The sequence below is a fragment of the Myodes glareolus genome, chromosome 21 (assembly GCF_982192425.1).
Source record: "Myodes glareolus chromosome 21, mMyoGla1.1, whole genome shotgun sequence".
NCBI classification, from domain to species: Eukaryota; Metazoa; Chordata; class Mammalia; order Rodentia; family Cricetidae; genus Myodes; species Myodes glareolus.
Genome location: NC_142046.1, coordinates 2822920 through 2894530, shown reverse-complemented (window position 1 = coordinate 2894530; position 71611 = coordinate 2822920).

Sequence of the window (71611 nt, the reverse complement as noted above, 5' to 3'; positions counted from 1 at the left end):
TCACCAGAAACTCACATGCATTTCTCTGAAAGAGAAGCAGTCTGTTCCAACACTTCAATTCACTGTGCGAAGTGAATGGAGTGTTGCTTCACTTTCTAAATTATGTCCTTTCAGAGAAAATCACTTTCCTTTGAAAGTGCCTTAAGCAACTTGCAAGCATTCACAAGAAACACTAATGCGTTTATATGAAAGAGAAGCGCTCTGTTCCAACACTTCAATTCACTGCACGAAGGCAATGGAGTGTTGCTTCACTTTCTAAATGCTGTCCTTTCAGAGAAAATCACTGTCCTTTGAAAGTGACTTAAGCTACTTATAAGCATTCACCAGAAACTCACATGCGTTGCTCTGAAAGAGAAGCAGTCAGTTCCAACACTTCAATTCACTGTGCGAAGTGAATGGAGTGTTGCTTCACTTTCTAAATGCTGTCCTTTCAGAGAAAATCACTTTCCTTTGAAAGTGCCTTAAGCTACTTGCAAGCATTAGGAAGAAACTCACATGTGTTTCTCTGAAAGAGAAGCAGTCTGTTCCAACACTTCATTTCACTGTGCGAAGTGAATGGAGTGTTGCCTCACTTTCTAAATGCTGTCCTTTCAGAGAAAATCACTTTCCTTTGAAAGTGCCTTAAGCTACTTGCAAGCAATCATAAAAAACTCACATGCGTTTCTCTGAAAGAGAAGCAGTCTGTTCCAACACTTCAATTCACTGTGCGAAGTGAATGGAGTGTTGCTTCACTTTCTAAATGCTGTCCTTTCAGAGAAAATCACTTTCCTTTGAAAGTGCCATAAGCTACTTGCAAGCATTCACAAGAAACACTAATGCGTTTATATGAAAGAGAAGCGCTCTGTTCCAACACTTCAATTCACTGCACGAAGGCAATGGAGTGTTGCTTCACTTTCTAAATGCTGTCCTTTCAGAGAAAATCACTGTCCTTTGAAAGTGACTTAAGCTACTTATAAGCATTCACCAGAAACTCACATGCGTTGCTCTGAAAGAGAAGCAGTCAGTTCCAACACTTCAATTCACTGTGCGAAGTGAATGGAGTGTTGCTTCACTTTCTAAATGCTGTCCTTTCAGAGAAAATCACTTTCCTTTGAAAGTGCCTTAAGCTACTTGCAAGCATTAGGAAGAAACTCACATGTGTTTCTCTGAAAGAGAAGCAGTCTGTTCCAACACTTCATTTCACTGTGCGAAGTGAATGGAGTGTTGCCTCACTTTCTAAATGCTGTCCTTTCAGAGAAAATCACTTTCCTTTGAAAGTGCCTTAAGCTACTTGCAAGCAATCATAAAAAACTCACATGCGTTTCTCTGAAAGAGAAGCAGTCTGTTCCAACACTTCAATTCACTGTGCGAAGTGAATGGAGTGTTGCTTCACTTTCTAAATGCTGTCCTTTCAGAGAAAATCACTTTCCTTTGAAAGTGCCTTAAGCTACTTGCAAGCATTAGGAAGAAACTCACATGCGTTTCTCTGAAAGAGGAGCAGACTGTTCCAACACTTCAATTCACTGTGCGAAGTGAATGGAGTGTTGCTTCACTTTCTAAATGCTGTCCTTTCAGAGAAAATCACTTTCCTTTGAAAGTGCCTTAAGCTACTTGCAAGCATTAGGAAGAAACTCACATGCGTTTCTCTGAAAGAGAAGCAGTCTGTTCCAACACTTCAAGTCACTGTGTGAAGTGAATGGAGTGTTGCCTCACTTTCTAAATGCTGTCCTTTCAGAGAAAATCACTTTCCTTTGAAAGTGCCTTTAACTACTTTCAAGCATTCATAAAAAACTCACATGCATTTCTCTGAAAGAGAAGCAGTCTGTTCCAACACTTCAATTCACTGTGCGAAATGAATTTAGTGTTGCTTCACTTTCTAAATTTTGTCCTTTCAGAGAAAATCACTTTCCTTTGATAGTGCCTTAAGCTACTTGCAAGCAGTAGGAAGAAACTCACATGCGTTTCTCTGAAAGAGAAGCAGTCTGTTCCAACACTTCAATTCACTGTGCGAAGTGAATGGAGTGTTGCTTCAGTTTCTAAATGCTGTCCTTTCAGAGAAAATCACTTTCCTTTGAAAGTGCCTTAAGCTACTTACAAGCATTCACCGGAAACTCACATGCGTTTCTCTGAAAGAGAAGCAGTCTGTTCCAACACTTCAATTCACTGTGCGAAGTGAATGGAGTGTTGCTTCACTTTCTAAATGCTGTCCTTTCAGAGAAAATCACTTTCCTTTGAAAGTGCCTTAAGCTACTTGCAAGCATTAGGAAGAAACTCACATGCGTTTCTCTGAAAGAGAAGCAGACTGTTCCAACACTTCAATTCACTGTGCGAAGTGAATGGAGTGTTGCTTCACTTTCTAAATGCTGTCCAATCAGAGAAAATCACTTTCCTTTGAAAGTGCCTTAAGCTACTTGCAAGCATTAGGAAGAAACTCACATGCGTTTCTCTGAAAGAGAAGCAGTCTGTTCCAACACTTCAATTCACTGTGTGAAGTGAATGGAGTGTTGCCTCACTTTCTAAATGCTGTCCTTTCAGAGAAAATCACTTTCCTTTGAAAGTGCCTTAAGCTCCTTACAAGCATTCACCAGAAACTCACATGCGTTTCTCTGAAAGAGAAGCAGTCTGTTCCAACACTTCAATTCAATGTGCGAAGTGAATGGAGTGTTGCTTCACTTTCTAAATGCTGTCCTTTCAGAGAAAATCACTTTCCTTTGAAAGTGCCTTAAGCTACTTACAAGCATTCAACAGAAACTCACATGCATTTCTCTGAAAGAGAAGCAGTCTGTTCCAACACTTCAATTCACTGTGCGAAGTGAATGGAGTGTTGCTTCACTTTCTAAATTATGTCCTTTCAGAGAAAATCACTTTCCTTTGAAAGTGCCTTAAGCAACTTGCAAGCATTCACAAGAAACACTAATGCGTTTATATGAAAGAGAAGCGCTCTGTTCCAACACTTCAATTCACTGCACGAAGGGAATGGAGTGTTGCTTCACTTTCTAAATGCTGTCCTTTCAGAGAAAATCACTGTCCTTTGAAAGTGCCTTAAGCTACTTATAAGCATTCACCAGAAACTCACATGCGTTGCTCTGAAAGAGAAGCAGTCAGTTCCAACACTTCAATTCACTGTGCGAAGTGAATGGAGTGTTGCTTCACTTTCTAAATGCTGTCCTTTCAGAGAAAATCACTTTCCTTTGAAAGTGCCTTAAGCTACTTGCAAGCATTAGGAAGAAACTCACATGCGTTTCTCTGAAAGAGAAGCAGTCTGGTCCAACACTTCATTTCACTGTGCGAAGTGAATGGAGTGTTGCCTCACTTTCTAAATGCTGTCCTTTCAGAGAAAATCACTTTCCTTTGAAAGTGCCTTAAGCTACTTGCAAGCAATCATAAAAAACTCACATGCGTTTCTCTGAAAGAGAAGCAGTCTGTTCCAACACTTCAATTCACTGTGCGAAGTGAATGGAGTGTTGCTTCACTTTCTAAATGCTGTCCTTTCAGAGAAAAACACTTTCCTTTGATAGTGCCTTAAGCTACTTGCAAGCATTAGGAAGAAACTCACATGCGTTTCTCTGAAAGAAAAGCAGTCTGTTCCAACACTTCAATTCACTGTGCGAAGTGAATGGAGTGTTGCTTCACTTTCTAAATGCTGTCCTTTCAGAGAAAATCACTTTCCTTTGAAAGTGCCTTAAGCTACTTGCAAGCATTAGGAAGAAACTCACATGCGTTTCTCTGAAAGAGAAGCAGACTGTTCCAACACTTCAATTCACTGTGCGAAGTGAATGGAGTGTTGCTTCACTTTCTAAATGCTGTCCTTTCAGAGAAAATCACTTTCCTTTGAAAGTGCCTTAAGCTACTTGCAAGCATTAGGAAGAAACTCACATGCATTTCTCTGAAAGAGAAGCAGACTGTTCCAACACTTCAATTCACTGTGCGAAGTGAATGGAGTGTTGCTTCACTTTCTAAATGCTGTCCTTTCAGAGAAAATCACTTTCCTTTGAAAGTGCCTTAAACTACTTTCAAGCATACATAAAAAACTCACATCCGTTTCTCTGAAAGAGAAGCATTCTGTTCCAACACTTCAATTCACTGTGCAAAGTGAATGGAGTGTTGCTTCACTTTCTAAATTATGTCCTTTCAGAGAAAATCACTTTCCTTTGAAAGTGACTTAAGCTACTAACAAGCATTCACCAGAAACTCACATGCGTTTCTCTGAAAGAGAAGCAGTCGGTTCCAACACTTCAATTCACTGTGCGAAGTGAATGGAGTGTTGCTTCACTTTCTAAATGCTGTCCTTTCAGGAAAATCACTTTCCTTTGAAAGTGCCTTAAGCTACTTGCAAGCATTAGGAAGAAACTCACATGTGTTTCTCTGAAAGAGAAGCAGTCTGTTCCAACACTTCAATTCACTGTGCGAAGTGAATGGAGTGTTGCCTCACTTTCTAAATGCTGTCCTTTCAGAGAAAATCACTTTCCTTTGAAAGTGCCTTAAGCAACTTGCAAGTATTCACAAGAAACTCACACTCGTTTCTCTGAAAGAGAAGCAGTCTGTTCCAACACTTCTATTCACTGTGCGAAGTGAATGGAGTGTTGCTTCACTTTCTAAATGCTGTCCTTTCAGAGAAAATCACTTTCCTTTGAAAGTGCCTTAAGCTACTTACAAGCATTCACCAGAAACTCACATGCGTTTCTCTGAAAGAGAAGCAGTCTGTTCCAACACTTCAATTCACTCTGCGAAGTGAATGGAGTGTTGCTTCACTTTCTAAATGCTGTCCTTTCAGAGAAAATCACTTTCCTTTGAAAGTGCCTTAAGCTACTTACAAGCATTCACCAGAAACTCACATCCGTTTCTCTGAAAGAGAAGCAGTCTGTTCCAATACTTCAATTCACTCTGCGAAGTGAATGGAGTGTTGCTTCACTTTCTAAATGCTGTCCTTTCAGAGAAAATCACTTTCCTTTGAAAGTGCCTTAAGCTACTTACAAGCATTCACAAGAAACTCACATGCGTTTCTCTGAAAGAGAAGCAGTCTGTTCCAACACTTCAATTCACTGTGCGAAGTGAATGGAGTGTTGCTTCAGTTTCTAAATGCTGTCCTTTCAGAGAAAATCTCTTTCCTTTGAAAGTGCCTTAAGCTACTTACAAGCATTCACCGTAAACTCACTTGCGTTTCTCTGAAAGAGAAGCAGTTTGTTCCAACACTTCAATTCACTGTGCGAAGTGAATGGAGTGTTGCTTCACTTTCTAAATACTGTTCTTTCAGAGAAAATCACTTTCCTTTGAAAGTGCCTTAAGCTACTTGCAAGCATTAGGAAGAAACTCACATGCGTTTCTCTGAAAGAGGAGCAGACTGTTCCAACACTTCAATTCACTGTGCGAAGTGAATGGAGTGTTGCTTCACTTTCTAAATGCTGTACTTTCAGAGAAAATCACTTTCCTTTGAAAGTGCCTTAAGCTACTTGCAAGCATTAGGAAGAAACTCATATGCGTTTCTCTGAAAGAGAAGCAGTCTGTTCCAACACTTCAAGTCACTGTGTGAAGTGAATGGAGTGTTGCCTCACTTTCTAAATGCTGTCCTTTCAGAGAAAATCACTTTCCTTTGAAAGTGCCTTTAACTACTTTCAAGCATTCATAAAAAACTCACATGCGTTTCTCTGAAAGAGAAGCAGTCTGTTCCAACACTTCAATTTACTGTGCGAAGTGAATTCAGTGTTGCTTCACTTTCTAAATGCTGTCCTTTCAGAGAAAATCACTTTCCTTTGATAGTGCCTTAAGCTACTTGCAAGCATTAGGAAGAAACTCACATGCGTTTCTCTGAAAGAGAATCAGTCTGTTCCAACACTTCAATTCACTGTGCGAAGTGAATGGAGTGTTGCTTCACTTTCTAAATGCTGTCCTTTCAGAGAAAATCACTTTCCTTTGAAAGTGCCTTAAGCTACTTACAAGCATTCACCGGAAACTCACATGCGTTTCTCTGAAAGAGAAGCAGTCTGTTCCAACACTTCAATTCACTGTGCGAAGTGACTGGAGTGTTGCTTCACTTTCTAAATGCTGTCCTTTCAGAGAAAATCACTTTCCTTTGAAAGTGCCTTAAGCTACTTGCAAGCATTAGGAAGAAACTCACATGCGTTTCTCTGAAAGAGAAGCAGTCTGTTCCAACACTTCAATTCACTGTGCGAAGTGAATGGAGTGTTGCTTCACTTTCTAAATGCTGTCCTTTCAGAGAAAATCACTTTCCTTTGAAAGTGCCTTAAGCTACTTACAAGCATTCACCGGAAACTCACATGCGTTTCTCTGAAAGAGAAGCAGTCTGTTCCAACACTTCAATTCACTGTGCGAAGTGAATGGAGTGTTGCTTCACTTTCTAAATGCTGTCCTTTCAGAGAAAATCACTTTCCTTTGAAAGTGCCTTAAGCAACTTGCAAGCATTCACAAGAAACACTAATGCGTTTATATGAAAGAGAAGCACTCTGTTCCAACACTTCAATTCACTGCACAAAGGGATTGGAGTGTTGCTTCACTGTCTAAATGCTGTCCTTTCAGAGAAAATCACTGTCCTTTGAAAGTGCCTTAAGCTACTTATAAGCATTCACCAGAAACTCACATGCGTTTCTCTGAAAGAGAAGCAGTCGGTTCCAACACTTCAATTCACTGTGCGAAGTGAATGGAGTGTTGCTTCACTTTCTAAATGCTGTCCTTTCAGAGAAAATCACTTTCCTTTGAAAGTGTCTTAAGCTACTTGCAAGCATTAGGAAGAAACTCACATGCGTTTCTCTGAAAGAGAAGCAGTCTGTTCCAACACTTCAATTCACTGTGCGAAGTGAATGGAGTGTTGCCTCACTTTCTAAATGCTGTCCTTTCAGAGAAAATCACTTTCCTTTGAAAGTGCCTTAAACTACTTTCAAGCATTCATAAAAAACTCACATGCGTCTCTCTGAAAGAGAAGCAGTCTGTTCCAACACTTCAGTTCACTGTGCGAAGTGAATGGAGTGTTGCTTCACTTTCTAAATGCTGTCCTTTCAGAGAAAATCACTTTCCTTTGATAGTGCCTTAAGCTACTTGCAAGCATTAGGAAGAAACTCACATGCGTTTCTCTGAAAGAGAAGCAGTCTGTTCCAACACTTCAATTCACTGTGTGAAGTGAATAGAGTGTTGCCTCACGTTCTAAATGCTGTCCTTTCAGAGAAAATCACTTTCCTTTGAAAGTGCCTTAAGCAACTTGCAAGCATTCACAAGAAACACTAATGCGTTTATATGAAAGAGAAGCACTCTGCTCCAACACTTCAATTCACAGCACGAAGGGAATGGAGTGTTGCTCCACTTTCTAAATGCTGTCCTTTCAGAGAAAATCACTTTCCTTTGAAATTGCCTTAAGCTACTTACAAGCATTCACCAGAAACCCACTTGCGTTTCTCTGAAAGAGAAGCAGTCTGGTCCAACACTTCAATTCACTGTGCGAAGTGAATGGAGTGTTGCTTCACTTTCTAAATGCTGTCCTTTCAGAGAAAATCACTTTCCTTTGAAAGTACCTTAAGCTACTTGCAAGCATTAGGAATAAACTCACATGCGTTTCTCTGAAAGAGAAGCAGTCTGTTCCAACACTTCAATTCACTGTGCGAAGTGAATGGAGTGTTGCTTCACTTTCTAAATGCTGTCCTTTCAGAGAAAAATCACTTTCCTTTGAAAGTGCCTTAAGCTACTTACAAGCATTCACCAGAAACTCACATGCATTCCTCTGAAAGAGAAGCAGTCTGTTCCAACACATCAATTCTCTGTGCGAAGTGAATGGAGTGTTGCTTCACTTTCTAAATGCTGTCCTTTCAGAGAAAATCACTTTCCTTTGAAAGTGCCTAAAGCTACTTACAAGCATTCAACAGAAACTCACATGCATTTCTCTGAAAAAGAAGCATTCTGTTGCAACACTTCAATTCTCTGTGCGAAGTGAATGGAGTGTTGCTTCACTTTCTAAATGTTGTCCTTTCAGAGAAAATCACTTTCCTTTGAAAGTGCCTTAAGCTACTTACAAGCAATCACCAGAAACTCACATGCGTTTCTCTGAAAGAGAAGCAGTCTGTTCCAACACTTCAATTCACTGTGCGAAGTGAATGGAGTGTTGCTTCACTTTCTAAATGCTGTCCTTTCAGAGAAAATCACTTTCCTTTGAAAGTGCCTTAAGCTACTTGCAAGCAGTAAGAAGAAACTCACATGCGTTTCTCTGAAAGAGAAGCAGTCTGTTCCAACACTTCAATTCTCTGTGCGAAGTGAATGGAGTGTTGCTTCACTTTCTAAATGCTGTCCTTTCAGAGAAAATCACTTTCCTTTGAAAGTGCCTTATGCTACTTGCAAGCATTAGGAAGAAACTCACATGCGTTTCTCTGAAAGAGAAGCAGTCTGTTCCAACACTTCAATTCACTGTGTGAAGTGAATGGAGTGTTGCCTCACTTTCTAAATGCTGTCCTTTCAGAGAAAATCACTTTCCTTTGAAAATGCCTTAAGCTCCTTACAAGCATTCAACAGAAACTCACATGCGTTTCTCTGAAAGAGAAGCAGTCTGTTTCAACACTTCAATTCACTGTGCGAAGTGAATGGAGTGTTGCTTCACTATCTAAATGCTGTCCTTTCAGAGAAAATCACTTTCCTTTGAAAGTGCCTTTAACTACTTTCAAGCATTCATAAAAAACTCACATGCGTTTCTCTGAAAGAGAAGCAGTCTGTTCCAACACTTCAATTTACTGTGCGAAGTGAATTCAGTGTTGCTTCACTTTCTAAATGCTGTCCTTTCAGAGAAAATCACTTTCCTTTGATAGTGCCTTAAGCTACTTGCAAGCATTAGGAAGAAACTCACATGCGTTTCTCTGAAAGAGAATCAGTCTGTTCCAACACTTCAATTCACTGTGCGAAGTGAATGGAGTGTTGCTTCACTTTCTAAATGCTGTCCTTTCAGAGAAAATCACTTTCCTTTGAAAGTGCCTTAAGCTACTTACAAGCATTCACCGGAAACTCACATGCGTTTCTCTGAAAGAGAAGCAGTCTGTTCCAACACTTCAATTCACTGTGCGAAGTGACTGGAGTGTTGCTTCACTTTCTAAATGCTGTCCTTTCAGAGAAAATCACTTTCCTTTGAAAGTGCCTTAAGCTACTTGCAAGCATTAGGAAGAAACTCACATGCGTTTCTCTGAAAGAGAAGCAGTCTGTTCCAACACTTCAATTCACTGTGCGAAGTGAATGGAGTGTTGCTTCACTTTCTAAATGCTGTCCTTTCAGAGAAAATCACTTTCCTTTGAAAGTGCCTTAAGCTACTTACAAGCATTCACCGGAAACTCACATGCGTTTCTCTGAAAGAGAAGCAGTCTGTTCCAACACTTCAATTCACTGTGCGAAGTGAATGGAGTGTTGCTTCACTTTCTAAATGCTGTCCTTTCAGAGAAAATCACTTTCCTTTGAAAGTGCCTTAAGCAACTTGCAAGCATTCACAAGAAACACTAATGCGTTTATATGAAAGAGAAGCACTCTGTTCCAACACTTCAATTCACTGCACAAAGGGATTGGAGTGTTGCTTCACTGTCTAAATGCTGTCCTTTCAGAGAAAATCACTGTCCTTTGAAAGTGCCTTAAGCTACTTATAAGCATTCACCAGAAACTCACATGCGTTTCTCTGAAAGAGAAGCAGTCGGTTCCAACACTTCAATTCACTGTGCGAAGTGAATGGAGTGTTGCTTCACTTTCTAAATGCTGTCCTTTCAGAGAAAATCACTTTCCTTTGAAAGTGTCTTAAGCTACTTGCAAGCATTAGGAAGAAACTCACATGCGTTTCTCTGAAAGAGAAGCAGTCTGTTCCAACACTTCAATTCACTGTGCGAAGTGAATGGAGTGTTGCCTCACTTTCTAAATGCTGTCCTTTCAGAGAAAATCACTTTCCTTTGAAAGTGCCTTAAACTACTTTCAAGCATTCATAAAAAACTCACATGCGTCTCTCTGAAAGAGAAGCAGTCTGTTCCAACACTTCAGTTCACTGTGCGAAGTGAATGGAGTGTTGCTTCACTTTCTAAATGCTGTCCTTTCAGAGAAAATCACTTTCCTTTGATAGTGCCTTAAGCTACTTGCAAGCATTAGGAAGAAACTCACATGCGTTTCTCTGAAAGAGAAGCAGTCTGTTCCAACACTTCAATTCACTGTGTGAAGTGAATAGAGTGTTGCCTCACGTTCTAAATGCTGTCCTTTCAGAGAAAATCACTTTCCTTTGAAAGTGCCTTAAGCTACTTACAAGCATTCACCAGAAACTCACATGCGTTTCTCTGAAAGAGAAGCAGTCTGTTCCAACACTTCAATTCACTGTGCGAAGTGAATGGAGTGTTGCTTCACTTTCTAAATGCTGTCCTTTCAGAGAAAATCACTTTCCTTTGAAAGTGCCTTAAACTACTTTCAAGCATTCACAAAAAACTCACATGCGTTTCTCTTAAAGAGAAGCAGTCTGTTCCAACAGTTCAATTCACTGTGCGAAGTGAACGGAGTGTTGCTTCAGTTTCTAAATGCTGTCCTTTCAGAGAAAATCACTTTCCTTTGAAAGTGCCTTAAGCAACTTGCAAGCATTCACAAGAAACACTAATGCGTTTATATGAAAGAGAAGCACTCTGCTCCAACACTTCAATTCACAGCACGAAGGGAATGGAGTGTTGCTCCACTTTCTAAATGCTGTCCTTTCAGAGAAAATCACTTTCCTTTGAAATTGCCTTAAGCTACTTACAAGCATTCACCAGAAACCCACTTGCGTTTCTCTGAAAGAGAAGCAGTCTGGTCCAAAACTTCAATTCACTGTGCGAAGTGAATGGAGTGTTGCTTCACTTTCTAAATGCTGTCCTTTCAGAGAAAATCACTTTCCTTTGAAAGTACCTTAAGCTACTTGCAAGCATTAGGAATAAACTCACATGCGTTTCTCTGAAAGAGAAGCAGTCTGTTCCAACACTTCAATTCACTGTGCGAAGTGAATGGAGTGTTGCTTCACTTTCTAAATGCTGTCCTTTCAGAGAAAAATCACTTTCCTTTGAAAGTGCCTTAAGCTACTTACAAGCATTCACCAGAAACTCACATGCATTCCTCTGAAAGAGAAGCAGTCTGTTCCAACACATCAATTCTCTGTGCGAAGTGAATGGAGTGTTGCTTCACTTTCTAAATGCTGTCCTTTCAGAGAAAATCACTTTCCTTTGAAAGTGCCTAAAGCTACTTACAAGCATTCAACAGAAACTCACATGCATTTCTCTGAAAAAGAAGCATTCTGTTGCAACACTTCAATTCTCTGTGCGAAGTGAATGGAGTGTTGCTTCACTTTCTAAATGTTGTCCTTTCAGAGAAAATCACTTTCCTTTGAAAGTGCCTTAAGCTACTTACAAGCAATCACCAGAAACTCACATGCGTTTCTCTGAAAGAGAAGCAGTCTGTTCCAACACTTCAATTCACTGTGCGAAGTGAATGGAGTGTTGCTTCACTTTCTAAATGCTGTCCTTTCAGAGAAAATCACTTTCCTTTGAAAGTGCCTTAAGCTACTTGCAAGCAGTAAGAAGAAACTCACATGCGTTTCTCTGAAAGAGAAGCAGTCTGTTCCAACACTTCAATTCTCTGTGCGAAGTGAATGGAGTGTTGCTTCACTTTCTAAATGCTGTCCTTTCAGAGAAAATCACTTTCCTTTGAAAGTGCCTTATGCTACTTGCAAGCATTAGGAAGAAACTCACATGCGTTTCTCTGAAAGAGAAGCAGTCTGTTCCAACACTTCAATTCACTGTGTGAAGTGAATGGAGTGTTGCCTCACTTTCTAAATGCTGTCCTTTCAGAGAAAATCACTTTCCTTTGAAAATGCCTTAAGGTCCTTACAAGCATTCAACAGAAACTCACATGCGTTTCTCTGAAAGAGAAGCAGTCTGTTTCAACACTTCAATTCACTGTGCGAAGTGAATGGAGTGTTGCTTCACTATCTAAATGCTGTCCTTTCAGAGAAAATCACTTTCCTTTGAAAGTGCCTTAAGCTACTTACAAGCATTCCCAAGAAACACTAATGCGTTTCTATGAAAGAGAAGCAGTCTGTTCCAACAAATCAATTCACTGTGCGAAGTGAATGGAGTGTTGCTTCACTTTCTAAATGCTGTCCTTTCAGAGAAAATCACTTTCCTTTGAAAGTACCTTAAGCTACTTGCAAACATTAGGAATAAACTCACATGCGTTTCTCTGAAAGAGAAGCAGTCTGTTCCAACACTTCAATTCAGTGTGCGAAGTGAATGGAGTGTTGCTTCACTTTCTAAATGCTGTCCTTTCAGAGAAAATCACTTTCCTTTGAAAGTGCCTTAAGCTACTTACAAGCATTCAACAGAAACTCACATGCATTCCTCTGAAAGAGAAGCAGTCTGTTCCAACACATCAATTCTCTGTGCGAAGTGAATGGAGTGTTGCTTCACTTTCTAAATGCTGTCCTTTCAGAGAAAATCACTTTCCTTTGAAAGTGCCTTAAGCTACTTACAAGCATTCAACAGAAACTCACATGCATTTCTCTGAAAAAGAAGCATTCTGTTACAAAACTTCAATTCTCTGTGCGAAGTGAATGGAGTGTTGCTTCACTTTCTAAATGTTGTCCTTTCAGAGAAAATCACTTTCCTTTGAAAGTGCCTTAAGCTACTTACAAGGAATCACCAGAAACTCACATGCGTTTCTCTGAAAGAGAAGCAGTCTGTTCCAACACTTCAATTCACTGTGCGAAGTGAATGGAGTGTTGCTTCACTTTCTAAATGCTGTCCTTTCAGAGAAAATCACTTTCCTTTGAAAGTGCCTTAAGCTACTTGCAAGCATTAAGAAGAAACTCACATGCGTTTCTCTGAAAGAGAAGCAGTCTGTTCCAACACTTCAATTCTCTGTGCGAAGTGAATGGAGTGTTGCTTCACTTTCTAAATGCTGTCCTTTCAGAGAAAATCACTTTCCTTTGAAAGTGCCTTATGCTACTTGCAAGCATTAGGAAGAAACTCACATGCGTTTCTCTGAAAGAGAAGCAGTCTGTTCCAACACTTCAATTCACTGTGTGAAGTGAATGGAGTGTTGCCTCACTTTCTAAATGCTGTCCTTTCAGAGAAAATCACTTTCCTTTGAAAATGCCTTAAGCTCCTTACAAGCATTCAACAGAAACTCACATGCGTCTCTCTGAAAGAGAAGCAGTCTGTTTCAACACTTCAATTCTCTGTGCGAAGTGAATGGAGTGTTGCTTCACTTTCTAAATGCTGTCCTTTCAGAGAAAATCACTTTCCTTTGAAAGTGCCTTAAGCTACTTGCAAGCATTAGGAAGAAACTCACATGCGTTTCTCTGAAAGAGAAGCAGACTGTTCCAACACTTCAATTCACTGTGCGAAGTGAATGGAGTGTTGCTTCACTTTCTAAATGCTGTCCTTTCAGAGAAAATCACTTTCCTTTGAAAGTGCCTTAAGCAACTTGCAAGCATTCACAAGAAACACTAATGCGTTTATATGAAAGAGAAGCACTCTGTTCCAACACTTCAATTCACTGCACGAAGGGATTGGAGTGTTGCTTCACTGTCTAAATGCTGTCCTTTCAGAGAAAATCACTGTCCTTTGAAAGTGCCTTAAGCTACTTATAAGCATTCACCAGAAACTCACATGCGTTTCTCTGAAAGAGAAGCAGTCGGTTCCAACACTTCAATTCACTGTGCGAAGTGAATGGAGTGTTGCTTCACTTTCTAAATGCTGTCCTTTCAGAGAAAATCACTTTCCTTTGAAAGTGTCTTAAGCTACTTGCAAGCATTAGGAAGAAACTCACATGCGTTTCTCTGAAAGAGAAGCAGTCTGTTCCAACACTTCAATTCACTGTGCGAAGTGAATGGAGTGTTGCCTCACTTTCTAAATGCTGTCCTTTCAGAGAAAATCACTTTCCTTTGAAAGTGCCTTAAACTACTTTCAAGCATTCATAAAAAACTCACATGCGTCTCTCTGAAAGAGAAGCAGTCTGTTCCAACACTTCAGTTCACTGTGCGAAGTGAATGGAGTGTTGCTTCACTTTCTAAATGCTGTCCTTTCAGAGAAAATCACTTTCCTTTGATAGTGCCTTAAGCTACTTGCAAGCATTAGGAAGAAACTCACATGCGTTTCTCTGAAAGAGAAGCAGTCTGTTCCAACACTTCAATTCACTGTGTGAAGTGAATAGAGTGTTGCCTCACGTTCTAAATGCTGTCCTTTCAGAGAAAATCACTTTCCTTTGAAAGTGCCTTAAGCTACTTACAAGCATTCACCAGAAACTCACATGCGTTTCTCTGAAAGAGAAGCAGTCTGTTCCAACACTTCAATTCACTGTGCGAAGTGAATGGAGTGTTGCTTCACTTTCTAAATGCTGTCCTTTCAGAGAAAATCACTTTCCTTTGAAAGTGCCTTAAACTACTTTCAAGCATTCACAAAAAACTCACATGCGTTTCTCTTAAAGAGAAGCAGTCTGTTCCAACAGTTCAATTCACTGTGCGAAGTGAACGGAGTGTTGCTTCAGTTTCTAAATGCTGTCCTTTCAGAGAAAATCACTTTCCTTTGAAAGTGCCTTAAGCAACTTGCAAGCATTCACAAGAAACACTAATGCGTTTATATGAAAGAGAAGCACTCTGCTCCAACACTTCAATTCACAGCACGAAGGGAATGGAGTGTTGCTCCACTTTCTAAATGCTGTCCTTTCAGAGAAAATCACTTTCCTTTGAAATTGCCTTAAGCTACTTACAAGCATTCACCAGAAACCCACTTGCGTTTCTCTGAAAGAGAAGCAGTCTGGTCCAACACTTCAATTCACTGTGCGAAGTGAATGGAGTGTTGCTTCACTTTCTAAATGCTGTCCTTTCAGAGAAAATCACTTTCCTTTGAAAGTACCTTAAGCTACTTGCAAGCATTAGGAATAAACTCACATGCGTTTCTCTGAAAGAGAAGCAGTCTGTTCCAACACTTCAATTCACTGTGCGAAGTGAATGGAGTGTTGCTTCACTTTCTAAATGCTGTCCTTTCAGAGAAAAATCACTTTCCTTTGAAAGTGCCTTAAGCTACTTACAAGCATTCACCAGAAACTCACATGCATTCCTCTGAAAGAGAAGCAGTCTGTTCCAACACATCAATTCTCTGTGCGAAGTGAATGGAGTGTTGCTTCACTTTCTAAATGCTGTCCTTTCAGAGAAAATCACTTTCCTTTGAAAGTGCCTTAAGCTACTTACAAGCATTCAACAGAAACTCACATGCATTTCTCTGAAAAAGAAGCATTCTGTTGCAACACTTCAATTCTCTGTGCGAAGTGAATGGAGTGTTGCTTCACTTTCTAAATGTTGTCCTTTCAGAGAAAATCACTTTCCTTTGAAAGTGCCTTAAGCTACTTACAAGCAATCACCAGAAACTCACATGCGTTTCTCTGAAAGAGAAGCAGACTGTTCCAACACTTCAATTCACTGTGCGAAGTGAATGGAGTGTTGCTTCACTTTCTAAATGCTGTCCTTTCAGAGAAAATCACTTTCCTTTGAAAGTGCCTTAAGCTACTTGCAAGCATTAAGAAGAAACTCACATGCGTTTCTCTGAAAGAGAAGCAGTCTGTTCCAACACTTCAATTCTCTGTGCGAAGTGAATGGAGTGTTGCTTCACTTTCTAAATGCTGTCCTTTCAGAGAAAATCACTTTCCTTTGAAAGTGCCTTATGCTACTTGCAAGCATTAGGAAGAAACTCACATGCGTTTCTCTGAAAGAGAAGCAGTCTGTTCCAACACTTCAATTCACTGTGTGAAGTGAATGGAGTGTTGCCTCACTTTCTAAATGCTGTCCTTTCAGAGAAAATCACTTTCCTTTGAAAATGCCTTAAGCTCCTTACAAGCATTCAACAGAAACTCACATGTGTTTCTCTGAAAGAGAAGCAGTCTGTTTCAACACTTCAATTCACTGTGCGAAGTGAATGGAGTGTTGCTTCACTATCTAAATGCTGTCCTTTCAGAGAAAATCACTTTCCTTTGAAAGTGCCTTAAGCTACTTACAAGCATTCCCAAGAAACACTAATGCGTTTCTATGAAAGAGAAGCAGTCTGTTCCAACAAATCAATTCACTGTGCGAAGTGAATGGAGTGTTGCTTCACTTTCTAAATGCTGTCCTTTCAGAGAAAATCACTTTCCTTTGAAAGTACCTTAAGCTACTTGCAAGCATTAGGAATAAACTCACATGCGTTTCTCTGAAAGAGAAGCAGTCTGTTCCAACACTTCAATTCAGTGTGCGAAGTGAATGGAGTGTTGCTTCACTTTCTAAATGCTGTCCTTTCAGAGAAAATCACTTTCCTTTGAAAGTGCCTTAAGCTAGTTACAAGCATTCACCAGAAACTCACATGCATTCCTCTGAAAGAGAAGCAGTCTGTTCCAACACATCAATTCTCTGTGCGAAGTGAATGGAGTGTTGCTTCACTTTCTAAATGCTGTCCTTTCAGAGAAAATCACTTTCCTTTGAAAGTGCCTTAAGCTACTTACAAGCATTCAACAGAAACTCACATGCATTTCTCTGAAAAAGAAGCATTCTGTTACAAAACTTCAATTCTCTGTGCGAAGTGAATGGAGTGTTGCTTCACTTTCTAAATGTTGTCCTTTCAGAGAAAATCACTTTCCTTTGAAAGTGCCTTAAGCTACTTACAAGGAATCCCCAGAAACTCACATGTGTTTCTCTGAAAGAGAAGCAGTCTGTTCCAACACTTCAATTCACTGTGCGAAGTGAATGGAGTGTTGCTTCACTTTCTAAATGCTGTCCTTTCAGAGAAAATCACTTTCCTTTGAAAGTGCCTTAAGCTACTTGCAAGCATTAAGAAGAAACTCACATGCGTTTCTCTGAAAGAGAAGCAGTCTGTTCCAACACTTCAATTCTCTGTGCGAAGTGAATGGAGTGTTGCTTCACTTTCTAAATGCTGTCCTTTCAGAGAAAATCACTTTCCTTTGAAAGTGCCTTATGCTACTTGCAAGCATTAGGAAGAAACTCACATGCGTTTCTCTGAAAGAGAAGCAGTCTGTTCCAACACTTCAATTCACTGTGTGAAGTGAATGGAGTGTTGCCTCACTTTCTAAATGCTGTCCTTTCAGAGAAAATCACTTTCCTTTGAAAATGCCTTAAGCTCCTTACAAGCATTCAACAGAAACTCACATGCGTTTCTCTGAAAGAGAAGCAGTCTGTTTCAACACTTCAATTCACTGTGCGAAGTGAATGGAGTGTTGCTTCACTATCTAAATGCTGTCCTTTCAGAGAAAATCACTTTCCTTTGAAAGTGCCTTAAGCTACTTGCAAGCATTCCCAAGAAACACTAATGCGTTTCTCTGAAAGAGAAGCAGTCTGTTCCAACACTTCAATTCACTGTGCGAAGTGAATGGAGTGTTGCTTCACTTTCTAAATGCTGTCCTTTCAGAGAAAATTACTTTCCTTTGAAAGTGCTTTAAGCTACTTTCAAGCATTCAACAGAAACTCACATGCATTTCTCTGAAAGAGAAGCAGTCTGTTCCAACACTTCAATTCACTGTGCGAAGTGAATGGAGTGCTGCCTCACTTTCTAAATGCTGTCCTTTCAGAGAAAATCACTTTCCTTTGAAAGTGCCTTAAGCAACTTGCAAGAATTCACACGAAACTCACATGCGTTTCTCTGAAAGAGAAGCAGTCTGTTCCAACACTTCAATTCACTGTGCGAAGTGAATGGAGTGTTGCTTCACTTTCTAAATGCTGTCCTTTCAGAGAAAAATCACTTTCCTTTGAAAGTGCCTTAAGCTACTTACAAGCATTCACCAGAAACTCACATGCATTCCTCTGAAAGAGAAGCAGTCTGTTCCAACACATCAATTCTCTGTGCGAAGTGAATGGAGTGTTGCTTCACTTTCTAAATGCTGTCCTTTCAGAGAAAATCACTTTCCTTTGAAAGTGCCTTAAGCTACTTACAAGCATTCAACAGAAACTCACATGCATTTCTCTGAAAAAGAAGCATTCTGTTGCAACACTTCAATTCTCTGTGCGAAGTGAATGGAGTGTTGCTTCACTTTCTAAATGTTGTCCTTTCAGAGAAAATCACTTTCCTTTGAAAGTGCCTTAAGCTACTTACAAGCAATCACCAGAAACTCACATGCGTTTCTCTGAAAGAGAAGCAGTCTGTTCCAACACTTCAATTCACTGTGCGAAGTGAATGGAGTGTTGCTTCACTTTCTAAATGCTGTCCTTTCAGAGAATATCACTTTCCTTTGAAAGTGCCTTAAGCTACTTGCAAGCATTAAGAAGAAACTCACATGCGTTTCTCTGAAAGAGAAGCAGTCTGTTCCAACAATTCAATTCTCTGTGCGAAGTGAATGGAGTGTTGCTTCACTTTCTAAATGCTGTCCTTTCAGAGAAAATCACTTTCCTTTGAAAGTGCCTTATGCTACTTGCAAGCATTAGGAAGAAACTCACATGCGTTTCTCTGAAAGAGAAGCAGTCTGTTCCAACACTTCAATTCACTGTGTGAAGTGAATGGAGTGTTGCCTCACTTTCTAAATGCTGTCCTTTCAGAGAAAATCACTTTCCTTTGAAAATGCCTTAAGCTCCTTACAAGCATTCAACAGAAACTCACATGCGTTTCTCTGAAAGAGAAGCAGTCTGTTTCAACACTTCAATTCACTGTGCGAAGTGAATGGAGTGTTGCTTCACTATCTAAATGCTGTCCTTTCAGAGAAAATCACTTTCCTTTGAAAGTGCCTTAAGCTACTTACAAGCATTCCCAAGAAACACTAATGCGTTTCTATGAAAGATAAGCAGTCTGTTCCAACACTTCAATTCACTGTGCGAAGTGAATGGAGTGTTGCTTCACTTTCTAAATGCTGTCCTTTCAGAGAAAATCACTTTCCTTTGAAAGTACCTTAAGCTACTTGCAAGCATTAGGAAAAAACTCACATGCGTTTCTCTGAAAGAGAAGCAGTCTGTTCCAACACTTCAATTCAGTGTGCGAAGTGAATGGAGTGTTGCTTCACTTTCTAAATGCTGTCCTTTCAGAGAAAATCACTTTCCTTTGAAAGTGCCTTAAGCTACTTACAAGCATTCACCAGAAACTCACATGCATTCCTCTGAAAGAGAAGCAGTCTGTTCCAACACATCAATTCTCTGTGCGAAGTGAATGGAGTGTTGCTTCACTTTCTAAATGCTGTCCTTTCAGAGAAAATCACTTTCCTTTGAAAGTGCCTTAAGCTACTTACAAGCATTCAACAGAAACTCACATGCATTTCTCTGAAAAAGAAGCATTCTGTTACAAAACTTCAATTCTCTGTGCGAAGTGAATGGAGTGTTGCTTCACTTTCTAAATGTTGTCCTTTCAGAGAAAATCACTTTCCTTTGAAAGTGCCTTAAGCTACTTACAAGGAATCACCAGAAACTCACATGCGTTTCTCTGAAAGAGAAGCAGTCTGTTCCAACACTTCAATTCACTGTGCGAAGTGAATGGAGTGTTGCTTCACTTTCTAAATGCTGTCCTTTCAGAGAAAATCACTTTCCTTTGAAAGTGCCTTAAGCTACTTGCAAGCATTAAGAAGAAACTCACATGCGTTTCTCTGAAAGAGAAGCAGTCTGTTCCAACACTTCAATTCTCTGTGCGAAGTGAATGGAGTGTTGCTTCACTTTCTAAATGCTGTCCTTTCAGAGAAAATCACTTTCCTTTGAAAGTGCCTTATGCTACTTGCAAGCATTAGGAAGAAACTCACATGCGTTTCTCTGAAAGAGAAGCAGTCTGTTCCAACACTTCAATTCACTGTGTGAAGTGAATGGAGTGTTGCCTCACTTTCTAAATGCTGTCCTTTCAGAGAAAATCACTTTCCTTTGAAAATGCCTTAAGCTCCTTACAAGCATTCAACAGAAACTCACATGCGTTTCTCTGAAAGAGAAGCAGTCTGTTTCAACACTTCAATTCACTGTGCGAAGTGAATGGAGTGTTGCTTCACTATCTAAATGCTGTCCTTTCAGAGAAAATCACTTTCCTTTGAAAGTGCCTTAAGCTACTTGCAAGCATTCCCAAGAAACACTAATGCGTTTCTCTGAAAGAGAAGCAGTCTGTTCCAACACTTCAATTCACTGTGCGAAGTGAATGGAGTGTTGCTTCACTTTCTAAATGCTGTCCTTTCAGAGAAAATTACTTTCCTTTGAAAGTGCTTTAAGCTACTTTCAAGCATTCAACAGAAACTCACATGCATTTCTCTGAAATAGAAGCAGTCTGTTCCAACACTTCAATTCACTGTGCGAAGTGAATGGAGTGCTGCCTCACTTTCTAAATGCTGTCCTTTCAGAGAAAATCACTTTCCTTTGAAAGTGCCTTAAGCAACTTGCAAGAATTCACAAGAAACTCACATGCGTTTCTCTGAAAGAGAAGCAGTCTGTTCCAACACTTCAATTCACTGTGCGAATTGAATGGAGTGTTGCTTCACTTTCTAAATGCTGTCCTTTCAGAGAAAATCACTTTCCTTTGAAAGTGCCTTATGGTACTTGCAAGCATTAGGAAGAAACTCACATGCGTTTCTCTGAAAGAGAAGCAGTCTGTTCCAACACTTCAATTCACTGTGTGAAGTGAATGGAGTGTTGCCTCACTTTCTAAATGCTGTCCTTTCAGAGAAAATCACTTTCCTTTGAAAATGCCTTAAGCTCCTTACAAGCATTCAACAGAAACTCACATGCGTTTCTCTGAAAGAGAAGCAGTCTGTTTCAACACTTCAATTCACTGTGCGAAGTGAATGGAGTGTTGCTTCACTATCTAAATGCTGTCCTTTCAGAGAAAATCACTTTCCTTTGAAAGTGCCTTAAGCTACTTACAAGCATTCCCAAGAAACACTAATGCGTTTCTATGAAAGAGAAGCAGTCTGTTCCAACACTTCAATTCACTGTGCGAAGTGAATGGAGTGTTGCTTCACTTTCTAAATGCTGTCCTTTCAGAGAAAATCACTTTCCTTTGAAAGTACCTTAAGCTACTTGCAAGCATTAGGAATAAACTCACATGCGTTTCTCTGAAAGAGAAGCAGTCTGTTCCAACACTTCAATTCACTGTGCGAAGTGAATGGAGTGTTGCTTCACTTTCTAAATGCTGTCCTTTCAGAGAAAATCACTTTCCTTTGAAAGTGCCTTAAGCTACTTACAAGCATTCAACAGAAACTCACATGCATTCCTCTGAAAGAGAAGCAGTCTGTTCCAACACATCAATTCTCTGTGCGAAGTGAATGGAGTGTTGCTTCACTTTCTAAATGCTGTCCTTTCAGAGAAAATCACTTTCCTTTGAAAGTGCCTTAAGCTACTTACAAGCATTCAACAGAAACTCACATGCATTTCTCTGAAAAAGAAGCATTCTGTTACAAAACTTCAATTCTCTGTGCGAAGTGAATGGAGTGTTGCTTCACTTTCTAAATGTTGTCCTTTCAGAGAAAATCACTTTCCTTTGAAAGTGCCTTAAGCTACTTACAAGCAATCACGAGAAACTCACATGCGTTTCTCTGAAAGAGAAGCAGTCTGTTCCAACACTTCAATTCACTGTGCGAAGTGAATGGAGTGTTGCTTCACTTTCTAAATGCTGTCCTTTCAGAGAAAATCACTTTCCTTTGAAAGTGCCTTAAGCTACTTGCAAGCATTAAGAAGAAACTCACATGCGTTTCTCTGAAAGAGAAGCAGTCTCTTCCAACACTTCAATTCTCTGTGCGAAGTGAATGGAGTGTTGCTTCACTTTCTGAATGCTGTCCTTTCAGAGAAAATCACTTTCCTTTGAAAGTGCCTTATGCTACTTGCAAGCATTAGGAAGAAACTCACATGCGTTTCTCTGAAAGAGAAGCAGTCTGTTCCAACACTTCAATTCACTGTGTGAAGTGAATGGAGTGTTGCCTCACTTTCTAAATGCTGTCCTTTCAGAGAAAATCACTTTCCTTTGAAAATGCCTTAAGCTCCTTACAAGCATTCAACAGAAACTCACATGCGTTTCTCTGAAAGAGAAGCAGTCTGTTCCAACACTTCAATTCACTGTGCGAAGTGAATGGAGTGTTGCTTCACTTTCTAAATTCTGTCCTTTCAGAGAAAATCACTTTCCTTTGAAAGTGCCTTAAACTACTTTCAAGCATTCACAAAAAACCACATGCGTTTCTCTTAAAGAGAAGCAGTGTGTTCCAACACTTCAATTCACTGTGCGAAGTGAATGGAGTGTTGCTTCAGTTTCTAAATGCTGTCCTTTCAGAGAAAATCACTTTCCTTTGAAAGTGCCTTAAGCAACTTGCAAGCATTCACAAGAAACACTAATGCGTTTATATGAAAGAGAAGCACTCTGCTCCAACACTTCAATTCACAGCACGAAGGGAATGGAGTGTTGCTCCACTTTCTAAATGCTGTCCTTTCAGAGAAAATCACTTTCCTTTGAAATTGCCTTAAGCTACTTACAAGCATTCACCAGAAACCCACTTGCATTTCTCTGAAAGAGAAGCAGTCTGGTCCAACACTTCAATTCACTGTGCGAAGTGAATGGAGTGTTGCTTCACTTTCTAAATGCTGTCCTTTCAGAGAAAATCACTTTCCTTTGAAAGTACCTTAAGCTACTTGCAAGCATTAGGAATAAACTCACATGCGTTTCTCTGAAAGAGAAGCAGTCTGTTCCAACACTTCAATTCACTGTGCGAAGTGAATGGAGTGTTGCTTCACTTTCTAAATGCTGTCCTTTCAGAGAAAAATCACTTTCCTTTGAAAGTGCCTTAAGCTACTTACAAGCATTCACCAGAAACTCACATGCATTCCTCTGAAAGAGAAGCAGTCTGTTCCAACACATCAATTCTCTGTGCGAAGTGAATGGAGTGTTGCTTCACTTTCTAAATGCTGTCCTTTCAGAGAAAATCACTTTCCTTTGAAAGTGCCTTAAGCTACTTACAAGCATTCAACAGAAACTCACATGCGTTTCTCTGAAAAAGAAGCATTCTGTTGCAACACTTCAATTCTCTGTGCGAAGTGAATGGAGTGTTGCTTCACTTTCTAAATGTTGTCCTTTCAGAGAAAATCACTTTCCTTTGAAAGTGCCTTAAGCTACTTACAAGCAATCACCAGAAACTCACATGCGTTTCTCTGAAAGAGAAGCAGTCTGTTCCAACACTTCAATTCACTGTGCGAAGTGAATGGAGTGTTGCTTCACTTTCTAAATGCTGTCCTTTCAGAGAAAATCACTTTCCTTTGAAAGTGCCTTAAGCTACTTGCAAGCATTAAGAAGAAACTCACATGCGTTTCTCTGAAAGAGAAGCAGTCTGTTCCAACACTTCAATTCTCTGAGCGAAGTGAATGGAGTGTTGCTTCACTTTCTAAATGCTGTCCTTTCAGAGAAAATCACTTTCCTTTGAAAGTGCCTTATGCTACTTGCAAGCATTAGGAAGAAACTCACATGCGTTTCTCTGAAAGAGAAGCAGTCTGTTCCAACACTTCAATTCACTGTGTGAAGTGAATGGAGTGTTGCCTCACTTTCTAAATGCTGTCCGTTCAGAGAAAATCACTTTCCTTTGAAAATGCCTTAAGCTCCTTACAAGCATTCAACAGAAACTCACATGCGTTTCTCTGAAAGAGAAGCAGTCTGTTTCAACACTTCAATTCACTGTGCGAAGTGAATGGAGTGTTGCTTCACTATCTAAATGCTGTCCTTTCAGAGAAAATCACTTTCCTTTGAAAGTGCCTTAAGCTACTTACAAGCATTCCCAAGAAACACTAATGCGTTTCTATGAAAGAGAAGCAGTCTGTTCCAACACTTCAATTCACTGTGCGAAGTGAATGGAGTGTTGCTTCACTTTCTAAATGCTGTCCTTTCAGAGAAAATCACTTTCCTTTGAAAGTACCTTAAGCTACTTGCAAGCATTAGGAATAAACTCACATGCGTTTCTCTGAAAGAGAAGCAGTCTGTTCCAACACTTCAATTCAGTGTGCGAAGTGAATGGAGTGTTGCTTCACTTTCTAAATGCTGTCCTTTCAGAGAAAATCACTTTCCTTTGAAAGTGCCTTAAGCTACTTACAAGCATTCAACAGAAACTCACATGCATTTCTCTGAAAAAGAAGCATTCTGTTACAAAACTTCAATTCTCTGTGCGAAGTGAATGGAGTGTTGCTTCACTTTCTAAATGTTGTCCTTTCAGAGAAAATCACTTTCCTTTGAAAGTGCCTTAAGCTACTTACAAGGAATCACCAGAAACTCACATGCGTTTCTCTGAAAGAGAAGCAGTCTGTTCCAACACTTCAATTCACTGTGCGAAGTGAATGGAGTGTTGCTTCACTTTCTAAATGCTGTCCTTTCAGAGAAAATCACTTTCCTTTGAAAGTGCCTTAAGCTACTTACAAGCATTCAACAGAAACTCACATGCGTTTCTCTGAAAAAGAAGCATTCTGTTGCAACACTTCAATTCTCTGTGCGAAGTGAATGGAGTGTTGCTTCACTTTCTAAATGTTGTCCTTTCAGAGAAAATCACTTTCCTTTGAAAGTGCCTTAAGCTACTTACAAGCAATCACCAGAAACTCACATGCGTTTCTCTGAAAGAGAAGCAGTCTGTTCCAACACTTCAATTCACTGTGCGAAGTGAATGGAGTGTTGCTTCACTTTCTAAATGCTGTCCTTTCAGAGAAAATCACTTTCCTTTGAAAGTGCCTTAAGCTACTTGCAAGCATTAAGAAGAAACTCACATGCGTTTCTCTGAAAGAGAAGCAGTCTGTTCCAACACTTCAATTCTCTGAGCGAAGTGAATGGAGTGTTGCTTCACTTTCTAAATGCTGTCCTTTCAGAGAAAATCACTTTCCTTTGAAAGTGCCTTATGGTACTTGCAAGCATTAGGAAGAAACTCACATGCGTTTCTCTGAAAGAGAAGCAGTCTGTTCCAACACTTCAATTCACTGTGTGAAGTGAATGGAGTGTTGCCTCACTTTCTAAATGCTGTCCTTTCAGAGAAAATCACTTTCCTTTGAAAATGCCTTAAGCTCCTTACAAGCATTCAACAGAAACTCACATGCGTTTCTCTGAAAGAGAAGCAGTCTGTTTCAACACTTCAATTCACTGTGCGAAGTGAATGGAGTGTTGCTTCACTATCTAAATGCTGTCCTTTCAGAGAAAATCACTTTCCTTTGAAAGTGCCTTAAGCTACTTACAAGCATTCCCAAGAAACACTAATGCGTTTCTATGAAAGAGAAGCAGTCTGTTCCAACACTTCAATTCACTGTGCGAAGTGAATGGAGTGTTGCTTCACTTTCTAAATGCTGTCCTTTCAGAGAAAATCACTTTCCTTTGAAAGTACCTTAAGCTACTTGCAAGCATTAGGAATAAACTCACATGCGTTTCTCTGAAAGAGAAGCAGTCTGTTCCAACACTTCAATTCAGTGTGCGAAGTGAATGGAGTGTTGCTTCACTTTCTAAATGCTGTCCTTTCAGAGAAAATCACTTTCCTTTGAAAGTGCCTTAAGCTACTTACAAGCATTCAACAGAAACTCACATGCATTCCTCTGAAAGAGAAGCAGTCTGTTCCAACACATCAATTCTCTGTGCGAAGTGAATGGAGTGTTGCTTCACTTTCTAAATGCTGTCCTTTCAGAGAAAATCACTTTCCTTTGAAAGTGCCTTAAGCTACTTACAAGCATTCAACAGAAACTCACATGCATTTCTCTGAAAAAGAAGCATTCTGTTACAAAACTTCAATTCTCTGTGCGAAGTGAATGGAGTGTTGCTTCACTTTCTAAATGTTGTCCTTTCAGAGAAAATCACTTTCCTTTGAAAGTGCCTTAAGCTACTTACAAGCAATCACCAGAAACTCACATGCGTTTCTCTGAAAGAGAAGCAGTCTGTTCCAACACTTCAATTCACTGTGCGAAGTGATTGGAGTGTTGCTTCACTTTCTAAATGCTGTCCTTTCAGAGAAAATCACTTTCCTTTGAAAGTGCCTTAAGCTACTTGCAAGCATTAAGAAGAAACTCACATGCGTTTCTCTGAAAGAGAAGCAGTCTGTTCCAACACTTCAATTCTCTGTGCGAAGTGAATGGAGTGTTGCTTCACTTTCTGAATGCTGTCCTTTCAGAGAAAATCACTTTCCTTTGAAAGTGCCTTATGCTACTTGCAAGCATTAGGAAGAAACTCACATGCGTTTCTCTTAAAGAGAAGCAGTGTGTTCCAACACTTCAATTCACTGTGCGAAGTGAATGGAGTGTTGCTTCAGTTTCTAAATGCTGTCCTTTCAGAGAAAATCACTTTCCTTTGAAAGTGCCTTAAGCGACTTGCAATAATTCACAAGAAACTCACATGCGTTTCTCTGAAAGAGAAGCAGTCTGTTCCAACACTTCAATTCACTGCGCGAAGTGAATGGAGTGTTGCTTCAGTTTCTAAATGCTGTCCTTTCAGAGAAAATCACTTTCCTTTGAAAGTGCCTTAAGCTACTTACAAGCATTCACCAGAAACTCACATGCGTTTCTCTGAAAGAGAAGCAGTCTGTTCCAACACTTCAATTCACTGTGCGAAGTGAATGGAGTGTTGCTTCACTTTCTAAATGCTGTCCTTTCAGAGAAAATCACTTTCCTTTAAAAGTGCCTTAAACTACTTTCAAGCATTCACAAAAAACTCACATGCGTTTCTCTTAAAGAGAAGCAGTCTGTTCCAACACTTCAATTCACTGTGCGAAGTGAACGGAGTGTTGCTTCAGTTTCTAAATGCTGTCCTTTCAGAGAAAATCACTTTCCTTTGAAAGTGCCTTAAGCAACTTGCAAGCTTTCACAAGAAACACTAATGCGTTTATATGAAAGAGAAGCACTCTGCTCCAACACTTCAATTCACAGCACGAAGGGAATGGAGTGTTGCTCCACTTTCTAAATGCTGTCCTTTCAGAGAAAATCACTTTCCTTTGAAAGTGCCTTAAGCTACTTACAAGCATTCACCAGAAACTCACATGCATTTCTCTGAAAGAGAAGCCGTCTGTTCCAACACGTCAATTCACTGTACAAAGTGAATTGAGTGTTGCTTCACTTTCTAAATGCTGTCCTTTCAGAGAAAATCACTTTCCTTTGAAAGTACCTTAAGCTACTGGCAAGCATTCCCAAGAAACACTAATGCGTTTCTCTGAAAGAGAAGCAGTCTGTTCCAACACTTCAATTCATTGCGCGAAGGGAATGGAGTGTTGCTTTACTTTCTAAATGCTGTCCTTTCAGAGAAAATCACTTTCCTTTGAAAGAGCCTTAAGCTACTTACAAGCATTGAACAGAAACTCACATGCATTTCTCTGAAAGAGAAGCCGTCTGTTCCAACACGTCAATTCACTGTACAAAGTGAATTGAGTGTTGCTTCACTTTCTAAATGCTGTGCTTTCAGAAAAAATCACTTTCCTTTGAAAGTGCCTTAAGCAATTTGCAAGCATTCACAAGAAACACTAATCCGTTTCTATGAAAGAGAAGCACTCTGTTCCAACACTTCAATTCACTGCACGAAGTGAATGGAGTGTTGCTTCACTTTCTAAATGCTGTCCTTTCAGAGACAATCACTTTCCTTTGAAAGTGCCTTAAGCTACTTACAAGCATTAGGAAGAAACTCACATGCGTTTCTCTGAAAGAGAAGCAATCTGTTCCAACACTTCAATTCACTGTGCGAAGTGAATGGAGTGTTGCTTCACTTTCTAAATTCTGTCCTTTCAGAGAAAATCACTTTCCTTTGAAAGTGCCTTAAACTACTTTTAAGCATTCACAAAAACCACATGCGTTTCTCTTAAAGAGAAGCAGTGTGTTCCAACACTTCAATTCACTGTGCGAAGTGAATGGAGTGTTGCTTCAGTTTCTAAATGCTGTCCTTTCAGAGAAAATCACTTTCCTTTGAAAGTGCCTTAAGCGACTTGCAATAATTCACAAGAAACTCACATGCGTTTCTCTGAAAGAGAAGCAGTCTGTTCCAACACTTCAATTCACTGCGCGAAGTGAATGGAGTGTTGCTTCAGTTTCTAAATGCTGTCCTTTCAGAGAAAATCACTTTCCTTTGAAAGTGCCTTAAGCTACTTACAAGCATTCACCAGAAACTCACATGCGTTTCTCTGAAAGAGAAGCAGTCTGTTCCAACACTTCAATTCACTGTGCGAAGTGAATGGAGTGTTGCTTCACTTTCTAAATGCTGTCCTTTCAGAGAAAATCTCTTTCCCTTGAAAGTGCCTTAAGCTACTTACAAGCATTCACCAGAAACTCACATGCATTTCTCTGAAAGAGAAGCAGTCTGTTCCAACACTTCAATTCACTGTGCGAAGTGAATGGAGTGTTGCTTCACTTTCTAAATGCTGTCCTTTCAGAGAAAATCACTTTCCTTTGAAAGTACCTTAAGCTACTTGCAAGCGTTAGGAAGAAACTCACATGCGTTTCTCTGAGAGAGAAGCAGACTGTTCCAACATTTCAATTCACTGTGCGAAGTGAATGGAGTGTTGCTTCACTTTCTAAATGCTGTCCTTTCAGAGAAAATTACTCTCCTTTGAAAGTGCCTTAAGCTACTTTCAAGCATTCACAAAAAACTCACATGCGTTTCTCTTAAAGAGAAGCAGTGTGTTCCAACACTTCAATTCACTGTGCGAAGTGAATGGAGTGTTGCTTCAGTTTCTAAATGCTGTCCTTTCAGAGAAAATCACTTTCCTTTGAAAGTGCCTTAAGCAATGTGCAAGCATTCACAAGAAACACTAATGCGTTTCTATGAAAGAGAAGCACTCTGTTCCAACACTTCAATTCACTGCACGAAGGGAATTGAGTGTTGCTTCACTTTCTAAATGCTGTAGTTTCAGAGAAAATCACTTTCCTTTGAAAGTGCCTTAAGCTACTTACAAGCATTAGGAAGAAACTCACATGCGTTTCTCTGAAAGAGAAGCAGTCTGTTCCAACACTTCAATTCACTGTGCGAAGTGAATGGAGTGTTGCATCACTTTCTAAATTCTGTCCTTTCAGAGAAAATCACTTTCCTTTGAAAGTGCCTTAAACTACTTTCAAGCATTCACAAAAAACTCACATGCATTTCTTTTAAAGAGAAGCAGTGTGTTCCAACACTTCAATTCACTGTGCGAAGTGAATGGAGTGTTGCTTCAGTTTCTAAATGCTGTCCTTTCAGAGAAAATCACTTTCCTTTGAAAGTGCCTTAAGCTACGTGCAAGCATTAGGAAGAAACTCACATGCGTTTCTCTGAAAGAGAAGCAGTCTGTTCCAACACTTAAATTCACTGTGTGAAGTGAATGGAGTGTTGCCTCACTTTCTAAATGCTGTCCTTTCAGAGAAAATCACTTTCCTTTGAAAGTGCCTTAAGCAACTTGCAAGCATTCACAAGAAACACTAATGCGTTTCTATGAAAGAGAAGCACTCTGTTCCAACACTTCAATTCATTGCGCGAAGGGAATGGAGTGTTGCTTTACTTTCTAAATGCTGTCCTTTCATAGAAAATCACTTTCCTTTGAAAGAGCCTTAAGCTACTTACAAGCATTCAACAGAAACTCACATGCATTTCTCTGAAAGAGAAGCAGTCTGTTCCAACACTTCAATTCACTGTACAAAGTGAATTGAGTGTTGCTTCACTTTCTAAATGCTGTCCTTTCAGAGAAAATCACTTTCCTTTGAAAGTGCCTTAAGCAACTTGCAAGCATTCACAAGAAACACTAATGCGTTTCTATGAAAGAGAAGCACTCTGTTCCAACACTTCAATTCACTGCACGAAGGGAATGGAGTGTTGCTTCACTTTCTAAATGCTGTCCTTTCAGAGAAAATCACTTTCCTTTGAAAGTGCCTTAAGCGACTTGCAATAATTCACAAAAAACTCACATGCGTTTTTCTGAAAGAGAAGCAGTCTGTTCCAACACTTCAATTCACTCTGCGAAGTGAATGGAGTGTTGCTTCAGTTTCTAAATGCTGTCCTTTCAGAGAAAATCACTTTCCTTTGAAAGTGCCTTAAGCAATTTGCAAGCATTCACAAGAAACACTAATGCGTTTCTATGAAAGAGAAGCACTCTGTTCCAACACTTCAATTCACTGCACGAAGGGAATTGAGTGTTGCTTCACTTTCTAAATGCTGTCCTTTCAGAGAAAATCACTTTCCTTTGAAAGTGCCTTAAGCTACTTACAAGCATTAGGAAGAAACTCACATGCGTTTCTCTGAAAGAGAAGCAGTCTGTTCCAACACTTCAATTCACTGTCCAAAGTGAATGGAGTGTTGCATCACTTTCTAAATTATGTCCTTTCAGAGAAAATCACTTTCCTTTGAAAGTGCCTTAAACTACTTTCAAGCATTCACAAAAAACTCACATGCGTTTCTCTTAAAGAGAAGTAGTGTGTTCCAACACTTCAATTCACTGTGCGAAGTGAATGGATTGTTGCTTCACTTTCTAAATGCTGTCCTTTCAGAGAAAATCACTTTCCTTTGAAAGTGCCTTAAGCGACTTGCAATCATTCACAAGAAACTCACATGCGTTTCTCTGAAAGAGAAGCAGTCTGTTCCAACACTTCAATTCACTGTGCGAAGTGAATGGAGTGTTGCTTCAGTTTCTAAATGCTGTCCTTTCAGAGAAAATCACTTTCCTTTGAAAGTGCCTTAAGCTACTTACAAGCATTATGAAGAAACTCACATGCGTTTCTCTGAAAGAGAAGCAGTCTGTTCCAACACTTCAATTCACTGTGCGAAGTGAATGGAGTGTTGCTTCACTTTCTAAATGCTGTCCTTTCAGAGAAAATCACTTTCCTTTGAAAGTGCCTTAAGCTACTTACAAGCATTCACCAGAAACTCACATGCGTTTCTCTGAAAGAGAAGCAGTCTGTTCCAACACTTCAATTCACTGTCCGAAGTGAATGGAGTGTTGCTTCACTTTCTAAATGCTGTCCTTTCAGAGAAAATCACTTTCCTTTGAAAGTGCCTTAAGCTACTTGCAAGCATTAGGAAGAAACTCACATGCGTTTCTCTGAAAGAGAAGCAGACTGTTCCAACACTTCAATTCACTGTGTGAAGTGAATGGAGTGTTGCCTCACTTTCGAAATGCTGTCCTTTCAGAGAAAATCACTTTCCTTTGAAAGTGCCTTAAGCAACTTGCAAGCATTCACCAGAAACTCACATGCGTTTCTCTGAAAGAGAAGGAGTCTCTTCCAACACTTCAATTCACTGTGCGAAGTGAATGGAGTGTTGCTTCACTTTCTAAATGCTGTCCTTTCAGAGAAAATCACTTTTCTTTGAAAGTGCCTTAAGCTACTTACAAGCTTTCACCAGAAACTCACATGCGTTTCTCCGAAAGAGAAGCAGTCTGTTCCAATACTTCAATTCACTCTGCGAAGTGAATGGAGTGTTGCTTCACTTTCTAAATGCTGTCCTTTCAGAGAAAATCACTTTCCTTTGAAAGTGCCTTAAGCTACTTACAAGCATTCACCAGAAACTCACATGCGTTTCTCTGAAAGAGAAGCAGTCTGTTTCAACACTTCAATTCACTGTGCGAAGTGAATGGAGTGTTGCTTCACTTTCTAAATGCTGTCCTTTCAGAGAAAATCACTTTCCTTTGAAAGTGCCTTAAGCTACTTGCAAGCATTAGGAAGAAACTCACATGCGTTTCTCTCAAAGAGAAGCAGTCTGTTCCAACACTTCAATTCATTGCGCGAAGGGAATGGAGTGTTGCTTTACTTTCTAAATGCTGTCCTTTCATAGAAAATCACTTTCCTTTGAAAGAGCCTTAAGCTACTTACAAGCATTCAACAGAAACTCACATGCATTTCTCTGAAAGTGAAGCAGTCTGTTCCAACACTTCAATTCACTGTACAAAGTGAATTGAGTGTTGCTTCACTTTCTAAATGCTGTCCTTTCAGAGAAAATCACTTTCCTTTGAAAGTGCCTTAAGCAACTTGCAAGCATTCACAAGAAACACTAATGCGTTTCTATGAAAGAGAAGCACTCTGTTCCAACACTTCAATTCACTGCACGAAGGGTAGGGAGTGTTGCTTCACTTTCTAAATGCTGTCCTTTCAGAGAAAATCACTTTCCTTTGAAAGTGCCTTAAGCTACTTACAAGCATTAGGAAGAAACTCACATGCGTTTCTCTGAAAGAGAAGCAGTCTGTTCCAACACTTCAATTCACTGTGCGAAGTGAATGGAGTGTTGCTTCACTTTCTAAATTCTGTCCTTTCAGAGAAAATCACTTTCCTTTGAAAATGCCTTAAACTACTTTCAAGCATTCACAAAAAACCACATGCGTTTCTCTTAAAGAGAAGCAGTGTGTTCCAACACTTCAATTCACTGTGCGAAGTGAATGGAGTGTTGCTTCAGTTTCTAAATGCTGTCCTTTCAGAGAAAATCACTTTCCTTTGAAAGTGCCTTAAGAGACTTGCAATAATTCACAAGAAACTCACATGCGTTTCTCTGAAAGAGAAGCAGTCTGTTCCAACACTTCAATTCACTGCGCGAAGTGAATGGAGTGTTGCTTCAGTTTCTAAATGCTGTCCTTTCAGAGAAAATCACTTTCCTTTGAAAGTGCCTTAAGCTACTTACAAGCATTCACCAGAAACTCACATGCGTTTCTCTGAAAGAGAAGCAGTCTGTTTCAACACTTCAATTCACTGTGCGAAGTGAATGGAGTGTTGCTTCACTTTCTAAATGCTGTCCTTTCAGAGAAAATCTCTTTCCTTTGAAAGTGCCTTAAGCTACTTACAAGCATTCACCAGAAACTCACATGCGTTTCTCTGAAAGAGAAGCAGTCTGTTCCAACACTTCAATTCACTGTGCGAAGTGAATGGAGTGTTGCTTCACTTTCTAAATGCTGTCCTTTCAGAGAAAATCACTTTCCTTTGAAAGTGCCTTAAGCTACTTACAAGCATTCACCAGAAACTCACATGCATTTCTCTGAAAGAGAAGCAGTCTGTTCCAAAACTTCAATTCACTCTGCGAAGTGAATGGAGTGTTGCTTCACTTTCTAAATGCTGTTCTTTCAGAGAAAATCACTTTCCTTTGAAAGTGCCTTAAGCTACTTACAAGCATTCAACTTAAACTCACATGAATTTCTCTGAAAGAGAAGCAGTCTGTTCCAACACTTCAATTCACTGTGCGAAGTGAATGGAGAGTTGCTTCACTTTCTAAATGCTGTCCTTTCAGAGAAAATCACTTTCCTTTGAAAGTGCCTTAAGCTACTTACAAGCATTAAGAAGAAACTCACATGCGTTTCTCAGAAAGAGAAGCAGTCTGTTCCAACACTTCAATTCACTGTGCGAAGTGAATGGAGTGTTGCTTCACTTTCTAAATTCTGTCCTTTCAGAGAAAATCACTTTCCTTTGAAAGTGCCTTAAACTACTTTCAAGCATTCACAAAAAACCACATGCGTATCTCTTAAAGAGAAGCAGTGTGTTCCAACACTTCAATTCACTGTGCGAAGTGAATGGAGTGTTGCTTCAGTTTCTAAATGCTGTCCTTTCAGAGAAAATCACTTTCCTTTGAAAGTGCCTTAAGAGACTTGCAATAATTCACAAGAAACTCACATGCGTTTCTCTGAAAGAGAAGCAGTCTGTTCCAACACTTCAATTCACTGCGCGAAGTGAATGGAGTGTTTCTTCAGTTTCTAAATGCTGTCCTTTCAGAGAAAATCACTTTCCTTTGAAAGTGCCTTAAGCTACTTACAAGCATTCACCAGAAACTCACATGCATTTCTCTGAAAGAGAAGCAGTCTGTTTCAACACTTCAATTCACTGTGCGAAGTGAATGGAGTGTTGCTTCACTTTCTAAATGCTGTCCTTTCAGAGAAAATCTCTTTCCTTTGAAAGTGCCTTAAGCTACTTACAAGCATTCACCAGAAACTCACATGCATTTCTCTGAAAGAGAAGCAGTCTGTTCCAACACTTCAATTCACTGTGCGAAGTGAATGGAGTGTTGCTTCACTTTCTAAATGCTGTCCTTTCAGAGAAAATCACTTTCCTTTGAAAGTGCCTTAAGCTACTTGCAAGCGTTAGGAAGAAACTCACATGCGTTTCTCTGAGAGAGAAGCAGACTGTTCCAACATTTCAATTCACTGTGCGAAGTGAATGGAGTGTTGCTTCACTTTCTAAATGCTGTCCTTTCAGAGAAAATCACTCTGCTTTGAAAGTGCCTTAAGCTACTTTCAAGCATTCACAAAAAACTCACGTGCGTTTCTCTTAAAGAGAAGCAGTGTGTTCCAACACTTCAATTCACTGTGCGAAGTGAATGGAGTGTTGCTTCAGTTTCTAAATGCTGTCCTTTCAGGGAAAATCACTTTCCTTTGAAAGTGCCTTAAGCAATTTGCAAGCATTAGGAAGAAACTCACATGCGTTTCTCTTAAAGAGAAGCAGTGTGTTCCAACACTTCAATTCACTGTGCGAAGTGAATTGAGTGTTGCTTCACTTTCTAAATGCTGTCCTTTCAGAGAAAATCACTTTCCTTTGAAAGTGCCTTAAGCTACTTACAAGCATTAGGAAGAAACTCACATGCGTTTCTCTGAAAGAGAAGCAGTCTGTTCCAACACTTCAATTCACTGTGCGAAGTGAATGGAGTGTTGCATCACTTTCTAAATTCTGTCCTTTCAGAGAAATTCACTTTCCTTTGAAAGTGCCTTAAACTGCTTTCAAGCATTCACAAAAAACTCACATGCGTTTCTTTTAAAGAGAAGCAGTGTGTTCCAACACTTCAATTCACTGTGCGAAGTGAATGGAGTGTTGCTTCAGTTTCTAAATGCTGTCCTTTCAGAGAAAATCACTTTCCTTTGAAAGTGCCTTAAGCGACTTGCAATAATTCACAATAAACTCACATGCGTTTCTCTGAAAGAGAAGCAGTCTGTTCCAACACTTCAATTCACTGTGCGAAGTGAATGGAGTGTTGCTTCACTTTCTAAATGCTGTCCTTTCAGAGAAAATCACTTTCCTTTTAAAGTGCCTTAAGCTACTTGCAAGCATTAGGATGAAACTCACATGCGTTTCTCTGAAAGAGAAGCAGTCTGTTCCAACACTTAAATTCACTGTGTGAAGTGAATGGAGTGTTGCCTCACTTTCTAAATGCTGTCTTTTCAGAGAAAATCACTTTCCTTTGAAAGTGCCTTAAGCTACTTACAAGCATTCACCATAAACTCACATGCGTTTCTCTGAAAGAGAAGCAGTCTGTTCCAACACTTCAATTCACTGCGCGAAGCGAATGGAGTGTTGCTTCACTATCTAAACGCTGTCCTTTCAGAGAAAATCAATTTCCTTTGAAAGTGCCTTAAGCTACTTACAAGCATTCAACTTAAACTCACATGCATTTCTCTGAAAGAGAAGCAGTCTGTTCCAACACTTCAATTCAATGTGAGAAGTGAATGGAGTGTTGCTTCACTTTCTAAATGCTGTCCTTTCAGAGAAAATCACTTTCCTTTGAAAGTGCCTTAAGCTACTTACAAGCATTCACCAGAAACTCACATGCGTTTCTCTGAAAGAGAAGCAGTCTGTTCCAACACTTCAATTCACTGTGCGAAGTGAATGGAGTGTTGCTTCACTTTCTAAATATTGTCCTTTCAGAGAAAATCACTTTTCTTTGAAAGTGCCTTAAGCTACTTACAAGCATTCACCAGAAACTCACATGCGTTTCTCTGAAAGAGAAGCAGACTGTTCCAACACTTCAATTCACTGTGCGAAGTGAATGGAGTGTTGCTTCACTTTCTAAATGCTGTCCTTTCAGAGAAAATCACTTTCCTTTGAAAGTGCCTTAAGCTACTTGCAAGCATTAGGAAGAAACTCACATGCGTTTCTCTCAAAGAGAAGGAGTCTGTTCCAACACTTCAATTCACAGTGCGAAGTGAATGGAGTGTTGCTTCAGTTTCTAAATGCTGTCCTTTCAGAGAAAATCACTTTCCTTTGAAAGTGCCTTAAGCAACTTGCAAGAATTCACAAGAAACTCACATGCGTTTCTCTGAAAGAGAAGCAGTCTGTTCCAACACTTCAATTCACTGTGCGAAGTGAATGGAGTGTTGCTTCACTATCTAAATGCTGTCCTTTCAGAGAAAATCAATTTCCTTTGAAAGTGCCTTAAGCTACTTGCAAGCATTCCCAAGAAACACTAATGCGTTTCTATGAAAGAGAAGCAGTCTGTTCCAACACTTCAATTCATTGCGCGAAGGGAATGGAGTGTTGCTTTACTTTCTAAATGCTGTCCGTTCATAGAAAATCACTTTCCTTTGAAAGAGCCTTAAGCTACTTACAAGCATTCAACAGAAACTCACATGCATTTCTCTGAAAGTGAAGCAGTCTGTTCCAACACTTCAATTCACTGTACAAAGTGAATTGAGTGTTGCTTCACTTTCTAAATGCTGTCCTTTCAGAGAAAATCACTTTCCTTTGAAAGTGCCTTAAGCAACTTGCAAGCATTCACAAGAAACACTAATGCGTTTCTATGAAAGAGAAGCACTCTGTTCCAACACTTCAATTCACTGCACGAAGGGAAGGGAGTGTTGCTTCACTTTCTAAATGCTGTCCTTTCAGAGAAAATCACTTTCCTTTGAAAGTGCCTTAAGCGACTTGCAATAATTCACAAGAAACTCACATGCGTTTCTCTGAAAGAGAAGCAGTCTGTTCCAACACTTCAATTCAGTGTGTGAAGTGAATGGAGTGTTGCTTCACTTTCTAAATGCTGTTCTTTCAGAGAAAATCACTTTCCTTTGAAAGTGCCTTAAGCTACTTACAAGCATTCAACTTAAACTCACATGAATTTCTCTGAAAGAGAAGCAGTCTGTTCCAACACTTCAATTCACTGTGCGAAGTGAATGGAGAGTTGCTTCACTTTCTAAATGCTGTCCTTTCAGAGAAAATCACTTTCCTTTGAAAGTGCCTTAAGCTACTTACAAGCATTAGGAAGAAACTCACATGCGTTTCTCTGAAAGAGAAGCAGTCTGTTCCAACACTTCAATTCACTGTGCGAAGTGAATGGAGTGTTGCTTCACTTTCTAAATTCTGTCCTTTCAGAGAAAATCACTTTCCTTTGAAAGTGCCTTAAGAGACTTGCAATAATTCACAAGAAACTCACATGCGTTTCTCTGAAAGAGAAGCAGTCTGTTCCAACACTTCAATTCACTGCGCGAAGTGAATGGAGTGTTGCTTCAGTTTCTAAATGCTGTCCTTTCAGAGAAAATCACTTTCCTTTGAAAGTGCCTTAAGCTACTTACAAGCATTCACCAGAAACTCACATGCGTTTCTCTGAAAGAGAAGCAGTCTGTTTCAACACTTCAATTCACTGTGCGAAGTGAATGGAGTGTTGCTTCACTTTCTAAATGCTGTCCTTTCAGAGAAAATCTCTTTCCTTTGAAAGTGCCTTAAGCTACTTACAAGCATTCACCAGAAACTCACATGCGTTTCTCTGAAAGAGAAGCAGTCTGTTCCAACACTTCAATTCACTGTGCGAAGTGAATGGAGTGTTGCTTCACTTTCTAAATGCTGTCCTTTCAGAGAAAATCACTTTCCTTTGAAAGTGCCTTAAGCTACTTGCAAGCGTTAGGAAGAAACTCACATGCGTTTCTCTGAGAGAGAAGCAGACTGTTCCAACATTTCAATTCACTGTGCGAAGTGAATGGAGTGTTGCTTCACTTTCTAAATGCTGTCCTTTCAGAGAAAATCACTCTGCTTTGAAAGTGCCTTAAGCTACTTTCAAGCATTCACAAAAAACTCACATGCGTTTCTCTTAAAGAGAAGCAGTGTGTTCCAACACTTCAATTCACTGTGCGAAGTGAATGGAGTGTTGCTTCAGTTTCTAAATGCTGTCCTTTCAGGGAAAATCACTTTCCTTTGAAAGTGCCTTAAGCAATTTGCAAGCATTCACAAGAAACACTAATGCGTTTCTATGAAAGAGAAGCACTCTGTTCCAACACTTCAATTCACTGCACGAAGGGAATTGAGTGTTGCTTCACTTTCTAAATGCTGTCCTTTCAGAGAAAATCACTTTCCTTTGAAAGTGCCTTAAGCTACTTACAAGCATTAGGAAGAAACTCACATGCGTTTCTCTGAAAGAGAAGCAGTCTGTTCCAACACTTCAATTCACTGTGCGAAGTGAATGGAGTGTTGCATCACTTTCTAAATTCTGTCCTTTCAGAGAAAATCACTTTCCTTTGAAAGTGCCTTAAACTGCTTTCAAGCATTCACAAAAAACTCACATGCGTTTCTTTTAAAGAGAAGCAGTGTGTTCCAACACTTCAATTCACTGTGCGAAGTGAATGGAGTGTTGCTTCAGTTTCTAAATGCTGTCCTTTCAGAGAAAATCACTTTCCTTTGAAAGTGCCTTAAGCGACTTGCAATAATTCACAATAAACTCACATGCGTTTCTCTGAAAGAGAAGCAGTCTGTTCCAACACTTCAATTCACTGTGCGAAGTGAATGGAGTGTTGCTTCACTTTCTAAATGCTGTCCTTTCAGAGAAAATCACTTTCCTTTTAAAGTGCCTTAAGCTACTTGCAAGCATTAGGAAGAAACTCACATGCGTTTCTCTGAAAGAGAAGCAGTCTGTTCCAACACTTAAATTCACTGTGTGAAGTGAATGGAGTGTTGCCTCACTTTCTAAATGCTGTCCTTTCAGAGAAAATCACTTTCCTTTGAAAGTGCCTTAAGCTACTTACAAGCATTCACCATAAACTCACATGCGTTTCTCTGAAAGAGAAGCAGTCTGTTCCAACACTTCAATTCACTGCGCGAAGCGAATGGAGTGTTGCTTCACTATCTAAACGCTGTCCTTTCATCGAAAATCAATTTCCTTTGAAAGTGCCTGAAGCTACTTGCAAGCATTCCCAAGAAACACTGATGCGTTTCTATGAAAGAGAAGCAGTCTGTTCCAACACTTCAATTCATTGCGCGAAGGGAATGGAGTGTTGCTTTACTTTCTAAATGCTGTCCTTTCATAGAAAATCACTTTCCTTTGAAAGAGCCTTAAGCTACTTACAAGCATTCAACAGAAACTCACATGCATTTCTCTGAAAGTGAAGCAGTCTGTTCCAACACTTCAATTCACTGTACAAAGTGAATTGAGTGTTGCTTCACTTTCTAAATGCTGTCCTTTCAGAGAAAATCACTTTCCTTTGAAAGTGCCTTAAGCTACTTGCAAGCATTAGGAAGAAACTCACATGCGTTTCTCTCAAAGAGAAGCAGTCTGTTCCAACACTTCAATTCATTGCGCGAAGGGAATGGAGTGTTGCTTTACTTTCTAAATGCTGTCCTTTCATAGAAAATCACTTTCCTTTGAAAGAGCCTTAAGCTACTTACAAGCATTCAACAGAAACTCACATGCATGTCTCTGAAAGTGAAGCAGTCTGTTCCAACACTTCAATTCACTGTACAAAGTGAATTGAGTGTTGCTTCACTTTCTAAATGCTGTCCTTTCAGAGAAAATCACTTTCCTTTGAAAGTGCCTTAAGCAACTTGCAAGCATTCACAAGAAACACTAATGCGTTTCTCTGAAAGAGAAGCAGTCTGTTCCAACACTTCAATTCACTGCACGAAGGGAAGGGAGTGTTGCTTCACTTTCGAAATGCTGTCCTTTCAGAGAAAATCACTTTCCTTTGAAAGTGCCTTAAGCGACTTGCAATAATTCACAAGAAACTCACATGCGTTTCTCTGAAAGAGAAGCAGTCTGTTCCAACACTTCAATTCACTGTGCGAAGTGAATGGAGTGTTGCTTCACTTTCTAAATGCTGTCCTTTCAGAGAAAATCACTTTCCTTTGAAAGTGCCTTAAGCTACTTACAAGCATTCACCAGAAACTCACATGCGTTTCTCTGAAAGAGAAGCAGTCTGTTCCAAAACTTCAATTCACTCTGCGAAGTGAATGGAGTGTTGCTTCACTTTCTAAATGCTGTTCTTTCAGAGAAAATCACTTTCCTTTGAAAGTGCCTTAAGCTACTTACAAGCATTCAACTTAAACTCACATGAATTTCTCTGAAAGAGAAGCAGTCTGTTCCAACACTTCAATTCACTGTGCGAAGTGAATGGAGTGTTGCTTCACTTTCTAAATTCTGTCCTTTCAGAGAAAATCACTTTCCTTTGAAACTGCCTTAAGAGACTTGCAATAATTCACAAGAAACTCACATGCGTTTCTCTGAAAGAGAAGCAGTCTGTTCCAACACTTCAATTCACTGCGCGAAGTGAATGGAGTGTTGCTTCAGTTTCTAAATGCTGTCCTTTCAGAGAAAATCACTTTCCTTTGAAAGTGCCTTAAGCTACTTACAAGCATTCACCAGAAACTCACATGCGTTTCTCTGAAAGAGAAGCAGTCTGTTTCAACACTTCAATTCACTGTGCGAAGTGAATGGAGTGTTGCTTCACTTTCTAAATGCTGTCCTTTCAGAGAAAATCTCTTTCCTTTGAAAGTGCCTTAAGCTACTTACAAGCATTCACCAGAAACTCACATGCGTTTCTCTGAAAGAGAAGCAGTCTGTTCCAACACTTCAATTCACTGTGCGAAGTGAATGGAGTGTTGCTTCACTTTCTAAATGCTGTCCTTTCAGAGAAAATCACTTTCCTTTGAAAGTGCCTTAAGCTACTTGCAAGCGTTAGGAAGAAACTCACATGCGTTTCTCTGAGAGAGAAGCAGACTGTTCCAACATTTCAATTCACTGTGCGAAGTGAATGGAGTGTTGCTTCACTTTCTAAATGCTGTCCTTTCAGAGAAAATCACTCTGCTTTGAAAGTGCCTTAAGCTACTTTCAAGCATTCACAAAAAACTCACATGCGTTTCTCTTAAAGAGAAGCAGTGTGTTCCAACACTTCAATTCACTGTGCGAAGTGAATGGAGTGTTGCTTCAGTTTCTAAATGCTGTCCTTTCAGGGAAAATCACTTTCCTTTGAAAGTGCCTTAAGCAATTTGCAAGCATTCACAAGAAACACTAATGCGTTTCTATGAAAGAGAAGCACTCTGTTCCAACACTTCAATTCACTGCACGAAGGGAATTGAGTGTTGCTTCACTTTCTAAATGCTGTCCTTTCAGAGAAAATCACTTTCCTTTGAAAGTGCCTTAAGCTACTTACAAGCATTAGGAAGAAACTCACATGCGTTTCTCTGAAAGAGAAGCAGTCTGTTCCAACACTTCAATTCACTGTGCGAAGTGAATGGAGTGTTGCATCACTTTCTAAATTCTGTCCTTTCAGAGAAAATCACTTTCCTTTGAAAGTGCCTTAAACTGCTTTCAAGCATTCACAAAAAACTCACATGCGTTTCTTTTAAAGAGAAGCAGTGTGTTCCAACACTTCAATTCACTGTGCGAAGTGAATGGAGTGTTGCTTCAGTTTCTAAATGCTGTCCTTTCAGAGAAAATCACTTTCCTTTGAAAGTGCCTTAAGCGACTTGCAATAATTCACAATAAACTCACATGCGTTTCTCTGAAAGAGAAGCAGTCTGTTCCAACACTTCAATTCACTGTGCGAAGTGAATGGAGTGTTGCTTCACTTTCTAAATGCTGTCCTTTCAGAGAAAATCACTTTCCTTTTAAAGTGCCTTAAGCTACTTGCAAGCATTAGGAAGAAACTCACATGCGTTTCTCTGAAAGAGAAGCAGTCTGTTCCAACACTTAAATTCACTGTGTGAAGTGAATGGAGTGTTGCCTCACTTTCTAAATGCTGTCCTTTCAGAGAAAATCACTTTCCTTTGAAAGTGCCTTAAGCTACTTACAAGCATTCACCATAAACTCACATGCGTTTCTCTGAAAGAGAAGCAGTCTGTTCCAACACTTCAATTCACTGCGCGAAGCGAATGGAGTGTTGCTTCACTATCTAAACGCTGTCCTTTCATCGAAAATCAATTTCCTTTGAAAGTGCCTTAAGCTACTTGCAAGCATTCACAAGAAACACTGATGCGTTTCTATGAAAGAGAAGCAGTCTGTTCCAACACTTCAATTCATTGCGCGAAGGGAATGGAGTGTTGCTTTACTTTCTAAATGCTGTCCTTTCATAGAAAATCACTTTCCTTTGAAAGAGCCTTAAGCTACTTACAAGCATTCAACAGAAACTCACATGCATTTCTCTGAAAGTGAAGCAGTCTGTTCCAACACTTCAATTCACTGTACAAAGTGAATTGAGTGTTGCTTCACTTTCTAAATGCTGTCCTTTCAGAGAAAATCACTTTCCTTTGAAAGTGCCTTAAGCTACTTGCAAGCATTAGGAAGAAACTCACATGCGTTTCTCTCAAAGAGAAGCAGTCTGTTCCAACACTTCAATTCATTGCGCGAAGGGAATGGAGTGTTGCTTTACTTTCTAAATGCTGTCCTTTCATAGAAAATCACTTTCCTTTGAAAGAGCCTTAAGCTACTTACAAGCATTCAACAGAAACTCACATGCATGTCTCTGAAAGTGAAGCAGTCTGTTCCAACACTTCAATTCACTGTACAAAGTGAATTGAGTGTTGCTTCACTTTCTAAATGCTGTCCTTTCAGAGAAAATCACTTTCCTTTGAAAGTGCCTTAAGCAACTTGCAAGCATTCACAAGAAACACTAATGCGTTTCTCTGAAAGAGAAGCAGTCTGTTCCAACACTTCAATTCACTGCACGAAGGGAAGGGAGTGTTGCTTCACTTTCGAAATGCTGTCCTTTCAGAGAAAATCACTTTCCTTTGAAAGTGCCTTAAGCGACTTGCAATAATTCACAAGAAACTCACATGCGTTTCTCTGAAAGAGAAGCAGTCTGTTCCAACACTTCAATTCACTGTGCGAAGTGAATGGAGTGTTGCTTCACTTTCTAAATGCTGTCCTTTCAGAGAAAATCACTTTCCTTTGAAAGTGCCTTAAGCTACTTACAAGCATTCACCAGAAACTCACATGCGTTTCTCTGAAAGAGAAGCAGTCTGTTCCAACACTTCAATTCACTGTGCGAAGTGAATGGAGTGTTGCTTCACTTTCTAAATGCTGTCCTTTCAGAGAAAATCACTTTCCTTTGAAAGTGCCTTAAGCTACTTACAAGCATTCACCAGAAACTCACATGCGTTTCTCTGAAAGAGAAGCAGTCTGTTCCAAAACTTCAATTCACTCTGCGAAGTGAATGGAGTGTTGCTTCTCTTTCTAAATGCTGTTCTTTCAGAGAAAATCACTTTCCTTTGAAAGTGCCTTAAGCTACTTACAAGCATTCAACTTAAACTCACATGAATTTCTCTGAAAGAGAAGCAGTCTGTTCCAACACTTCAATTCACTGTGCGAAGTGAATGGAGAGTTGCTTCACTTTCTAAATGCTGTCCTTTCAGAGAAAATCACTTTCCTTTGAAAGTGCCTTAAGCTACTTACAAGCATTAGGAAGAAACTCACATGCGTTTCTCTGAAAGAGAAGCAGTCTGTTCCAACACTTCAATTCACTGTGCGAAGTGAATGGAGTGTTGCTTCACTTTCTAAATTCTGTCCTTTCAGAGAAAATCACTTTCATTTGAAAGTGCCTTAAACTACTTTCAAGCATTCACAAAAAACCACATGCGTTTCTCTTAAAGAGAAGCAGTGTGTTCCAACACTTCAATTCACTGTGCGAAGTGAATGGAGTGTTGCTTCAGTTTCTAAATGCTGTCCTTTCAGAGAAAATCACTTTCCTTTGAAAGTGCCTTAAGAGACTTGCAATAATTCACAAGAAACTCACATGCGTTTCTCTGAAAGAGAAGCACTCTGTTCCAACACTTCAATTCACTGCGCGAAGTGAATGGAGTGTTGCTTCAGTTTCTAAATGCTGTCCTTTCAGAGAAAATCACTTTCCTTTGAAAGTGCCTTAAGCTACTTACAAGCATTCACCAGAAACTCACATGCGTTTCTCTGAAAGAGAAGCAGTCTGTTTCAACACTTCAATTCACTGTGCGAAGTGAATGGAGTGTTGCTTCACTTTCTAAATGCTGTCCTTTCAGATAAAATCTCTTTCCTTTGAAAGTGCCTTAAGCTACTTACAAGCATTCACCAGAAACTCACATGCGTTTCTCTGAAAGAGAAGCAGTCTGTTCCAACACTTCAATTCACTGTGCGAAGTGAATGGAGTGTTGCTTCACTTTCTAAATGCTGTCCTTTCAGAGAAAATCACTTTCCTTTGAAAGTGCCTTAAGCTACTTGCAAGCGTTAGGAAGAAACTCACATGCGTTTCTCTGAGAGAGAAGCAGACTGTTCCAACATTTCAATTCACTGTGCGAAGTGAATGGAGTGTTGCTTCACTTTCTAAATGCTGTCCTTTCAGAGAAAATCACTCTGCTTTGAAAGTGCCTTAAGCTACTTTCAAGCATTCACAAAAAACTCACATGCGTTTCTCTTAAAGAGAAGCAGTGTGTTCCAACACTTCAATTCACTGTGCGAAGTGAATGGAGTGTTGCTTCAGTTTCTAAATGCTGTCCTTTCAGGGAAAATCACTTTCCTTTGAAAGTGCCTTAAGCGACTTGCAATAATTCACAATAAACTCACATGCGTTTCTCTGAAAGAGAAGCAGTCTGTTCCAACACTTCAATTCACTGTGCGAAGTGAATGGAGTGTTGCTTCACTTTCTAAATGCTGTCCTTTCAGAGAAAATCACTTTCCTTTTAAAGTGCCTTAAGCTACTTGCAAGCATTAGGAAGAAACTCACATGCGTTTCTCTGAAAGAGAAGCAGTCTGTTCCAACACTTAAATTCACTGTGTGAAGTGAATGGAGTGTTGCCTCACTTTCTAAATGCTGTCCTTTCAGAGAAAATCACTTTCCTTTGAAAGTGCCTTAAGCTACTTACAAGCATTCACCATAAACTCACATGCGTTTCTCTGAAAGAGAAGCAGTCTGTTCCAACTCTTCAATTCACTGCGCGAAGCGAATGGAGTGTTGCTTCACTATCTAAACGCTGTCCTTTCAGAGAAATCAATTTCCTTTGAAAGTGCCTTAAGCTACTTACAAGCATTCAACAGAAACTCACATGCATTTCTCTGAAAGAGAAGCAGTCTGTTCCAACACTTCAATTCACTGTACAAAGTGAATTGAGTGTTGCCTCACTTTCTAAATGCTGTCCTTTCAGAGAAAATCACTTTCCTTTGAAAGTGCCTTAAGCAACTTGCAAGCATTCACAAGAAACACTAATGCGTTTCTATGAAAGAGAAGCACTCTGTTCCAACACTTCAATTCACTGCACGAAGGGAATGGAGTGTTGCTTCACTTTCTAAATGCTGTCCTTTCAGAGAAAATCACTTTCCTTTGAAAGTGCCTTAAGCGACTTGCAAGCATTCACAAGAAACACTAATGCGTTTATATGAAAGAGAAGCACTCTGTTCCAACACTTCAATTCGCTGCACGAAGGGAATGGAGTGTTGCTTCACTTTCTAAATGCTGTCCTTTCAGAGAAAATCACTGTCCTTTGAAAGTGCCTTAAGCTACTTTCAAGCATTCACAAAAAACTCACATGCGTTTCTCTTAAAGAGAAGCAGTGTGTTCCAACACTTCAATTCACTGTGCGAAGTGAATGGAGTGTTGCTTCAGTTTCTAAATGCTGTCCTTTCAGAGAAAATCACTTTCCTTTGAAAGTGCCTTAAGCGATTTGCAATAATTCACAAGAAACTCACATGCGTTTCTCTGAAAGAGAAGCAGTCTGTTCCAACACTTCAATTCACTGTGCGAAGTGAATGGAGTGTTGCTTCACTTTCTAAATGCTGTCCTTTCAGAGAAAATCACTTTCCTTTGAAAGTGCCTTAAGCTACTTACAAGCATTCACCAGAAACTCACATGCGTTTCTCTGAAAGAGAAGCAGTCTGTTCCAACACTTCAATTCACTGCGCGAAGTGAATGGAGTGTTGCTTCACTATCTAAACGCTGTCCTTTCAGAGAAAATCAATTTCCTTTGAAAGTGCCTTAAGCTACTTGCAAGCATTCCCAAGAAACACTGATGCGTTTCTATGAAAGAGAAGCAGTCTGTTCCAACACTTCAATTCATTGCGCGAAGGGAATGGAGTGTTGCTTTACTTTCTAAATGCTGTCCTTTCATAGAAAATCACTTTCCTTTGAAAGAGCCTTAAGCTACTTACAAGCATTCAACAGAAACTCACATGCATTTCTCTGAAAGAGAAGCAGTCTGTTCCAACACTTCAATTCACTGTACAAAGTGAATTGAGTGTTGCTTCACTTTCTAAATGCTGTCCTTTCAGAGAAAATCACTTTCCTTTGAAAGTGCCTTAAGCAACTTGCAAGCATTCACAAGAAACACTAATGCGTTTCTATGAAAGATAAGCACTCTGTTCCAACACTTCAATTCACTGCACGAAGGGAATGGAGTGTTGCTTCACTTTCTAAATGCTGTCCTTTCAGAGAAAATCACTTTCCATTGAAAGTGCCTTAAGCGACTTGCCATAATTCACAAGAAACTCACATGCGTTTCTCTGAAAGAGAAGCAGTCTGTTCCAACACTTCAATTCACTGTGCGAAATGAATGGAGTGTTGCTTCAGTTTCTAAATGCTGTCCTTTCAGAGAAAATCACTTTCCTTTGAAAGTGCCTTAAGCAATTTGCAAGCATTCACAAGAAACACTAATGCGTTTCTATGAAAGAGAAGCACTCTGTTCCAACACTTCAATTCACTGCACGAAGGGAATTGAGTGTTGCTTCACTTTCTAAATGCTGTCCTTTCAGAGAAAATCACTTTCCTTTGAAAGTGCCTTAAGCTACTTACAAGCATTAGGAAGAAACTCATATGCGTTTCTCTGAAAGAGAAGCAGTCTGTTCCAACACTTCAATTCACTGTGCGAAGTGAATGGAGTGTTGCATCACTTTCTAAATTATGTCCTTTCAGAGAAAATCACTTTCCTTTGAAAGTGCCTTAAACTACTTTCAAGCATTCACAAAAAACTCACATGCGTTTCTCTTAAAGAGAAGTAGTGTGTTCCAACACTTCAATTCACTGTGCGAAGTGAATGGAGTGTTGCTTCAGTTTCTAAATGCTGTCCTTTCAGAGAAAATCACTTTCCTTTGAAAGTGCCTTAAGCGACTTGCAATAATTCACAAGAAACTCACATGCGTTTCTCTGAAAGAGAAGCAGTCTGTTCCAACACTTCAATTCACTGTGCGAAGTGAATGGAGTGTTGCTTCAGTTTCTAAATGCTGTCCTTTCAGAGAAAATCACTTTCCATTGAAAGTGCCTTAAGCTACTTACAAGCATTAGGAAGAAACTCACATGCGTTTCTCTGAAAGAGAAGCAGTCTATTCCAACACTTCAATTCACTGTGCGAAGTGAATGGAGTGTTGCTTCACTTTCTAAATGCTGTCCTTTCAGAGAAAATCACTTTCCTTTAAAAGTGCCTTAAGCTACTTACAAGCATTCACCAGAAACTCACATGCGTTTCTCTGAAAGAGAAGCAGTCTGTTCCAACACTTCAATTCACTGTGCGAAGTGAATGGAGTGTTGCTTCACTTTCTAAATGCTGTCCTTTCAGAGAAAATCACTTTCCTTTGAAAGTGCCTTAAGCTACTTGCAAGCATTAGGAAGAAACTCACATGCGTTTCTCTGAAAGAGAAGCAGACTGTTCCAACACTTCAATTCACTGTGTGAAGTGAATGGATTGTTGTCTCACTTTCTAAATGCTGTCCTTTCAGAGAAAATCACTTTCCTTTTAAAGTGCCTTAAGCTACTTGCAAGCATTAGGAAGAAACTCACATGCGTTTCTCTGAAAGAGAAGCCGTCTGTTCCAACACTTAAATTCACTGTGTGAAGTGAATGGAGTGTTTCATCACTTTCTAAATGCTGTCCTTTCAGAGAAAATCACTTTCCTTTGAAAGTGCCTTAAGCTACTTACAAGCATTCACCAGAAACTCACATGCGTTTCTCTGAAAGAGAAGCAGTCTGTTCCAACACTTCAATTCACTGCGCGAAGTGAATGGAGTGTTGCTTCACTATCTAAACGCTGTCCTTTCAGAGAAAATCAATTTCCTTTGAAAGTGCCTTAAGCTACTTGCAAGCATTCCCAAGAAACACTGATGCGTTTCTATGAAAGAGAAGCAGTCTGTTCCAACACTTCAATTCATTGCGCGAAGGGAATGGAGTGTTGCTTTACTTTCTAAATGCTGTCCTTTCATAGAAAATCACTTTCCTTTGAAAGAGCCTTAAGCTACTTACAAGCATTCAACAGAAACTCACATGCATTTCTCTGAAAGAGAAGCAGTCTGTTCCAACACTTCAATTCACTGTACAAAGTGAATTGAGTGTTGCTTCACTTTCTAAATGCTGTCCTTTCAGAGAAAATCACTTTCCTTTGAAAGTGCCTTAAGCAACTTGCAAGCATTCACAAGAAACACTAATGCGTTTCTATGAAAGAGAAGCACTCTGTTCCAACACTTCAATTCACTGCACGAAGGGAATGGAGTGTTGCTTCACTTTCTAAATGCTGTCCTTTCAGAGAACATCACTTTCCTTTGAAAGTGCCTTAAGCGACTTGCAATAATTCACAAGAAACTCACATGCGTTTCTCTGAAAGAGAAGCAGTCTGTTCCAACACTTCAATTCATGTGCGAAGTGAATGGAGTGTTGCTTCAGTTTCTAAATGCTGTCCTTTCAGAGAAAATCACTTTCCTTTGAAAGTGCCTTAAGCAATTTGCAAGCATTCACAAGAAACACTAATGCGTTTCTATGAAAGAGAAGCACTCTGTTCCAACACTTCAATTCACTGCACGAAGGGAATTGAGTGTTGCTTCATTTTCTAAATGCTGTCCTTTCAGAGAAAATCACTTTCCTTTGAAAGTGCCTTAAGCTACTTACAAGCATTAGGAAGAAACTCACATGCGTTTCTCTGAAAGAGAAGCAGTCTGTTCCAACACTTCAATTCACTGTGCGAAGTGAATGGAGTGTTGCTTCACTTTCTAAATGCTGTCCTTTCAGAGAAAATCACTTTCCTTTGAAAGTGCCTTAAGCTACTTACAAGCATTCACCAGAAACTCACATGCGTTTCTCTGAAAGAGAAGCAGTCTGTTCCAACACTTCAATTCACTGCGCGAAGTGAATGGAGTGTTGCTTCACTATCTAAACGCTGTCCTTTCAGAGAAAATCAATTTCCTTTGAAAGTGCCTTAAGCTACTTGCAAGCATTCCCAAGAAACACTGATGCGTTTCTATGAAAGAGAAGCAGTCTGTTCCAACACTTCAATTCATTGCGCGAAGGGAATGGAGTGTTGCTTTACTTTCTAAATGCTGTCCTTTCATAGAAAATCACTTTCCTTTGAAAGAGCCTTAAGCTACTTACAAGCATTCAACAGAAACTCACATGCATTTCTCTGAAAGAGAAGCAGTCTGTTCCAACACTTCAATTCACTGTACAAAGTGAATTGAGTGTTGCTTCACTTTCTAAATGCTGTCCTTTCAGAGAAAATCACTTTCCTTTGAAAGTGCCTTAAGCAACTTGCAAGCATTCACAAGAAACACTAATGCGTTTCTTTGAAAGATAAGCACTCTGTTCCAACACTTCAATTCACTGCACGAAGGGAATGGAGTGTTGCTTCACTTTCTAAATGCTGTCCTTTCAGAGAAAATCACTTTCCATTGAAAGTGCCTTAAGCGACTTGCCATAATTCACAAGAAACTCACATGCGTTTCTCTGAAAGAGAAGCAGTCTGTTCCAACACTTCAATTCACTGTGCGAAATGAATGGAGTGTTGCTTCAGTTTCTAAATGCTGTCCTTTCAGAGAAAATCACTTTCCTTTGAAAGTGCCTTAAGCAATTTGCAAGCATTCACAAGAAACACTAATGCGTTTCTATGAAAGAGAAGCACTCTGTTCCAACACTTCAATTCACTGCACGAAGGGAATTGAGTGTTGCTTCACTTTCTAAATGCTGTCCTTTCAGAGATAATCACTTTCCTTTGAAAGTGCCTTAAGCTACTTACAAGCATTAGGAAGAAACTCACATGCGTTTCTCTGAAAGAGAAGCAGTCTGTTCCAACACTTCAATTCACTGTGCGAAGTGAATGGAGTGTTGCATCACTTTCTAAATTATGTCCTTTCAGAGAAAATCACTTTCCTTTGAAAGTGCCTTAAACTACTTTCAAGCATTCACAAAAAACTCACATGCGTTTCTCTTAAAGAGAAGTAGTGTGTTCCAACACTTCAATTCACTGTGCGAAGTGAATGGAGTGTTGCTTCAGTTTCTAAATGCTGTCCTTTCAGAGAAAATCACTTTCCTTTGAAAGTGCCTTAAGCGACTTGCAATAATTCACAAGAAACTCACATGCGTTTCTCTGAAAGAGAAGCAGTCTGTTCCAACACTTCAATTCACTGTGCGAAGTGAATGGAGTGTTGCTTCAGTTTCTAAATGCTGTCCTTTCAGAGAAAATCACTTTCCTTTGAAAGTGCCTTAAGCTACTTACAAGCATTAGGAAGAAACTCACATGCGTTTCTCTGAAAGAGAAGCAGTCTATTCCAACACTTCAATTCACTGTGCGAAGTGAATGGAGTGTTGCTTCACTTTCTAAATGCTGTCCTTTCAGAGAAAATCACTTTCCTTTAAAAGTGCCTTAAGCTACTTACAAGCATTCACCAGAAACTCACATGCGTTTCTCTGAAAGAGAAGCAGTCTGTTCCAACACTTCAATTCACTGTGCGAAGTGAATGGAGTGTTGCTTCACTTTCTAAATGCTGTCCTTTCTGAGAAAATCACTTTCCTTTGAAAGTGCCTTAAGCTACTTGCAAGCATTAGGAAGAAACTCACATGCGTTTCTCTGAAAGAGAAGCAGACTGTTCCAACACTTCAATTCACTGTGTGAAGTGAATGGATTGTTGTCTCACTTTCTAAATGCTGTCCTTTCAGAGAAAATCACTTTCCTTTTAAAGTGCCTTAAGCTACTTGCAAGCATTAGGAAGAAACTCACATGCGTTTCTCTGAAAGAGAAGCCGTCTGTTCCAACACTTAAATTCACTGTGTGAAGTGAATGGAGTGTTGCATCACTTTCTAAATGCTGTCCTTTCAGAGAAAATCACTTTCCTTTGAAAGTGCCTTAAGCTACTTACAAGCATTCACCAGAAACTCACATGCGTTTCTCTGAAAGAGAAGCAGTCTGTTCCAAAACTTCAATTCACTGCGCGAAGTGAATGGAGTGTTGCTTCACTATCTAAACGCTGTCCTTTCAGAGAAAATCAATTTCCTTTGAAAGTGCCTTAAGCTACTTGCAAGCATTCCCAAGAAACACTGATGCGTTTCTATGAAAGAGAAGCAGTCTGTTCCAACACTTCAATTCATTGCGCGAAGGGAATGGAGTGTTGCTTTACTTTCTAAATGCTGTCCTTTCATAGAAAATCACTTTCCTTTGAAAGAGCCTTAAGCTACTTACAAGCATTCAACAGAAACTCACATGCATTTCTCTGAAAGAGAAGCAGTCTGTTCCAACACTTCAATTCACTGTACAAAGTGAATTGAGTGTTGCTTCACTTTCTAAATGCTGTCCTTTCAGAGAAAATCACTTTCCTTTGAAAGTGCCTTAAGCAACTTGCAAGCATTCACAAGAAACACTAATGCGTTTCTATGAAAGAGAAGCACTCTGTTCCAACACTTCAATTCACTGCACGAAGGGAATGGAGTGTTGCTTCACTTTCTAAATGCTGTCCTTTCAGAGAACATCACTTTCCTTTGAAAGTGCCTTAAGCGACTTGCAATAATTCACAAGAAACTCACATGCGTTTCTCTGAAAGAGAAGCAGTCTGTTCCAACACTTCAATTCATGTGCGAAGTGAATGGAGTGTTGCTTCAGTTTCTAAATGCTGTCCTTTCAGAGAAAATCACTTTCCTTTGAAAGTGCCTTAAGCAATTTGCAAGCATTCACAAGAAACACTAATGCGTTTCTATGAAAGAGAAGCACTCTGTTCCAACACTTCAATTCACTGCACGAAGGGAATTGAGTGTTGCTTCATTTTCTAAATGCTGTCCTTTCAGAGAAAATCACTTTCCTTTGAAAGTGCCTTAAGCTACTTACAAGCATTAGGAAGAAACTCACATGCGTTTCTCTGAAAGAGAAGCAGTCTGTTCCAACACTTCAATTCACTGTGCGAAGTGAATGGAGTGTTGCATCACTTTCTAAATTATGTCCTTTCAGAGAAAATCACTTTCCTTTGAAAGTGCCTTAAACTACTTTCAAGCATTCACAAAAAACTCACATGCGTTTCTCTTAAAGAGAAGTAGTGTGTTCCAACACTTCAATTCATGTGCGAAGTGAATAGAGTGTTGCTTCAGTTTCTAAATGCTGTCCTTTCAGAGAAAATCACTTTCCTTTGAAAGTGCCTTAAGCGACTTGCAATAATTCACAAGAAACTCACATGCGTTTCTCTGAAAGAGAAGCAGTCTGTTCCAACACTTCAATTCACTGTGCGAAGTGAATGGAGTGTTGCTTCAGTTTCTAAATGCTGTCCTTTCAGAGAAAATCACTTTCCTTTGAAAGTGCCTTAAGCTACTTACAAGCATTAGGAAGAAACTCACATGCGTTTCTCTGAAAGAGAAGCAGTCTGTTCCAACACTTCAATTCACTGTGCGAAGTGAATGGAGTGTTGCTTCACTTTCTAAATGCTGTCCTTTCAGAGAAAATCACTTTCCTTTGAAAGTGCCTTAAGCTACTTACAAGCATTCACCAGAAACTCACATGCGTTTCTCTGAAAGAGAAGCAGTCTGTTCCAACACTTCAATTCACTGTGCGAAGTGAATGGAGTGTTGCTTCACTTTCTAAATTATGTCCTTTCAGAGAAAATCACTTTCCTTTGAAAGTGCCTTAAGCTACTTGCAAGCATTAGGAAGAAACTCACATGCGTTTCTCTGAAAGAGAAGCAGACTGTTCCAACAATTCAATTCACTGTGTGAAGTGAATGGATTGTTGCCTCACTTTCTAAATGCTGTCCTTTCAGAGAAAATCACTTTCCTTTGAAAGTGCCTTTAGCAACTTGCAAGCATTCACCAGAAACTCACATGCGTTTCTCTGAAAGAGAAGCAGTCTGTTCCAACACTTCAATTCACTGTGCGAAGTGAATGGAGTGTTGCTTCACTTTCTAAATGCTGTCCTTTCAGAGAAAATCACTGTCCTTTGAAAGTGCCTTAAGCTACTTACAAGCATTCAACTTAAACTCACATGCATTTCTCTGAAAGAGAAGCAGTCTGTTCCAACACTTCAATTCACTGTGCGAAGTGAATGGAGTGTTGCTTCACTTTCTAAATGCTGTCCTTTCAGAGAAAATCACTTTCATTTGAAAGTGCCTTAAGCTACTTACAAGCATTCACCAGAAACTCACATGCGTTTCTCTGAAAGAGAAGCAGTCTGTTCCAACACTTCAATTCACTGTGCGAAGTGAATGGAGTGTTGCTTCACTTTCTAAATGCTGTCCTTTCAGAGAAAATCACTTTCCTTTGAAAGTGCCTTAAGCTACTTGCAAGCATTAGGAAGAAACTCACATGCATTTCTCTGAAAGAGAAGCAGTCTGTTCCAACACTTCAATTCACAGTGCGAAGTGAATGGAGTGTTGCTTCAGTTTCTAAATGCTGTCCTTTCAGAGAAAATCACTTTCCTTTGAAAGTGCCTTAAGCAACTTGCAAGAATTCACAAGAAACTCACATGCGTTTCTCTGAAAGAGAAGCAGTCTGTTCCAACACTTCAATTCACTGTGCGAAGTGAATGGAGTGTTGCTTCACTATCTAAATGCTCTCCTTTGAGAGAAAATCAATTTCCTTTGAAAGTGCCTTAAGCTACTTGCAAGCATTCCCAAGAAACACTAATGCGTTTCTATGAAAGAGAAGCAGTCTGTTCCAACACTTAAATTCACTGTGTGAAGTGAATGGAGTGTTGCCTCACTTTCTAAATGCTGTCCTTTCAGAGAAAATCACTTTCCTTTGAAAGTGCCTTAAGCTACTTACAAGCATTCACCAGAAACTCACATGAGTTTCTCTGAAAGAGAAGCAGTCTGTTCCAACACTTCAATTCACTGCGCGAAGTGAATGGAGTGTTGCTTCACTATCTAATCGCTGTCCTTTCAGAGAAAATCAATTTCCTTTGAAAGTGCCTTAAGCTACTTGCAAGCATTCCCAAGAAACACTAATGCGTTTCTATGAAAGAGAAGCAGTCTGTTCCAACACTTCAATTCACTGTTCGAAGTGAATGGAGTGTTCCATCACTTTCTAAATTATGTCCTTTCAGAGAAAATCACTTTCCTTTGAAAGTGCCTTAAACTACTTTCAAGCATTCACAAAAAACTCACATGCGTTTCTCTTAAAGAGAAGTAGTGTGTTCCAACACTTCAATTCACTGTGCGTAGTGAATGGAGTGTTGCTTCAGTTTCTAAATGCTGTCCTTTCAGAGAAAATCACTTTCCTTTGAAAGTGCCTTAAGCGACTTGCAATAATTCACAAGAAACTCACATGCGTTTCTCTGAAAGAGAAGCAGTCTGTTCCAACACTTCAATTCACTGTGCGAAGTGAATGGAGTGTTGCTTCAGTTTCTAAATGCTGTCCTTTCAGAGAAAATCACTTTCCTTTGAAAGTGCCTTAAGCTACTTACAAGCATTAGGAAAAAACTCACATGCATTTCTCTGAAAGAGAAGCAGTCTGTTCCAACACTTCAATTCACTGTGCGAAGTGAATGGAGTGTTGCTTCACTTTCTAAATGCTGTCCTTTCAGAGAAAATCACTTTCCTTTGAAAGTGCCTTAAGCTACTTACAAGCATTCACCAGAAACTCACATGCGTTTCTCTGAAAGAGAAGCAGTCTGTTCCAAAACTTCAATTCACTCTGCGAAGTGAATGGAGTGTTGCTTTACTTTCTAAATGCTGTCCTTTCAGAGAAAATCACTTTCCTTTGAAAGTGCCTTAAGCTACTTACAAGCATTCAACTTAAACTCACATGAATTTCTCTGAAAGAGAAGCAGTCTGTTCCAACACTTCAATTCACTGTGCGAAGTGAATGGAGTGTTGCTTCACTTTCTAAATGCTGTCCTTTCAGAGAAAATCACTTTCCTTTGAAAGTGCCTTAAGCTACTTACAAGCATTCAACAGAAACTCATGCGTTTCTCTGAAAGAGAAGCAGTCTGTTCCAACACTTCAATTCACTGTGCGAAGTGAATGGAGTGTTGCTTCACTTTCTAAATGCTGTCCTTTCAGAGAAAATCACTTTCCTTTTAAAGTGCCTTAAGCTACTTGCAAGCATTAGGAAGAAACTCACATGCGTTTCTCTGAAAGAGAAGCAGTCTGTTCCAACACTTCAATTCACTGTGTGAAGTGAATGGAGTGTTGCCTCACTTTCTAAATGCTGTCCTTTCAGAGAAAATCACTTTCTTTTGAAAGTGCCTTAAGCTACTTACAAGCATTCACCAGAAACTCACATGCGTTTCTCTGAAAGAGAAGCAGTCTGTTTCAACACTTCAATTCAATGTGCGAAGTGAATGGAGTGTTGCTTCACTTTCTAAATGCTGTCCTTTCAGAGAAAATCACTTTCCTTTGAAAGTGCCTTAAGCTGCTTACAAGCATTCAACAGAAACTCACATGCATTTCTCTGAAAGTGAAGCAGTCTGTTCCAACACTTCACTTCACTGTGCGAAGTGAATGGAGTGTTGCTTCACTTTCTCAATTATGTCCTTTCAGAGAAAATCACTTTCCTTTCAAAGTGCCTTAAGCAACTTGCAAGCATTCACAAGAAACACTAATGCGTTTATATGAAAGAGAAGCACTCTGTTCCAACACTTCAATTCACTGCACGAAGGGAATGGAGTGTTGCTTCACTTTCTAAATGCTGTCCTTTCAGAGAAAATCACTGTCCTTTGAAAGTGCCTTAAGCTACTTACAAGCATTCACCAGAAACTCACATGCGTTTCTCTGAAAGAGAAGCAGTCGGTTCCAACACTTCAATTCACTGTGCGAAGTGCATGGATTGTTGCTTCACTTTCTAAATGCTGTCCTTTCAGAGAAAATCACTTTCCTTTGAAAGTGCCTTAAGCTACCTGCAAGCATTCACAAAAAACTCACATGCGTTTCTCTTAAAGAGAAGCAGTGTGTTCCAACACTTCAATTCACTGTGCGAAGTGAATGGAGTTGTGCTTCAGTTTCTAAATGCTGTCCTTTCAGAGAAAATCACTTTCCTTTGAAAGTGCCTTAAGCAATTTGCAAGCATTCACAAGAAACACTAATGCGTTTCTATGAAAGAGAAGCACTCTGTTCCAACACTTCAATTCACTGCACGAAGGGAATTGAGTGTTGCTTCACTCTCTAAATGCTGTCCTTTCAGAGAAAATCACTTTCCTTTGAAAGTGCCTTAAGCTACTTACAAGCATTAGGAAGAAACTCACATGCGTTTCTCTGAAAGAGAAGCAGTCTGTTCCAACACTTCAATTCACTGTGCGAAGTGAATGGAGTGTTGCATCACTTTCTAAATTCTGTCCTTTCAGAGAAAATCACTTTCCTTTGAAAGTGCCTTAAACTACTTTCAAGCATTTACAAAAAACTCACATGCGTTTCTCTTAAAGAGAAGCAGTCTGTTCCAACACTTCAATTCACTGTGCGAAGTGAATGGAGTGTTGCTTCACTTTCTAAATGCTGTCCTTTCAGAGAAAATCACTTTCCTTTGAAAGTGCCTTAAGCTACTTACAAGCATTCACCAGAAACTCACATGCGTTTCTCTGAAAGAGAAGCAGTCTGTTCCAACACTTCAATTCACTGTGCGAAGTGAATGGAGTGTTGCTTCACTTTCTAAATTATGTCCTTTCAGAGAAAATCACTTTCCTTTGAAAGTGCCTTAAGCGACTTGCAATAATTCACAAGAAACTCACATGCGTTTCTCTGAAAGAGAAGCAGTCTGTTCCAACACTTCAATTCACTGTGCGAAGTGAATGGAGTGTTGCTTCAGTTTCTAAATGCTGTCCTTTCAGAGAAAATCACTTTCTTTGAAAGTGCCTTAAGCTACTTACAAGCATTAGGAAAAAACTCACATGCGTTTCTCTGAAAGAGAAGCAGTCTGTTCCAACACTTCAATTCACTGTGCGAAGTGAATGGAGTGTTGCTTCACTTTCTAAATGCTGTCCTTTCAGAGAAAATCACTTTCCTTTGAAAGTGCCTTAAGCTACTTACAAGCATTCACCAGAAACTCACATGCGTTTCTCTGAAAGAGAAGCAGTCTGTTCCAAAACTTCAATTCACTCTGCGAAGTGAATGGAGTGTTGCTTTACTTTCTAAATGCTGTCCTTTCAGAGAAAATCACTTTCCTTTGAAAGTGCCTTAAGCTACTTACAAGCATTCAACTTAAACTCACATGAATTTCTCTGAAAGAGAAGCAGTCTGTTCCAACACTTCAATTCACTGTGCGAAGTGAATGGAGTGTTGCTTCACTTTCTAAATGCTGTCCTTTCAGAGAAAATCACTTTCCTTTGAAAGTGCCTTAAGCTACTTACAAGCATTCAACAGAAACTCATGCGTTTCTCTGAAAGAGAAGCAGTCTGTTCCAACACTTCAATTCACTGTGCGAAGTGAATGGAGTGTTGCTTCACTTTCTAAATGCTGTCCTTTCAGAGAAAATCACTTTCCTTTGAAAGTGCCTTAAGCTACTTGCAAGCATTAGGAAGAAACTCACATGCGTTTCTCTGAAAGAGAAGCAGTCTGTTCCAACACTTCAATTCACTGTGTGAAGTGAATGGAGTGTTGCCTCACTTTCTAAATGCTGTCCTTTCAGAGAAAATCACTTTCCTTTGAAAGTGCCTTAAGCTACTTACAAGCATTCACCAGAAACTCACATGCGTTTCTCTGAAAGAGAAGCAGTCTGTTCCAACACTTCAATTCAATGTGCGAAGTGAATGGAGTGTTGCTTCACTTTCTAAATGCTGTCCTTTCAGAGAAAATCACTTTCCTTTGAAAGTGCCTTAAGCTGCTTACAAGCATTCAACAGAAACTCACATGCATTTCTCTGAAAGTGAAGCAGTCTGTTCCAACACTTCACTTCACTGTGCGAAGTGAATGGAGTGTTGCTTCACTTTCTCAATTATGTCCTTTCAGAGAAAATCACTTTCCTTTCAAAGTGCCTTAAGCAACTTGCAAGCATTCACAAGAAACACTAATGCGTTTATATGAAAGAGAAGCACTCTGTTCCAACACTTCAATTCACTGCACGAAGGGAATGGAGTGTTGCTTCACTTTCTAAATGCTGTCCTTTCAGAGAAAATCACTGTCCTTTGAAAGTGCCTTAAGCTACTTACAAGCATTCACCAGAAACTCACATGCGTTTCTCTGAAAGAGAAGCAGTCGGTTCCAACACTTCAATTCACTGTGCGAAGTGCATGGATTGTTGCTTCACTTTCTAAATGCTGTCCTTTCAGAGAAAATCACTTTCCTTTGAAAGTGCCTTAAGCTACCTGCAAGCATTCACAAAAAACTCACATGCGTTTCTCTTAAAGAGAAGCAGTGTGTTCCAACACTTCAATTCACTGTGCGAAGTGAATGGAGTTGTGCTTCAGTTTCTAAATGCTGTCCTTTCAGAGAAAATCACTTTCCTTTGAAAGTGCCTTAAGCAATTTGCAAGCATTCACAAGAAACACTAATGCGTTTCTATGAAAGAGAAGCACTCTGTTCCAACACTTCAATTCACTGCACGAAGGGAATTGAGTGTTGCTTCACTCTCTAAATGCTGTCCTTTCAGAGAAAATCACTTTCCTTTGAAAGTGCCTTAAGCTACTTACAAGCATTAGGAAGAAACTCACATGCGTTTCTCTGAAAGAGAAGCAGTCTGTTCCAACACTTCAATTCACTGTGCGAAGTGAATGGAGTGTTGCATCACTTTCTAAATTCTGTCCTTTCAGAGAAAATCACTTTCCTTTGAAAGTGCCTTAAACTACTTTCAAGCATTCACAAAAAACTCACATGCGTTTCTCTTAAAGAGAAGCAGTCTGTTCCAACACTTCAATTCACTGTGCGAAGTGAATGGAGTGTTGCTTCACTTTCTAAATGCTGTCCTTTCAGAGAAAATCACTTTCCTTTGAAAGTGCCTTAAGCTACTTACAAGCATTCACCAGAAACTCACATGCGTTTCTCTGAAAGAGAAGCAGTCTGTTCCAACACTTCAATTCACTGTGCGAAGTGAATGGAGTGTTGCTTCACTTTCTAAATTATGTCCTTTCAGAGAAAATCACTTTCCTTTGAAAGTGCCTTAAACTACTTTCAAGCATTCACAAAAAACTCACATGCGTTTCTCTTAAAGAGAAGTAGTGTGTTCCAACACTTCAATTCACTGTGCGTAGTGAATGGAGTGTTGCTTCAGTTTCTAAATGCTGTCCTTTCAGAGAAAATCACTTTCCTTTGAAAGTGCCTTAAGCGACTTGCAATAATTCACAAGAAACTCACATGCGTTTCTCTGAAAGAGAAGCAGTCTGTTCCAACACTTCAATTCACTGTGCCAAGTGAATGGAGTGTTGCTTCAGTTTCTAAATGCTGTCCTTTCAGAGAAAATCACTTTCCTTTGAAAGTGCCTTAAGCTACTTACAAGCATTAGGAAAAAACTCACATGCGTTTCTCTGAAAGAGAAGCAGTCTGTTCCAACACTTCAATTCACTGTGCGAAGTGAATGGAGTGTTGCTTCACTTTCTAAATGCTGTCCTTTCAGAGAAAATCACTTTCCTTTGAAAGTGCCTTAAGCTACTTACAAGCATTCACCAGAAACTCACATGCGTTTCTCTGAAAGAGAAGCAGTCTGTTCCAAAACTTCAATTCACTCTGCGAAGTGAATGGAGTGTTGCTTTACTTTCTAAATGCTGTCCTTTCAGAGAAAATCACTTTCCTTTGAAAGTGCCTTAAGCTACTTACAAGCATTCAACTTAAACTCACATGAATTTCTCTGAAAGAGAAGCAGTCTGTTCCAACACTTCAATTCACTGTGCGAAGTGAATGGAGTGTTGCTTCACTTTCTAAATGCTGTCCTTTCAGAGAAAATCACTTTCCTTTGCAAGTGCCTTAAGCTACTTACAAGCATTCAACAGAAACTCATGCGTTTCTCTGAAAGAGAAGCAGTCTGTTCCAACACTTCAATTCACTGTGCGAAGTGAATGGAGTGTTGCTTCACTTTCTAAATGCTGTCCTTTCAGAGAAAATCACTTTCCTTTGAAAGTGCCTTAAGCTACTTGCAAGCATTAGGAAGAAACTCACATGCGTTTCTCTGAAAGAGAAGCAGTCTGTTCCAACACTTCAATTCACTGTGTGAAGTGAATGGAGTGTTGCCTCACTTTCTAAATGCTGTCCTTTCAGAGAAAATCACTTTCCTTTGAAAGTGCCTTAAGCTACTTACAAGCATTCACCAGAAACTCACATGCGTTTCTCTGAAAGAGAAGCAGTCTGTTCCAACACTTCAATTCAATGTGCGAAGTGAATGGAGTGTTGCTTCACTTTCTAAATGCTGTCCTTTCAGAGAAAATCACTTTCCTTTGAAAGTGCCTTAAGCTGCTTACAAGCATTCAACAGAAACTCACATGCATTTCTCTGAAAGTGAAGCAGTCTGTTCCAACACTTCACTTCACTGTGCGAAGTGAATGGAGTGTTGCTTCACTTTCTCAATTATGTCCTTTCAGAGAAAATCACTTTCCTTTCAAAGTGCCTTAAGCAACTTGCAAGCATTCACAAGAAACACTAATGCGTTTATATGAAAGAGAAGCACTCTGTTCCAACACTTCAATTCACTGCACGAAGGGAATGGAGTGTTGCTTCACTTTCTAAATGCTGTCCTTTCAGAGAAAATCACTGTCCTTTGAAAGTGCCTTAAGCTACTTACAAGCATTCACCAGAAACTCACATGCGTTTCTCTGAAAGAGAAGCAGTCGGTTCCAACACTTCAATTCACTGTGCGAAGTGCATGGATTGTTGCTTCACTTTCTAAATGCTGTCCTTTCAGAGAAAATCACTTTCCTTTGAAAGTGCCTTAAGCTACCTGCAAGCATTCACAAAAAACTCACATGCGTTTCTCTTAAAGAGAAGCAGTGTGTTCCAACACTTCAATTCACTGTGCGAAGTGAATGGAGTTGTGCTTCAGTTTCTAAATGCTGTCCTTTCAGAGAAAATCACTTTCCTTTGAAAGTGCCTTAAGCAATTTGCAAGCATTCACAAGAAACACTAATGCGTTTCTATGAAAGAGAAGCACTCTGTTCCAACACTTCAATTCACTGCACGAAGGGAATTGAGTGTTGCTTCACTCTCTAAATGCTGTCCTTTCAGAGAAAATCACTTTCCTTTGAAAGTGCCTTAAGCTACTTACAAGCATTAGGAAGAAACTCACATGCGTTTCTCTGAAAGAGAAGCAGTCTGTTCCAACACTTCAATTCACTGTGCGAAGTGAATGGAGTGTTGCATCACTTTCTAAATTCTGTCCTTTCAGAGAAAATCACTTTCCTTTGAAAGTGCCTTAAACTACTTTCAAGCATTCACAAAAAACTCACATGCGTTTCTCTTAAAGAGAAGCAGTCTGTTCCAACACTTCAATTCACTGTGCGAAGTGAATGGAGTGTTGCTTCACTTTCTAAATGCTGTCCTTTCAGAGAAAATCACTTTCCTTTGAAAGTGCCTTAAGCTACTTACAAGCATTCACCAGAAACTCACATGCGTTTCTCTGAAAGAGAAGCAGTCTGTTCCAACACTTCAATTCACTGTGCGAAGTGAATGGAGTGTTGCTTCACTTTCTAAATTATGTCCTTTCAGAGAAAATCACTTTCCTTTGAAAGTGCCTTAAACTACTTTCAAGCATTCACAAAAAACTCACATGCGTTTCTCTTAAAGAGAAGTAGTGTGTTCCAACACTTCAATTCACTGTGCGTAGTGAATGGAGTGTTGCTTCAGTTTCTAAATGCTGTCCTTTCAGAGAAAATCACTTTCCTTTGAAAGTGCCTTAAGCGACTTGCAATAATTCACAAGAAACTCACATGCGTTTCTCTGAAAGAGAAGCAGTCTGTTCCAACACTTCAATTCACTGTGCGAAGTGAATGGAGTGTTGCTTCAGTTTCTAAATGCTGTCCTTTCAGAGAAAATCACTTTCCTTTGAAAGTGCCTTAAGCTACTTACAAGCATTAGGAAAAAACTCACATGCGTTTCTCTGAAAGAGAAGCAGTCTGTTCCAACACTTCAATTCACTGTGCGAAGTGAATGGAGTGTTGCTTCACTTTCTAAATGCTGTCCTTTCAGAGAAAATCACTTTCCTTTGAAAGTGCCTTAAGCTACTTACAAGCATTCACCAGAAACTCACATGCGTTTCTCTGAAAGAGAAGCAGTCTGTTCCAAAACTTCAATTCACTCTGCGAAGTGAATGGAGTGTTGCTTTACTTTCTAAATGCTGTCCTTTCAGAGAAAATCACTTTCCTTTGAAAGTGCCTTAAGCTACTTACAAGCATTCAACTTAAACTCACATGAATTTCTCTGAAAGAGAAGCAGTCTGTTCCAACACTTCAATTCACTGTGCGAAGTGAATGGAGTGTTGCTTCACTTTCTAAATGCTGTCCTTTCAGAGAAAATCACTTTCCTTTGCAAGTGCCTTAAGCTACTTACAAGCATTCAACAGAAACTCATGCGTTTCTCTGAAAGAGAAGCAGTCTGTTCCAACACTTCAATTCACTGTGCGAAGTGAATGGAGTGTTGCTTCACTTTCTAAATGCTGTCCTTTCAGAGAAAATCACTTTCCTTTGAAAGTGCCTTAAGCTACTTGCAAGCATTAGGAAGAAACTCACATGCGTTTCTCTGAAAGAGAAGCAGTCTGTTCCAACACTTCAATTCACTGTGTGAAGTGAATGGAGTGTTGCCTCACTTTCTAAATGCTGTCCTTTCAGAGAAAATCACTTTCCTTTGAAAGTGCCTTAAGCTACTTACAAGCATTCACCAGAAACTCACATGCGTTTCTCTGAAAGAGAAGCAGTCTGTTCCAACACTTCAATTCAATGTGCGAAGTGAATGGAGTGTTGCTTCACTTTCTAAATGCTGTCCTTTCAGAGAAAATCACTTTCCTTTGAAAGTGCCTTAAGCTGCTTACAAGCATTCAACAGAAACTCACATGCATTTCTCTGAAAGTGAAGCAGTCTGTTCCAACACTTCACTTCACTGTGCGAAGTGAATGGAGTGTTGCTTCACTTTCTCAATTATGTCCTTTCAGAGAAAATCACTTTCCTTTGAAAGTGCCTTAAGCAACTTGCAAGCATTCACAAGAAACACTAATGCGTTTATATGAAAGAGAAGCACTCTGTTCCAACACTTCAATTCACTGCACGAAGGGAATGGAGTGTTGCTTCACTTTCTAAATGCTGTCCTTTCAGAGAAAATCACTGTCCTTTGAAAGTGCCTTAAGCTACTTACAAGCATTCACCAGAAACTCACATGCGTTTCTCTGAAAGAGAAGCAGTCGGTTCCAACACTTCAATTCACTGTGCGAAGTGCATGGATTGTTGCTTCACTTTCTAAATGCTGTCCTTTCAGAGAAAATCACTTTCCTTTGAAAGTGCCTTAAGCTACCTGCAAGCATTCACAAAAAACTCACATGCGTTTCTCTTAATGAGAAGCAGTGTGTTCCAACACTTCAATTCACTGTGCGAAGTGAATGGAGTTGTGCTTCAGTTTCTAAATGCTGTCCTTTCAGAGAAAATCACTTTCCTTTGAAAGTGCCTTAAGCAATTTGCAAGCATTCACAAGAAACACTAATGCGTTTCTATGAAAGAGAAGCACTCTGTTCCAACACTTCATTTCACTGCACGAAGGGAATTGAGTGTTGCTTCACTTTCTAAATGCTGTCCTTTCAGAGAAAATCACTTTCCTTTGAAAGTGCCTTAAGCTACTTACAAGCATTAGGAAGAAACTCACATGCGTTTCTCTGAAAGAGAAGCAGTCTGTTCCAACACTTCAATTCACTGTGCGAAGTGAATGGAGTGTTGCATCACTTTCTAAATTCTGTCCTTTCAGAGAAAATCACTTTCCTTTGAAAGTGCCTTAAACTACTTTCAAGCATTCACAAAAAACTCACATGCGTTTCTCTTAAAGAGAAGCAGTCTGTTCCAACACTTCAATTCACTGTGCGAAGTGAATGGAGTGTTGCTTCACTTTCTAAATGCTGTCCTTTCAGAGAAAATCACTTTCCTTTGAAAGTGCCTTAAGCTACTTACAAGCATTCACCAGAAACTCACATGCGTTTCTCTGAAAGAGAAGCAGTCTGTTCCAACACTTCAATTCACTGTGCGAAGTGAATGGAGTGTTGCTTCACTTTCTAAATGCTGTCCTTTCAGAGAAAATCACTTTCCTTTGAAAGTGCCTTAAGCTACATACAAGCATTCACCAGAAACTCACATGCGTTTCTCTGAAAGAGAAGCAGTCTGTTCCAAAACTTCAATTCACTCTGCGAAGTGAATGGAGTGTTGCTTCACTTTCTAAATGCTGTCCTTTCAGAGAAAATCACTTTCCTTTGAAAGTGCCTTAAGCTACTTACAAGCATTCAACTTAAACTCACATGAATTTCTCTGAAAGAGAAGCAGTCTGTTCCAACACTTCAATTCACTGTGCGAAGTGAATGAAGAGTTGCTTCACTTTCTAAATGCTGTCCTTTCAGAGAAAATCACTTTCCTTTGAAAGTGCCTTAAGCTACTTGCAAGCATTCACCAGAAACTCATGCGTTTCTCTGAAAGAGAAGCAGTCTGTTCCAACACTTCAATTCACTGTGCGATGTGAATGAAGTGTTGCTTCACTTTCTAAATGCTGTCCTTTCAGAGAAAATCACTTTCCTTTGAAAGTGGCTTAAGCTACTTGCAAGCATTAGGAAGAAACTCACATGCGTTTCTCTGAAAGAGAAGCAGTCTGTTCCAACACTTCAATTCACTGTGTGAAGTGAATGGAGTGTTGCCTCACTTTCTAAATGCTGTCCTTTCAGAGAAAATCACTTTCCTTTGAAAGTGCCTTAAGCTACTTACAAGCATTCACCAGAAACTCACATGCGTTTCTCTGAAAGAGAAGCAGTCTGTTCCAACACTTCAATTCAATGTGCGAAGTGAATGGAGTGTTGCTTCACTTTCTAAATGCTGTCCTTTCAGAGAAAATCACTTTCCTTTGAAAGTGCCTTAAGCTGCTTACAAGCATTCAACAGAAACTCACATGCATTTCTCTGAAAGAGAAGCAGTCTGTTCCAACACTTCAATTCACTGTGCGAAGTGAATGGAGTGTTGCTTCACTTTCTAAATTATGTCCTTTCAGAGAAAATCACTTTCCTTTGAAAGTGCCTTAAGCAACTTGCAAGCATTCACAAGAAACACTAATGCATTTATATGAAAGAGAAGCACTCTGTTCCAACACTTCAATTCACTGCACGAAGAAAATGGAGTGTTGCTTCACTTTCTAAATGCTGTCCTTTCAGAGAAAATCACTGTCCTTTGAAAGTGCCTTAAGCTACTTACAAGCAATCACCAGAAACTCACATGCGTTTCTCTGAAAGAGAAGCAGTCAGTTCCAACACTTCAATTCACTGTGCGAAGTGCATGGATTGTTGCTTCACTTTCTAAATGCTGTCCTTTCAGAGAAAATCACTTTCCTTTGAAAGTGCCTTAAGCTACTTGCAAGCATTAGGAAGAAACTCACATGTGTTTCTTTGAAAGAGAAGCAGTCTGTTCCAACACTTCAATTCACTGTGCGAAGTGAATGGAGTGTTGCTTCACTTTCTAAATGCTGTCCTTTCAGAGAAAATCACTTTCCTTTGATAGTGCCTTAAGCTACTTGCAAGCATTAGGAAGAAACTCACATGCATTTCTCTGAAAGAGAAGCAGTCTGTTCCAACACTTCAATTCACTGTGCGAAGTGAATGGAGTGTTGCTTCACTTTCTAAATGCTGTCCTTTCAGAGAAAATCACTTTCCTTTGAAAGTGCCTTAAACTACTTTCAAGCATTCACAAAAAACTCACATGCGTTTCTCTTAAAGAGAAGCAGTGTGGTCCAACACTTCAATTCACTGTGCGAAGTGAATGGAGTTGTGCTTCAGTTTCTAAATGCTGTCCTTTCAGAGAAAATCACTTTCCTTTGAAAGTGTCTTAAGCAATTTGCAAGCATTCACAAGAAACACTAATGCGTTTCTGTGAAAGAGAAGCACTCTGTTCCAACACTTCAATTCACTGCACGAAGGGAATTGAGTGTTGCTTCACTTTCTAAATGCTGTCCTTTCAGAGAAAATCACTTTCCTTTGAAAGTGCCTTAAGCTACTTACAAGCATTCACCAGAAACTCACATGCGTTTCTCTGAAAGAGAAGCAGTCTGTTCCAACACTTCAATTCACTGTGCGAAGTGAATGGAGTGTTGCTTCACTTTCTAAATGCTGTCCTTTCAGAGAAAATCACTTTCCTTTGAAAGTGCCTTAAGCTACTTACAAGCATTCACCAGAAACTCACATGCGTTTCTCTGAAAGAGAAGCAGTCTGTTCCAACACTTCAATTCACTGTGCGAAGTGAATGGAGTGTTGCTTCACTTTCTAAATGCTGTCCTTTCAGAGAAAATCACTTTCCTTTGAAAGTGCCTTAAGCTACTTACAAGCATTCACCAGAAACTCACATGCGTTTCTCTGAAAGAGAAGCAGTCTGTTCCAAAACTTCAATTCACTCTGCGAAGTGAATGGAGTGTTGCTTCACTTTCTAAATGCTGTCCTTTCAGAGAAAATCACTGTCCTTTGAAAGTGCCTTAAGCTACTTACAAGCATTCAACTTAAACTCACATGAATTTCTCTGAAAGAGAAGCAGTTGTTCCAACACTTCAATTCACTGTGCGAAGTGAATGGAGTGTTGCTTCACTTTCTAAATGCTGTCCTTTCAGAGAAAATCACTTTCCTTTGAAAGTGCCTTAAGCTACTTACAAGCATTCACCAGAAACTCACATGCGTTTCTCTGAAAGAGAAGCAGTCTGTTCCAACACTTCAATTCACTGTGTGAAGTGAATGGAGTGTTGCCTCACTTTCTAAATGCTGTCCTTTCAGAGAAAATCACTGTCCTTTGAAAGTGCCTTAAGCTGCTTACAAGCATTCAACAGAAACTCACATGCATTTCTCTGAAAGAGAAGCAGTCTGTTCCAACACTTCAATTCACTGTGCGAAGTGAATGGAGTGTTGCTTCACTTTCTAAATTATGTCCTTTCAGAGAAAATCACTTTCCTTTGAAAGTGCCTTAAGCTACTTACAAGCATTCACCAGAAACTCACATGCGTTTCTCTGAAAGAGAAGCAGTCTGTTCCAACACTTCAATTCACTGTGCGAAGTGAATGGAGTGTTGCTTCACTTTCTAAATGCTGTCCTTTCAGAGAAAATCACTTTCCTTTTAAAGTGCCTTAAGCTACTTGCAAGCATTAGGAAGAAACTCACATGCGTTTCTCTGAAAGAGAAGCAGTCTGTTCCAACACTTCAATTCACTGTGTGAAGTGAATGGAGTGTTGCCTCACTTTCTAAATGCTGTCCTTTCAGAGAAAATCACTTTCCTTTGAAAGTGCCTTAAGCTACTTACAAGCATTCACCAGAAACTCACATGCGTTTCTCTGAAAGAGAAGCAGTCTGTTCCAACATTTCAATTCAATGTGCGAAGTGAATGGAGTGTTGCTTCACTTTCTAAATGCTGTCCTTTCAGAGAAAATCACTTTCCTTTGAAAGTGCCTTAAGCTGCTTACAAGCATTCAACAGAAACTCACATGCATTTCTCTGAAAGAGAAGCAGTCTGTTCCAACACTTCAATTCACTGTGCGAAGTGAATGGAGTGTTGCTTCACTTTATCAATTATGTCCTTTCAGAGAAAATCACTTTCCTTTCAAAGTGCCTTTAGCAACTTGCAAGAATTCACAAGAAACACTAATGCGTTTATATGAAAGAGAAGCACTCTGTTCCAACACTTCAATTCACTGCACGAAGGGAATGGAGTGTTGCTTCACTTTCGAAATGCTGTCCTTTCAGAGAAAATCACTGTCCTTTGAAAGTGCCTTAAGCTACTTACAAGCATTCACCAGAAACTCACATGCGTTTCTCTGAAAGAGAAGCTGTCGGTTCCAACACTTCAATTCACTGTGCGAAGTGCATGGATTGTTGCTTCACTTTCTAAATGCTGTCCTTTCAGAGAAAATCACTTTCCTTTGAAAGTGCCTTAAGCTACTTGCAAGCATTCACAAAAAACTCACATGCGTTTCTCTTAAAGAGAAGCAGTGTGTTCCAACACTTCAATTCACTGTGCGAAGTGAATGGAGTTGTGCTTCAGTTTCTAAATGCTGTCCTTTCAGAGAAAATCACTTTCCTTTGAAAGTGCCTTAAGCAATTTGCAAGCATTCACAAGAAACACTAATGCGTTTCTATGAAAGAGAAGCACTCTGTTCCAACACTTCAATTCACTGCACGAAGGGAATGGAGTGTTGCTTCACTTTCTAAATGCTGTCCTTTCAGAGAAAATCACTGTCCTTTGAAAGTGCCTTAAGCTACTTACAAGCATTCACCAGAAACTCACATGCGTTTCTCTGAAAGAGAAGCAGTCAGTTCCAACACATCAATTCACTGTGCGAAGTGCATGGATTGTTGCTTCACTTTCTAAATGCTGTCCTTTCAGAGAAAATCACTTTCCTTTGAAAGTGCCTTAAGCTACTTGCAAGCATTAGGAAGAAACTCACATGTGTTTCTCTGAAAGAGAAGCAGTCTGTTCCAACACTTCAATTCACTGTGCGAAGTGAATGGAGTGTTGCTTCACTTTCTAAATGCTGTCCTTTCAGAGAAAATCACTTTCCTTTGATAGTGCCTTAAGCTACTTGCAAGCATTAGGAAGAAACTCACATGCATTTCTCTGAAAGAGAAGCAGTCTGTTCCAACACTTCAATTCACTGTGCGAAGTGAATGGAGTGTTGCTTCACTTTCTAAATGCTGTCCTTTCAGAGAAAATCACTTTCCTTTGAAAGTGCCTTAAACTACTTTCAAGCATTCACAAAAAACTCACATGCGTTTCTCTTAAAGAGAAGCAGTGTGTTCCAACACTTCAATTCACTGTGCGAAGTGAATGGAGTTGTGCTTCAGTTTCTAAATGCTGTCCTTTCAGAGAAAATCACTTTCCTTTGAAAGTGTCTTAAGCAATTTGCAAGCATTCACAAGAAACACTAATGCGTTTCTGTGAAAGAGAAGCACTCTCTTCCAACACTTCAATTCACTGCACGAAGGGAATTGAGTGTTGCTTCACTTTCTAAATGCTGTCCTTTCAGAGAAAATCACTTTCCTTTGAAAGTGCCTTAAGCTACTTACAAGCATTAGGAAGAAACTCACATGCATTTCTCTGAAAGAGAAGCAGTCTGTTCCAACACTTCAATTCACTGTGCGAAGTGAATGGAGTGTTGCTTCAGTTTCTAAATGCTGTCCTTTCAGAGAAAATCATTTTCCTTTGAAAGTGCCTTAAGCTACTTACAAGCATTCACCAGAAACTCACATGCGTTTCTCTGAAAGAGAAGCAGTCTGTTCCAACACTTCAAGTCACTGTGCGAAGTGAATGGAGTGTTGCTTCACTTTCTAAATGCTGTCCTTTCAGAGAAAATCACTTTCCTTTGAAAGTGCCTTAAGCTACTTACAAGCATTCACCAGAAACTCACATGCGTTTCTCTGAAAGAGAAGCAGTCTGTTCCAACACTTCAATTCACTGTGCGAAGTGAATGGAGTGTTGCTTCACTTTCTAAATGCTGTCCTTTCAGAGAAAATCACTTTCCTTTGAAAGTGCCTTAAGCTACTTACAAGCATTCACCAGAAACTCACATGCATTTCTCTGAAAGAGAAGCAGTCTGTTCCAAAACTTCAATTCACTCTGCGAAGTGAATGGAGTGTTGCTTCACTTTCTAAATGCTGTCCTTTCAGAGAAAATCACTTTCCTTTGAAAGTGCCTTAAGCTACTTACAAGCATTCAACTTAAACTCACATGAATTTCTCTGAAAGGGAAGCAGTCTGTTCCAACACTTCAATTCACTGTGCGAAGTGAATGGAGTGTTGCTTCACTTTCTAAATGCTGTCCTTTCAGAGAAAATCACTTTCCTTTGAAAGTGCCTTAAGCTACTTACAAGCATTCACCAGAAACTCATGCGTTTCTCTGAAAGAGAAGCAGTCTGTTCCAACACTTCAATTCACTGTGCGAAGTGAATGGAGTGTTGCTTCACTTTCTAAATGCTGTCCTTTCAGAGAAAATCACTTTCCTTTGAAAGTGCCTTAAGCTACTTGCAAGCATTAGGAAGAAACTCACATGCGTTTCTCTGAAAGAGAAGCAGTCTGTTCCAACACTTCAATTCACTGTGTGAAGTGAATGGAGTGTTACCTCACTTTCTAAATGCTGTCCTTTCAGAGAAAATCACTTTCCTTTGAAAGTGCCTTAAGCTACTTACAAGCATTCACCAGAAACTCACATGCGTTTCTCTGAAAGAGAAGCAGTCTGTTCCAACACTTCAATTCAATGTGCGAAGTGAATGGAGTGTTGCTTCACTTTCTAAATGCTGTCCTTTCAGAGAAAATCACTTTCCTTTGAAAGTGCCTTAAGCTGCTTACAAGCATTCAACAGAAACTCACAGGCATTTCTCTGAAAGAGAAGCAGTCTGTTCCAACACTTCAATTCACTGTGCGAAGTTAATGGAGTGTTGCTTCACTTTCTAAATTATGTCCTTTCAGAGAAAATCACTTTCCTTTGAAAGTGCCTTAAGCTACTTACAAGCATTCACCAGAAACTCACATGCGTTTCTCTGAAAGAGAAGCAGTCTGTTCCAACACTTCAATTCACTGTGCGAAGTGAATGGAGTGTTGCTTCACTTTCTAAATGCTGTCCTTTCAGAGAAAATCACTTTCCTTTGAAAGTGCCTTAAGCTACTTACAAGCATTCACCAGAAACTCACATGCGTTTCTCTGAAAGAGAAGCAGTCTGTTCCAACACTTCAATTCACTGTGTGAAGTGAATGGAGTGTTGCCTCACTTTCTAAATGCTGTCCTTTCAGAGAAAATCACTGTCCTTTGAAAGTGCCTTAAGCTACTTACAATCATTCACCAGAAACTCACATGCGTTTCTCTGAAAGAGAAGCAGTCGGTTCCAACACTTCAATTCACTGTGCGAAGTGCATGGATTGTTGCTTCACTTTCTAAATGCTGTCCTTTCAGAGAAAATCACTTTCCTTTGAAAGTGCCTTAAGCGACTTGCAAGCATTAGGAAGAAACTCACATGTGTTTCTCTGAAAGAGAAGCAGTCTGTTCCAACACTTCAATTCACTGGGCGAAGTGAATGGAGTGTTGCTTTACTTTCTAAATGCTGTCCTTTCAGAGAAAATCACTTTCCTTTGATAGTGCCTTAAGCTACTTGCAAGCATTAGGAAGAAACTCACATGCATTTCTCTGAAAGAGAAGCAGTCTGTTCCAACACTTCAATTCACTGTGTGAAGTGAATAGAGTGTTGCCTCACGTTCTAAATGCTGTCCTTTCAGAGAAAATCACTTTCCTTTGAAAGTGCCTTAAGCTACTTACAAGCATTCACCAGAACCTCACATGCGTTTCTCTGAAAGAGAAGCAGTCTGTTCCAACACTTCAATTCACTGTGCGAAGTGAATGGAGTGTTGCTTCACTTTCTAAATGCTGTCCTTTCAGAGAAAATCACTTTCCTTTGAAAGTGCCTTAAGCAATTTGCAAGCATTCACAAGAAACACTAATGCGTTTCTATGAAAGAGAAGCACTCTGTTCCAACACTTCAATTCACTGCACGAAGGGAATTGAGTGTTGCTTCACTTTCTAAATGCTGTCCTTT